Raw genomic sequence first — 52,521 nt, 5'->3', positions numbered from 1 at the left:
AGGAAACATTAGAAATCCCAAAGGATTTCTGCCTTGCTCATGCTCTTCCATGGAGATGATTGCCAGTCATGTCAAAAAAAGGTGATGTGACTACTTCATTAAAACACAGTGCTCCTTCTCACAGTCTTTTTGTTTGGTCATTCTTTGAGAACAGATTACTTTCTCAGTCACTATTAGTCAGTTCCTGCAAATCAAACCATGAGACACATGAAAATTTGCCACTTGCCCTTGGTGATTCACCCATTCCTTTTCAATGACTATTTTCAGTGTTTAAGTTGCTACTGGAAAGATGATAAGTGAGGAAGTAACTATAGGGGAAGCTTTCACAAGGAAGAATGCCTACTCAGTTGTTAAATTATATCCACTTAATAAAACGACAACTCTCTGACTCCCGTGTTAAAAGTCATCTTGGTTTGCCTTTGTTGCTTGCAAAAACTCTAGCGAGGGCCTCTTCTTGAATCAAGCCAGATGCAAGTAAGAGGAATGGCTCAGGAGTCCCTAAAGTACATATTCTGTAATGGAGCAAGTTGGGTGGTTTTGGTTTTGATCCAGGAACTAGTAATCTTATATATAATACTATTACTGTGTATTACTTCAAGAAACAAGGAAGTGCCAAGCCAGCCATGGCACTGTTGAACTTTCCTGTGTAGAATGAGATCATTTAGACCCACACCTTCAGGTGCGCACAGCACTTTTCAAGTTTGACAGAGGAAAAGTGTCATAGAAAAAGCTCTCCCATGTTCTCTACAATAAGATTAGTGTTCAGCAAGCATGGCTATTCTGCAAAACACCTGTTTGAAACAAAATTAGAAGTCACATCAGTGTCCAAGCCATCTCATCTCAAGTAGGTGTGTTCATGCTCTTGTGGCATTGGCAATGTCTTTTCCCACCTTTCCCACTGATCTCTGCCATAATACAAGGACCAAATGATCAGTTGAGTTTATGTGTATCTGGTACCACTTTCTATTTAATTCTGTGGAATAGTAGCCTAGTATTCCAGAACTAGCTTACAGTAATACTATGACTTCACTCTCATGCGAGATGCCACTCTCAATAGAATGTTTTGCTCCAGGTAACTGTATGAAAATAGAGTGACTTGGCAAGCTGTGCCATGTTGGAGGGGCATTCCTGCTGTTACTATGTAACAGGAACAAACAAAATAGGGAATAGATGTTAATCCTGCCAGAGCAACATGTGCTGGGGCAGGTCTCTGGCAGATCAGCCCATGCTAATGCCACATACCAATAACACATAGTAATGAAATAGCTGACATTAGTGTTTGGTAAAGTACTTTCCAAAGAATGATCTCCTATTTAGCCAGAAATTAAAATGGTTTTGTTCTCGTTATGTAGGGTTCCATTACAAAGGGGTTTCTGATGGGGGTTCTGAATTCTTACTATGAAATAAATGTTAAGTAATGTATGAAAATATTGAGAACCATGATCTGATGCAATCATTGAACCTTATTAGAACACTGTTAAAGACTACTGCAGCACACACAAGTTTAGAAGGCATTCTGCTAGAGAAGCTGGTGGTTGATGGCTTTGACAGGTGGACTCTTCAATCGATTATAAAGGATCTGGATGGCTGAGCTCAGAGAGTAGTGGTGATGAAGTTAAATGTGGTTGGTGACTTATAAGCAGTGTTCCCTCGAGCTCAAGTTTGGGGCCAGTCTTGTTTAATATCTTTATCACTTATCTGGATGATTGAGTGCACCTGCAGTAAGTCTACAGGTGGCACTAAATTGGGAGGGAGTGTTTATCTGCTTGAGGGTAGGAAGATTGCAGAGGGATCTGGAAAGACTGAATTGATGGGCTGAGGTCAATTGTATGAGGTTTAATAAGGCTGAATGCTGGGTCCTACACTTCAGTCACAACCCCACACAAAGCCACAGGCTTGGGGCAGAGTGGCTGGAAAACTAACTGCCTGGCAGAAAAAGATCTGGAGATGCTGGTGGGCCACAAGCTGAATATAAACCAGCAGTGGTTCAGGTGGCCAAGAACACCAACAGCATTTTGGCCTGTATCAAAAATGGTGTGGCCAGCAGGAGTGAGGAAGTGATTGGGCCCCTATACTTGGGACTCATGAGGCTGCAGCTTGAGTACTGTGTCCAGCTTGGGGTGCCACAGTATGAGAAGCATTGAGATGATGGAAAGGGTCCAGGAAAGGGCAATGAAGCTGGTGAGGGGTCGGAAGAACATGTGAGGAGCAGTTGAGGGAGCTGGGATTGTTTAGTCTGGAGAAGGCTGAGAAGAGGCCTTAGTGCTCTCTACAACTACCTGAAAGGAGGTTGTAGAAAGGGGGTGGTGGTCTCTTGTCCAAGTATCTAGCAATAGGACAGCAGCAAATGACCTCAAGTTGAGCCACAAGAGGTTTAGTTCCTTTATATGGTGGTCAGGGAAGTGGTGGCAGCCCCATCCCTGGAAGTGTTGAAAGAAATGTATACATGTGGCACTTCAGGACATGGTTAGCAGTCATGGTAGTGTTGAGTTGATGGCTGAACTCGATGATCTTAGAGGTCTTTTCCAATCTTAGTGATACTATGGTGACATGATTCGTTATTGATTGAAGTATCTCATGTTATATGAATTACTGCAGCTGTAAAAACGCATCCCGATGCATTATCCGAACAAAAGGGCGCAGTGTAGTATGGCAGCGCAGTGTAGTACGGCGGTGCAGCGGCGCGAACGACCCGGCCCCGGCTCCCTCAGGCACGGTTCACAATACGGGGTTCCCCGGGCCCCTGCAGCTCACCGCCCACAGGCGCCCCCCAGCGGCCGAACTGAGGCGCGGCCACGAGGAGGAGTCGACCAGCCCTGCCCGCGCTCCGGGCATGGCTGCTGCGGGGATCCCTCTCTGCAGACGGGGCTGACCTTCGCTGTGCTGCGCTGGCTGCAGAGCCTCGACCCTTCCCTCTTCCCCAGGCACTGCCGCCGGCACGGGCATCCCGGTGACTCGCCAAGGGCATGCTCAAAGTTGTCTGGAGGTGGAGATCTCGCCGGGCCACCAGCCATCGAGGCTGAGAGCCACGGCTGCGGGAAGCGGAGCTCGTTGCCCGCCGAGCTCCGCAGTCGCTGCTGCGTAGGGATGCAACTGGGGAGGCGCAGTCTTAAGTAAGTCTGTCATTTGGAGCTCCACAAGAACGAGGTGGTTCCAGCGAGAACAGCCAGCCGCTTTTGGCAGTATATGGCATATTTTTGTGTCTATGCAAATCAGTACTGAAAGCCGATTTGAGAGAAATAAACGGCTTGTAAGAGCAACAAGGAATTTCAGTTTGGGTAACAAATGAATAGAAGAATCTTCCTCACACCTGCCCATGCCTAAAGCTTTTTCCCTGTTGCTTTTTTTGTGTGTGTGCGTGAAAGAGAAGCTGAACCTCGCCCAGGTAGAAGCCACCACCGGAAGCTCTGATGTGGGACATCTGTTGTGAGGCTAGCTCATAAATGGCTAATGCCAGAGGAGGTTTAGTGGCTGATCGTCGCTACTCTGTTACTCAGTATCTATCATATCCTGATTTGATAAGAAATAGCACAACCACTAATACAAAATGTGTTTTAAAGTGAAAACTGATTCTTCTGGAAGATGTGACAGTATAACCTAGCTGTTCACCTCATGGACACGACTACTGACTGCTGCTTGATTCCCTTCAGCTTGGCCAAGAGCTTTGGTCAGGCTAGTTAAGATGTTTATTTATTGATTTCCCTGCTTTCAAAGTGAAAGTAATTATATGCTGCAGAACTGTAAAAGCTAAATAACTATTATTACTGAGGTTTTTAAATTATGTCATCAATTCTAGCACGTCTTTCCTTTGGAATTAAAAAAACATCAAGACAGAGAGGTAGCTTTTACTAACTACTGTATCAGGCACAGTTACCCATAGCTGCCAGATCAACAGCTTCAAAGCTATCAAAGAGTAACATCCAGTTACCAGAAATAATGGTGGAGCCCTGTGTTAGCATAAATAGATGGAAAGTTAATGTGTACATGAGAATGAGACTGGGAGAGGATCCACATGAGTGCTTTTCTTCTTGTTATTTTCCTAGAAAGTGGAAGAGCAGGACCCTAGCTTGGAGCACACATGATTTACCACAGCTACAGTGCTATGTGGCAAAATGACAACTGAAGGCAGTGACCAACAGGCCTCCTTTAGTTGCCTTCGTCTTGCTTGCCCGAACGTGTCTGAGCAGTCCCATTAAAATTCTATGGGTGGTAACAGGAATTGGGTTAAGCATACAACCTTCTGAATTTTTCCTGGCTTTTCATAACTGCTGTGTGGCTACGTTCAGCCTTCCTTGGGTAGTGTTGTGTGGCTGAATACAGGCTACATTTAATAAATAGCCCTCATACCATTCACATGTTAAACACTCCCCTCTGCTACGCCTTATTACTGAAGCTGCTGCATTCCTTAGCCTATCTTAGCTTGATCTTTATACCTATGGTAGAGATATTATAACTTGTCTTTGAGTTTTAAAAAATCCTAATGCTTATTCTGAAAAAGGGATCTAGACTGAATAGTTCAGTTTTCTGTGTAAAGATAGGAGTTTATTGCATTAAAGTAATCCTACATTGTTTTAATTCTAGACTTAAATGACGTTAAGTGATCAAAAAATTCAGCTACATGGATTTAAAAAGGGTTGCATTTTATTTTCAAGGCAGTCTTTGAAACGTGAGGAGTTCATAGCATGATTAAAAAAAAATATTGTTGTGGAACCCACCTAGCAAAGTCTCAGATGTGACTGCAGTCTCTGAAACTCACGTCAATACTGTCGGTCAGATTCTTTCAATAGAACAACAAATTTGATTTTGTAGGGATAAAGTGATGTTAACTGAGATTTGACAGTAATTTGAAAGCACTAGCTGTGTAGCTTGGTAAATGTCATCACTCAAGTAGAAATATGACTTTTACAGAAGATTCAAACAATAATCTGAAGACAAAAAGATTCTTAAATGATGAATCTATAGTTTGGCAATTGCAAACACAGTTGTGGCAGTAGACAATTAAAATATTTTCACCTCACTACCACATGGGGTACAACCACCTTAAAGAAAATTCAACCTCATTTTATTCACAATGACTTATAGATTCCCAATATGAAAAGCACCCTTTGACTCCATTTTTGAGTTACAGCAATGAAAAAGTTGATTGCTGTGAGTCCCTTAGGGTGTGTGACCCTTACTCAAATTTGAAGAGACAGTAGATTTATTGAAGGTTATTAAGGCACAATTAATGCACAATGAATCGATGCAGTTATGCAACATATAATAAGGAATTTACAAAGCTGTGAAATATTGATAAAAACCCTTAGGACACGAAAAAAAAATGAAAATATAGTAGAGTGTCAGCTGAGTCGATCCTTCAGATCCCAATGATCAGTCATAGGGCTGTGTGTTCAGTTCTTACCTTTGCTCTTCAGCTTCACATTAAAAACTGTTATATGCAAGATTGTGCAATTTATGTGCTAAGATAGGTAGTCCTTCATTTGACAGAAGCAACACATTAGATACTGACTGCTGGAAAATTCTTTCAAAAACTACGAATTTATTTCTCAAATCCAGCTCTTACTCCCCAAGCTCCACAGGGTTAAACAAAGGAAAACATGTTCCAAACAATAAATGTACAAAGGAAAACACTCTTTTCCAGCATCAAAGTATGTACACATCTTTTTTTGTGCAGGTTATATACCTGTTTACCTTAAACCTCCAATATATTCCTGCACCAGAAACCTTGTAATAATACACAGTAATAATACTCTGCCAGTAATAATACTGGCAGAATGAAATTCTAACTTTAAAAAAAAAACAACAAAAAACCCAACCAATAAAACACAAACCATGGGATTTAAAAAAATATTTAATCTCCATTCCACCTCTCTGGCATGGTGGCATTGTTACCTCTTGTTAAATGAAGGCATATTACCCATACATGGGGGATTTTGTTCCACAGAGTCTGGTAAGAGATGTTGTGTTACTTTCAGTTTCAGAACAATTTCTCTGGAAACAGTTCTGCCAATTGTTAATTAGAATTTCTTTATATTTTATGTAACTATTTGGGTTGTAAAATTTATTTTTAAATAACAGCAAAAATGTAACAATAGATAAAGAAGACTTCTGCTTGTGTGCCATCAATTACTTCTCTATAGATGAGTAATTCTGATAGGAATTTTTAGTAAGATTTGCCTTATGATTAAATTCCATAATACACACAGCTTTCAGATGTAAATATTCTTAGTATTCTATTGCTATACTTCTCTTTCCATTTGAGCACAACTTTAATAAATAAAAATATATGCAAATGTATTTACTTCTGGTCTGTCATACTGTATGTGTATTTTATAACTAAAAAAAGGTGTAAAAATAAAACAAGTATTTAAAGTGTACACAATGCATTTAAATAATTTTAATACATTTGCTGTTTGTTCCTTACAAACTCTTTGTTGTTGTTGGTTTTTTTTTAACCTCAAACATTTTATAAATAGATTTTAGCTTCCAGTGAAAGTAAAAAGTTGCCAAAAATAAACTTAGAAGAAAACAGAATTTTATCATCTACCTATCTAACCAAAGCATTAATAAATGCCTTTGTACTGGTTTTAAGTATGATGACTAATGGACAAAAAAATAATGATCTAAGCACTTTTAAAATTTTTCTTTTGCTATAGAATCCTGTGTGTAAAACTTTGTTACAATTAAAAAGGGGGACACAACACGTGAAACAGCTGCAGGATTCCAGTCATTCTAAAAACAGGTTACAGTGGTTATCAATAAAGTCCTTCTGTTACTAAGTATTTGAAAGTGTGTTTATGGATTTCACAGTTTGTTATCCATATTTTGATAATGTTCAGATAGTTGTTTCCTTCGCAAGGCATCTACACAGAGCTGACAAATACATCTACATTGTTTGACAATGCTATTCTTATTTAAAAAAGAACATGGCTGTCTCTGAAGTTAAGACTTTTATTTTCTTTGGATTCTCAAATAACGTTTTCTTTGGATTATCAACAAACATTTGGGCAGAAATCCTTTTCTTGTTCTCATTTTGCAATTTTCAAAGTCTAAATAATTGCCCTTCAGGAGGAATCAACTGCCATCTTTCTGCTGTTTGACAATCAAAGTTAACCAATATTAACCTCCAGAGTGTTATTTTATGCGCTACCATTTACAGAATGAAACACCTCATCAAAATGGATTAAGTCGTATTCCTGTTCCTAGTGGTGAGAAAGGATTCACTTTGGCCCACATCAAAGCATCATTCAGTGAAACAGCAGATTTTCCATCTTCAAGGAAGAACACTGGACCCTGTAAAGAAAAAATGTTTTGAGGAGGGAAAGAAGAAGTACACAGGTATTTTGTAAAGCAGTGTTGTCTGAGAAGAACATTCAAACCTCATTTATAGCTATTGTCTATGATTGTACAAGAACTGTACTTCACCACCTTAAAGCTTTAATAATAGTTACACACTATAAATTGAGTGAACTTTATTATGCTCCAAAATCTGGAGACAAATTATTTCATAATCTTTAAACTTCTAGTTTGATTTTTAATAACTGCAGCATTTTATGTATGTTTGGCAATTACAGAATTAAATGTAGCCTGAACTAGAAACTAAAGGATCAAAGGTTTTTTCCCTTCATAAACTGTACTAATTTAATTGTATCTGTCATTGTATCTGTGCTGATCTTGAGTGCTTTCCTGTTGTGGTAGTTTAAGACTTTATTGGAATATTCTACTGACAGAAACTGGTACTTTCCTGAAAGTTCAGTGCAGAATCTAACTAAATTAGATCATTGGTTGTAAAAAATAACAATGATAAAGTCTACATTATTCACTGGTTTGCTATGAGGTATAAAAAGTCAGTGTACAAACAGTTCTTGCCTTCTTGGCTCTTGGGCACTGGAGCTGTTCGCTTTTCCTTTGCTTTTCTCTAATCTCTTCCACTAACCTTGACTGACCAGAGAACATGTGAGCTTTGCTGGTTGTTTTCTATCTGGGGAAAGAGAGGGTGGTGTTGGCCTCTTCTGAGCTTTTTCTTTGTCTGGGGGGAAGACTGGATTTCTGTATTATTTCTAAATTGTATGTAGTTGTAAACATATGGAAATGCATTTTGTATATATGCTTGCAATTTTTGCTTTGCTGTAAAATACAGCTCTATCTTACGCCTAAAGCAATGACTTGTCATGTTCACTAATGCAGAAATAAGGACACTAGAGACAAGCTGGTGACACTGCATTTGCTGTTCTTGTAAAATGGATTTTAACAATGGTAGCTTTACATGGCTGTTAGCCAATATTGAGAGGACAACCATAGCCAGGGACACTGATCTAATGTGTAAGTGTTGGCAGCAAGTTACTTCTAAATTTGATGGTGTACAGTTGTGAATTGTTTACCTCAAAAATTCCACTAACATTCTGCAACTAACCAATTTCCAATGCAAAACTACCACAGATACTATTTGGGCTCACATATTGCACTAGAGAGAGAAAACACATTTGGCCTCATATAAGAGAGGAAATTCACACTGAGGCACTGACTGGAAACAGCACCCTAACAGCAGTGTTTGTAGTCAGTCAATTTTCCCTTAATGGACATATATACCAAAGAGGTGAAAGAATGACTGGTATGTTTTGATCATAAAGTTTTATGTGAGTAATGAATAAATATATTTCAGTATTTAGTCTTCTACTAGCTGGCTTTAATCAATCATGAATTACAAGTTTTACAGTATTTATCTGTATGGAAATGTGTACTAACAATATAATGATGTTAGCATCTGGCAATGTTACACGCACTTTAGGCAGAATATTTGGCAGTGGAAATCTGCCTCTCTCAAGGAATTGAAAATGTTTTGCATTAGAAATCTGGGCTATTACTGGACTGGATAATTCTTTTTATAGTCATTCTTATATGGCATAAGCCAGTCCTTGTCCTTTTGTAAATTCTGCAACTGTGGCAACAAGGTAAATATTTTTCCTCTCAAATGATGAGAGGGGCCTTAGATATATGGCAACCTCACAACTACTCAGTGCTATCACCAAGAAAGAACCTATCAACTCTCACAAATCATACCTGTATCCTTAGCCCTGTCAAACAAGAGATGTGAACATCTGAATGACTAGGAAGATTTGATCCAGTGACATAATCTGGCCCAACCATTCCTTTCAGAGGCTCCTCTTGTATTCGAGATATGAGTACTGAATACACTGTTCTTTGTGACTCAGATGGTGGAGTGCACGGCAAGTCATCAGTGGGCCTATGAACAAAAGACACATGATTTTCAACTATACATCTTCACTTCTGTTAGAAATTCAGAGCCACAAAGCACTCTTTTCTTTCACATTCACACTCAGGTTTTACAAAGGAAATAAATGCTAGTTTTACAACTAAACAGTTAAATAACCCTCCATGGTTTTCCACCTACTTGTTTAATTGAGTACAAGCTCTCCATGCATCTAGTTCCTCAGAAAGCTGTTCTATCTTCAAAGGTACGGATACTTCCCGTCTTTTTAAAAGCTGACTGAAAAGGAAGGCATGTAATTAAAGTCTACATTAATTCTAACAATTAAGTACTTAAAAGAAAAACAAGATGGGTGGTAGTAATATAAAACTAATTTTTACAAGATATGAAAGTAACTTTATGGATATAAATCAATTCTTCACAACAACCACTACATTAAACTTGAGAAATATTAAATTACTAGGTATAAAAGTAAGCTCTTCATTTAAGTCTGATTCTAGTTATGCCTGTTTACACTTTCTATTGGGTTGGGTCAAGCCATGTCTGGTCAAGGAAAGTGTGCCAAATTGGATCATGTCAAGGGGGTTGGGTAAAATCAAGCCCAATCCAGTCATGTCAAGTAGGCCAAGTTAAGTCATGTGAAGTGAATGAGGTGACGTGGTGCCCTCAACACAAGGACATGGACCTGATGGAGCAGGTCCAGAGGAGGGCCACAAAAATCATCAGGGGGCTGGAACACCTCTCTTGTGAGGACAGTTTGAGGGAGATGGGGTTGTTCAGCCTGGAGAAGAAAAGACTCCAGGAAAACCTTAACAGCATTCTTCCAGTACCTGAAAGGAATATACAAGAAGGCTGGAGAGAGACTGTTTACAAAGACCTGTAGTGATAGGACAAAGGCCAATGGTTTAAAGTCAGAGAAAAGTAGATTTAGGTTGGACATTACGAGGAAGTTTTTTACCATGAGGGTAGTGGAACACTGGAACAGGTTACCCAGGAAAGTAGCTGAGGCCCAATCCTTAGAGATATTCAAGGTCATGATCGACAGGGCTCTGGTCAACCTCATCTAATGGAGGATTTCCCTGCTCAGTGCAGGGGTTTGGACTAGATGACCTCTGGAGGTCCCTTCCAACCCAAACCATTTTATGATTCAGTGATAAGTTGAGCTGGTCCAAATCTCTCAAGTCTATTGGTGCAGGTGTACTCAGGTCAGGTCAAGTCTGGTGACTGTTTGGGATTGACCTAGGCTGTGGGCAGGACCAGGCCAGGTCAGATCAACTGTGCCTGGTTAAGTGTATTAATGTCTGGGAATATTATCTCTCTGAGTAACAGAAGGTCAAGCCAGATTTCTTGGGAATGAAGTGAATGCCCAATCATGAACTCCAAAATCAAAGCATCCTTGTTGCTCCTAAGGAAGTTCTGTCTATACACAGGTATAAAATTAGAACTGTTACTGTCCACATATAATCATTTATGGGGTTAATGCTGAATACTCATCTACTTCTAAAAATTGTTTTCCTTACAGAACTAAGAGTTTGACTGAAATCCTGGATTCACAACTTGTTGCATAACCTCAGAAACTTCTGTGTAATGTGAGCAAGTAAGGTTCTATTTGCAGGCATGGGCACGCACTTATAACAGGTCTGAGAACTCAGGTTCACTTTTGTTTCCAGGTGTGTGGTAGGGACAGACAGGGAGAGGAGGGTTAGAGTGGGAAGTGCAGATAATGTATGGCATATGACATAATAGGGACTGAGATTTCTCAGTGTTACCAAAGGCATGATACTACCTTGTATACTCATAAAGTGCAGGTACAATGCTGTTGTACTGTCTTCTGATAGCAAGTAAAGCTCCAATGTAACCACACAAAATCAACAGCTCATTCCGAAATCTATAAAGGGACAAGTATTAATCATGAACAATTGCAAGCATTTGCAAAAACATTTAACAAACTCATATTCAAATTATAATTTCAAACCTAATTTAGCCATCTATGTTTGGTGGAGAATAAATTTTTACTGGTTATGCTTATTTTCCATGTGATGTAATTGTTAAACAGTCCATCTGCTTTATATCGATCTCAACTATTACATTTTGAATAGGATGGACAACACATAGTTATGAAGCACAACAATGCAAAATTACAAGCACTAACATCACTAAGACACTTTAAGCTGATAAAACTCTAAATGTAAATAAAATTTACCCACATATTAACACAGACTTGAATTTCACCAGGCTTTCCCACAGGCCACAGATGAAAGTTAAGCTTTTTACTCTTTTTAGTTCTTCACATGTACAGGCATCTAGGCCTAGCTTCAGCCATCATAAAGGTGAACCACAGCTACTCAACTATTTTAGAGTTAATTCTGAGAGCTGTCACTCTCATCTCAAATTTCCTTAATACTTTAATATAAACCCCCATATTATGAGTGGCACCACTGCTCTTTTACTTCAGGAAACTGAAACCAGAGCTGACCACAGTAAGGCTCTTGAAATAGGATTAAAATTGATTCATCCATTGTAAATGTCCCATAAAGAAAGAAGCAGTAATTTTTTTTCTTTCTTTTTTTTTGGTTATTGCTAAACCTTGAAAAGTTAGGAAAATTCCACATTCTATTTTCCACACTGGAAGTTAGCCTGCTTACTGGGATTTTTTTTGTACTCCTTTTCTGGTGAAAAAAACAACAGAGTGTGCACCTATTATTTAATTCCAAAAGTTTCCTTCACTAAAATTCCACTTCTATAAGCAAGGAAAATGTACTCACTCGCTACATTTATGCAACACAAGTCTCTCGGTGCGTATGTAACTTAGAAGATCAAGGTAAGGACACACTGAATCTAAAGTCCAGTCTGAGCCACAAAGTTGTTCTGTTGAAAAACAGAAAGGAAATTAATTCAAGAGGCAAGCTACAGAAATAATTTAAGCTTTAAAAGGTTCATTCAAGTGTTTACCTTTCACATACTGAATGCCAATCGGAAGAGCCCTTTCAGGTTCTGTGCTCAACAGATAGTACTTCACAGTTTCAAATATATCCCCATCTGCCTGAGTTGTCTCAGCCAATCGCATGCATTCCTCTACATTAGGAAGATTACACTGGAAAACAAAGATTATGCCACAGGATGACTGTAACGTTACCTCTTCTAAGATGCACAGAAATAATGCAGTTTGCACATAGAGTCATACAAATAGAATCATTTTAGGTTGGAAGACCTAAAAGACCACAGACTCCAACTATTAACCTTAATCTGCCAAGTCCACCACTAAGCCATACTGCCAGGTACCGCATCTACACAGGTTTTAAACACATCCAGGGATGCTGACTCAACCATCTCCACGGACAGCTTGTTCCAATGCCTGACAACACTTTCAATGAAAAAATGTTTCCTGATGTCCACTCTAAACCTCCAGGGTGCAACTTGAGGCCATTCCCTCTTGTTCCACCACTAGTTCTAGTCTATCACTATAAGCTCTCTCAGAAAGAGGAGTCATTGTTTGAAAGGACATACTTGCATATAATGCACATTAAGAAAGCCATCTAGACCACAGAACAACACCTAAGAAGAAGGTTCCAGAACTTCTGATTTAAGCAGTATCAGTTTCCATTGTCAATGTTGTTGTGAACTTTTACTACTGCTTAACAGATGTGCAGTCTGAGTTGAATGTTAACAAGTTAGTGAAGGAGACCCTTCAGCTAATGAAAGGTAAAGGAGAGATATAAGGAGATTACACACACAAAATGTAAACCAAAATTCAGGATCGTACAGAGAGCTGATCTGTGAAGATACGATTAGGCTGCACTTCCATGATGAGGAGGTTGTAAATCATACTGACAGGCAATTCTGTAGATAAGCTACTTCAGGAAGTAACCCATGCCAAGGGAATACTACAGAGTTATTCTTGTGCAGTAGTGAAAATAAAGTCAATGAAGAGTAAAAGAGCAAAAAAGGATATGTAACATATAAGATCGTTAGTGACAAATTCATCTGACAGATTTATTTGGCCTCAGGTTTTCTGGAAATCAGTAGACAGTACATAACCTCTTGTTATCATTTGGGTAAATTCTTTCTCATTGTACCTTTTCATGCAGGTCATTTATTTCTGCTAAGCATCCAGGATAAAAAGCACACAGTTTTACTAACTGCAGTTTATTATCAGGAATCATCATAAGAAGATCAGCTGCTAAATCCCTGCACAAACAAAAGATGAGACATAGTTACTCTTGATGGTTTGTAATGGGAGGAAACTATTATGTCTTTTACATAATTTTTATAAAGAAGAGTTTACAGAAAAAAAGTCATATCCAGAGAATACCAGAAGCAGCTTCAGTCTCTGTGACTATTTAGGTACAATAAATGAGGCTTAATATATTACCTAATGTGGTGGGTTGGGTGTACCCTGCCCCCCCACACACTTTAAGAGCACCTAGCTAGACTCAAACTAGCACACCTAATCTTTTGGGGGAAGTTATGTGCTAATTTTCTATTGCTTTAGTTTGTTTAATTAAACAGCTGTGAAAACTTAAAGCATCAGAATGACTTCAAAGTCAGGGGGGAAGACACGTGAAGAACGGAGAGTAGGACCTATCCAATCTGAAAGATGTGGCTCTATGTCATGAAACCATTCCAGTCTTCTTGAGTTCTGTGACATCAGCATAAAGCAACTCTTATTGCTCCAGAACGGCTAGTGTTTCTGGGGCCTTACAAAACAGAAACCCTACAAGAAAAGAATGTGATACCTATTGTCATCCTTCTGAAAGGAAAATGATGTTTTAGAGAAACTGATGATTCTGAAATATTCCTAACTTTTTACCATTTGCTACCCCTTCCTTAACACAACAGGCAGCTAAGACATATAAATATTAAGAAATTGTGTTGAAACAATTATTCAATTAAGCTTTGAATAAATGGTTATTGTGGTTTTTCTGTGACTCTTGATCCATGCAGAAACCATTTCTCCTGTGACCCACAGACTGACTTGCCCTTGTATAAGGCAAAAAAACCTGAGTTCCCATGGATTTTCAGAATGTGGTCCTTGGCTTAAAAACATTTTGAGTAAGCTACTGTTCAAAATTTGCTTTCTCTCCCATTTTAAGATATTGATCATAATTTAAGAAGTAGAACACTTAGTTTAAGCTTATTTTTCACATTAGTAAAGTCACATGCTTTCCAAATCTCTTTCTATAAGCAAGCAAAATACCTGTATCCAAGTGATGGAAGGCTATAAGGAAGACATTGAAACAGTAATGAACAAAACTTTGGTTTGTGTTCTTACTTTAAAGAGGAAAACTCTAATAGAAAGTTATTAAACTACAACAGCAAATCTAAGGGTCAGCTTCACCAATTTCAGTAACAAAATAATAGCTTTTGACAACCTAAAGAAACTAATAACAAAAGCTCACTGGAAAATCTATCATACTATTACCATGCAATAGTCACTTTTCCAAGTTACAGAAAGGCTCTTTCAGAATGTAGGATATTTCACAAGTTCTTCTTCTATTTTCAAGATCAGTTACTCAATCTTCATAGGCAGTTTAAACATTTTTTTAAAAGCAGTTAGAAATGGCTGAGTCAACAAAGTGAAATCAAATGTTTTATTTTAAAAAATCCAAAGAAGCCCTCATGAAATGGCCTACGAATTGCGTTACCTGGAATATTTTTTTAAGCATCAAACTGAAAGCACTGTCAGTATAAATAAAATCTGGTGGCTGAGTCTGCATATGTGCAATTGAGTACCTCAAGTAAAATACCACCAGTCTTCTCAATAGTAAATGTTTGTTTTGAACAGTATTTGAGTGCTATTCACAAATAAAATGAAAATGATGTTCTTAAATGCATACATTTTGCCAAGGCTGTAGATCTGAGAAGATGGGGAAGAACATGAATGTTTAGTTTTGACTTTTGTATTTTAGCACACTTAATAAAACCACAAACAACAAAAAGCAAACAACCAAAACCCTAAGACTATTAATTTCATTGTTAAACTATCAAGGTCCTTCCAGTTTTCCTTGAGGTGTCTACAATTGAGTGTGTCTCTACAATGAAATGTTTCCAATTGATGGACATCCTTATGCATAACAACCAGTAAAAACAAAAAAAGGGACCCCTTCAAATATCAGAGTCCCTTGACTATCAGATTTTCCCTACATGATCTTATACATGCAGTGGACCAAAAGGTATTTATGCTGTATTAGTATCTCTTTACTACAGAGTATGAAGAGATTCAGGAATCTATGATCATTTTCTACAGAATAAAAAAATATGCTGTAATGGCTGCAAATCAGAATCTGAGATTACAGTGTGTAACTGTAATCAGGGCTCAGGACAGCACAGGAAACCCACTGACAAATCCAGATGTACACCATTTAAAATTTAATTCTTTGGATTAAATTCTTACCATGTTGTTACTGTCATACACTTTCTTGCTAGCAATTCTAGGGCATAATGTGTTGCTTGTGCTGCACTTTCTCCTAAGACAGTACCCACACTGATTGCCAACTCCAGTTCATTTCCACGAATCAGGTTTGCCATCGCAAGCTTGCTCAATGAAAAAATTATATCATTAAGGGACACAAGCATTTCTGGGGATTCACCATGTTGAGCATATGACATTCATTTATCAGACTGCTTTTTACAGGACAAATTATCTATTAATTTAGCTTTATATGTAATTTGGGTTTCTCAAAGAACTAAATATATAATTGTGCACCACATGTTAATCATTTTTTAAACAGCCAAATAGATTTCCTTTAGCAGAATCTTCCTTTGTTCAACCAAAGATATTACACAAATATCATAGCTAAAAAGCATAGTGATTCCTTTCCCTCTTTAGTAAGGAAACTAGCTTTTACAGTATACATTTCCCCTCCCTCCTGATAAAAGGAGACTCAAAAATAACCCCAAACCAGGAATTACTCTCCTCTTCTTACCTTCTGTGGGCAACAGGTACAGCAGCATATTGAATAGTAAGAGCCCACAGAACAGCTTGAAATACGTCTGTTTTGAAATACAGACATTAACTCATTATTGCTTTCTCTCTAGCAGAATTTTACTCATTTGTGGGGGGATAAAGGAGGAAGAATATGTTCAGTCAGCAACAATATAATCCAGGGAGAGTAAGAAAAAGAAACAGTTTGTAAAACTACAAACAAAAAAGTCTAGTAAAATGTTTCCCACATGTCAGCCCTATTCCTGTACTGAAGGTTTTTTACCATATTTACTTAAACTGCAAAAATTCCTCAAAGTAGAGATTAGATCTCTGGTAGCACAACAGACTTCCAGTTCTGAATGGGTGTCTTGAGTCATCATGAACAGTAATATTTACAGGAATATATAAAGATACTTATAGACACCTTAAACTATTAATATTAAACTATTATTTAATAATAACACAATAGTTTCTGTGCGGGAAAGAAATATTGAATTCAATAGAATCAGGAGTTTTGCTACTAACTTTAATACTGTAAGGATCAAACTATATAAATAAATACAGGGAAATATTAAAATACAGCAATACATTTTGGCATGTGATACACAGATTTTAAAAACCACTTAAGTTGTGGAGATGTGAAAAGGAAGTAAATGTTTGCCTTTCCATATTTAGAGTTAAAAAAAAAAAAAAAAATTACCTCTATATTTTCAACAGCCAGATGGCAACATGCTGCAAGCACTGCATGGCCATCCTGGAAATACCATTCTGCTAGATCTTTGCTGACCTCATGTAGGAGTCTGCAAGAACAGAACAATGAATTCAGCACAGTCATTCTGCAAGGTCATGTATAATTTGGAGTTCTTTGACTCTTCACTTGTGTACAAGTCACCACATTTGTTTCTTAGGGTAATAACACCACTGACTTTCAAAATGCAATTCACTGCTTAGGTTGATGCATACTCAGGTGAATTAGGTTCTCAGAATCTACATCACTATGGAAATGGCTCTCGAGATTGACAGAAGAAAAATCAAATATTTGGGTATTTGCTCTGTACCTGTGAACTCTGCATACACATCTCTAATTGCTCAAAACTGCATGTGTAAATGAAGTAACTACACAGCCTCCAAACTGCTTTTGTTACCACACAAACAATTTAATAATGTGAGTTACGTTTTTAAGCACTGTTCTAAACAAGGTTTTTTATGGACACGTACAATGAAAATATGGCTATTAGTGTACATGGTCAGAAAGTTCACTGATGATAAGTGAAGCTTCAGGAAGAAATGACGCATAAACAGAATCTCACAGATAATGCTAAATATTACTATGGTCACCACAAGTTCTAAGTTAATATGCTATATATTCAAATATATTCATACGAATGTACCTTAAATGTCAAGTAAATGAGAGGACTATTTGTAATATATAGGAGAACTAGTCAGTACAGCATCACTTAGTATGTCTATCAACTAAGTAATAGAAGATGTAATATTTTGTTGTTAAATTCCACACTGCTGATGTCAAATTAAGCCACTAAGGTTTATTCCCCTTTAAGAATTTGCACTCTCCACTGAAGTAAGGATTCAGATATAAGCTAGAATAACATACTCGTTATAACAATCTGTATTGTTTCCACCAGAATTTGAAGATCCACTTGTTGTGGAGAGTGATGACATCTGTATATTTCCCTCACAAGCTGCCTAGAAGTGAATAAAAAAATGATTAATGAACCAAACTGGATACAAAATACTATTTTTCAACAACAAAAAAAATAAGAATCTATGAAAATTCTTCTAAAGCCCTGATATAAGAAAGGAAATGTTCAAAACCAATGAACTTATTCATACCCCTAGTTTTATCCAACCATACAAGAAATTCAACAGAAGCAAGAGATCTCTTCCTTCTTATGCATTTGTACCGTTTTTTCCTGGTATTTGAATATACTTAAAATGGACAGGGAGGGCCACAGCCTTAATTTTTACATCCCAAGGAGCAAGGATAAACTCCATAGATACTTCTCAGTAGGTATACCACCAAACCCAGACAAGTGGCATAAGCTGAACTTTTTTCATTTCTAACATTAAATGAGAGATCAGTGTGGGTTAAAAGGAAATTCTTTCATGTGCTTTAAGTATATCTGGAGAAACAACATTAACAGCCTAGGAGTTTTAATGTTTTAAAAGGGAAAGAAATCCTACTATTTTATTGCTTAATGTTACCTAATTAAACCTTTCAGACAAAGTCAATAAGAATGACCCCTACAATGTGTCTTCTACAAGAAAAATGAAGATCTTTCTAAAGATTTAAGGTGCTTTAGGGTTCAAACATTACAATTTGTTAAATTTCCACACACCTCAAAGTTCTACTCTGTGTTCTATTCAGCTACTATTAGAAAATTACATATAGGATGGCATTTCTAAAGGACAAATATGCTTGTCATCCTCAAAGTAGAAACAAATAGCTAAAACATCCCCCACACTATTATATATAATACCTGTGCAATAAGAAGAGCATCTTTAAGCTGTCCTCTTGAAGTAAAGAAAGAAACTAGCTTTTTCACATCTCCAATAGCTATACAGTATGGGATGACATCATCATTTTCTTCCTCAATTAATTGATCAGCTCTCCTAATTAAACAAATTGATAAATAAACAAGAAAGGTTTACATATTTAACTAGATCATTAAACTTATCTGTATAGCATAGGTGCTAAATGAAACCACACAAAGTTTGATGAAATTCATCTGCCTTTCCAGGCCTCAGAAGACTCTGGATACTGCATTGATGAGCTTGCAGTAAACTTGCACTTTATGATCAACCCTTCAATTCCTGTACACAAAGTCATTATTGAAATCCTCCATAGTTCCACTCCAAAGCTTAGTGAACAAAAAGTAACATCTCCAGGCCACTGTAACAAAAGCCAAGTACAATTGATACTAATGTTCATCCTTCCTAATTGTCTATGTCTTTTTAAGGACAGAAGCTACAATTCAGCATCATATTTTTATTATTTTACCTTTGCATTAACTTCCTCCAGTATTTCATTGATACACCAGGTGCTACTGAGAGAGCTTTGTCCCACTAGAAGAAAGCAGCAATACATTTAACCTGATTATTTTATTTTGTGAAACAGCTCTATTTTCTAGCTAGCTTCATTTTTCTTCCATTAAACATAAATTTGTTGGAATGTAAAATAAGGAATGATCTATGCATGGGACTACATATGCTAAAAATAATTTTAACAAGATTACTCTTTTCTGGACTTGTGACCCATTTGGTTACTGCCCCATCTTTGCTAGGGTAGCTGGTTTTCAAAAGCCTTCCTATTTCATTGCTCATCAATAACATTCTGGTATTATACCTCTCCAAGTTCTACCATTAGTTCACAATATCGCTGAATTTGTCCTAATCTTAAATGTATTTCTGCAGCTTCTTTGAGCCTTTCCTCTTTGCTCGGTGCTCCAATACCACCTCCAAACTTGGACATTTTTACTGTTGTCAGTTCTTGTGCCTTTGACTAGAAGGAAAGCAACAGAAAAAGAACGATTTTTTTTTAAGTAAGTACAATCTTCTGTGATGAAAACAAATTTTCTTAAGAAATAAGTAGTGTCAAACATTACAATGGAATATAAAGGCTATAATTTAAGAAAAAAATCTTTGGAGGATAATTGGAAGAGATTACTGTGAGAGTATAATGAACTAATTAGAAGAGTTTACAATGAGATTAATGTGGAATTGTTAAAGGAACTACATGTTTTATTGCACCACATACATCTTCCTTGATTATCTTCCTTTAATCTCTTTTATATATATATATATTTAATTCTTATCCATTTTCTCATATGTAGTAATTCACCCAGATGCCCACTGTAAAAATCCTGATCTTTTTAAAATTAAAATGAGTATCTGTGAACATAAACCATAGAGCTGGAAATTGTACTTAGTGCTGCTATAATGATGCCCACATAAAGAAAGAATAAAGACAAGAGGCTTAACCTGTGTCATAATCTGTCATACTACAGAAACTTTATGACCAATAAAAGCATTTCCAGATCCATACAATAGATATGGATATTCCAATAGATATAAATACTCCTTTATTTCAAACCTAGTCATTAGAGTATGGATTTTTTTAGTATCTCTAAGTGCCCAACAGAACCACAGTCCCTCATGTTCTTGTATGAGGAAACTGTATATCTAGTTGCGTATTTATTTATGGAGAAAAGAATAAATTTATGGCCTGGCATTTGAATTACATATTCACATGTGAACACAAAGCTGCATTATCTGTATTACTGGCAGTTTCTTATTTTTCCATTCTTTCTTCAGACAAATATAAAACATATTTCTGCTGACCCTCCTCCATTTTCAGACATGAATTCCTCTGTACATGCATCAGAACATAACTACAAACTTCTTGTTTATACAACCAAATATGACTGACTTTACTGAATACAGAAGTACAGAATATATAATGGGGAAGATAAACTCACTTCCTCACTCAAGCTGTAGTGATGCTTGCTTTGCAATTTCTTTTCTCTATTTTGAAAACTGCTTTCTTAGCTAATACTTCTAACACAGCATTTTAAGAGTATGCATGCAGTTAGATTTAACTAGACGCTATTGTTCTAGCAGAGTAATCATGCACAGAAAACTGACATTGCACAACTATCTCCAGAGATGAAATAAATCATGGCACTTTTGTACAGCACTGAATGTTATTTTTAAAGACTGAAATATTACATGGATTAGCAACCACTTTCACATACTGTTCATGCTTCACTTACCATTCTAAATCTAATGAGATGTTTCATATGCATAATTCCTTTGGAGTAATTTTGTGGAAGCAAACTGTCATCCTGTCCATTTATTACAGCAACCAAATCCCATAAATTTTTGCTGCCTCCTGGAGGCTAAATTTGTTACAAAAGAAAAGAGATGTGTCACAGGAATATTTGAGAGAGAAACTTGAACTTATAAAACATTGGAAAATATTTGCCAGGAAGATTATTTTAGTATTTTACAAACTATACACTTTGACTTAGAAATCAAACCTGATGCTTTGGGTGAACCAAGTCTTTATAGACTGCTGTACTGACTTATATTACAGCAGTGCTTGACTTCCAGGTATTTTTTGTCCTTGTTCTACCTGAGGTTCAGCTCCTGTGTATGTAAGCACTCAAAGGGACTCACAGTTGAGTTATTAAGTCAACTGCACAGATAGTCTGCAGTGATTTAAAAGAAATAGTATGTGCAATGAAGCAAAGGTAACAATGGATACTGAGGCATGGGCCACCCTGCTCTACAGCTCCTAGCAGATAATACAGCAGTTTTGGCGCATGCACTTCAGTGATTCAAATCTCATCTGTAATGAGGTATCCCTTTGATGGATTAGAATTAAAAACACCAATTTAGTTTCACAAGGCACATTTCTGCATTTTCTTCAATAGAAAATTATTGTCAAAGCAAACTTTTCATATGGAAAATTATATTATCCCTATTATCCCATCAATTTCACTTTGTGAAAAACTGATGTTCATAAGTGACAAACGATTCAGTCATGGACATTGCTGCATACAGAACCGCCAAGGGACAGAATTGATTTCTGACTATTTTCTGAGCTTCCTTTAAGAAAGATGGACAAAAGAAAATGTAGAGAAGAAATTTCAGTTTTGGAGATTACCTTAAGAAAAGAAAGTCATGCTCACTGACAACATCCTTAAGTTTGCAGAATACTTACTGAAAAACATTCTGAAAACCAGCAGAGTTTTTTCCCTCGAGGATTTCCTGTCAGTTTTTCCACTTCTTGTTTAATGTCCTTCGAAACTTTACCACACAGCAAAGGAGGAGCACCAGATTCTATAGCACGATCTGACATGCACAAAGATATATACATGAGAAATGAGGAAAGAAGAAATATAGTAACATGCAGAAAACTGAGACAACTGTATATACAACTTACTTACCTGTATTACCAATAATCTCATCCCAACATCTGTCAGCTAAGATACTTATTTGTAGAGGGTTTACAAGAGGTGCCAATGACCAGAGTCTCACAGTGGAGTCACGAGAACAAGATGCCATAGTAAATGGACGACTAGGATGACATGTTAGTCCTAAGAGAGAAGGCATTTTAAATTGTAGTCAAATGATTAAGTTTATCTAATCTGATTAAGCTATTTTATACATTTAAAAATATTTCAAAATGCATTAGAAAAAATTAATTACCATATACATCTGCACCATGATCATAAACTGTGTCCAAACATGTTCCATCTCTTGTGTCCCAGGCTCGAATTGTGTAGTCCCAACTGCCAGATATTAGAAGGTAAGGAATTTCAGGATTCCACATCAGTCCCCGCACTGGAGCTGTATGTCCACTAAGAATGTTTATACAAGCATCCTGTGTATAATCCCATATCCGAACAGTACTGAAACAGGATTAAAAATACCTATGTCATTCAAATCACCTACTGAATTATCATTTTCTCTCTACTTTTAAGCAAATTCATCAGCATACTTATTTGCAATATGTTTATAGAAGTTTTAACTGGGGAGGTTGAAGCCAAGAACTTTCACGTTTAGGATAAGGTACAAAACATACCAAAGACAGTTCACCAGAGTAAGAAACTATTCCATCTACCATAGTCTCTGAAAATCTCACATGCTCCTTATCTTACATATCAGTGAGAGACAAGTTGCCTGTATGCCTGCATGTATAATAAAATTATGTTAGGCCTTTCAAGAGAAAAAAAACAAAAGCAAAGCAAAGCAAAACTGTAAGATATATCTTTCCTAAGAGACCTCTGACAGACCCAGGAAACGACAGATCTGTTATTCTAACCTGCAGTTCCTGGGAAAACTATGAAGATAATATAGGGTACTACTGAAAGGCATTTAAAGGATAATGAAATCAACAGGTACAGGCACAGTCAACATAGGATCACAAAGGAACATCCTGTTTAACTAATTTGATACTCCTCTATGGTAAGGTCACATGTCTAGTGACTGGATTTCAGGAAGGCTTTGATACTGTCCTTCACAGTAATTTTTCCAAACAAATTCTTCAATAGTGGGATAAGCAGCTTCATGGTGCACCGGGTCAGAACTAGCCCCAAAAGTGAAAGTGTGACTGTATTCTGGAAATCCCTCTGTAATCAAGTCTTATTACATAGCCATGATAGGTAATAAAATCAGAATATCTCATAATGACACTATGACAAAATTTTGGATTCACTGCTGGGACATGTGAAATAGAAGGATTTACATGTAAAGGAATTCTTTGGTCAAGTTTGTTTCTTTCAGGAGTCATTTCAGTATGGATTTTGCTGCAAGCACAGACATCTAATGAATGATACTGGGGAAAGCAATAGAAGCCAGTATTCCAAACTTGTGAACCTCTACAACAAAGTCTTGTGTACTCTGCAGACCATCACATGAAAATCCTTCCTTCTGTTTGCACCATAGACTAATGTGCTCTCCCTCAAGAAATGTCATCAAAACCAAACCAAAGTACCCAGCACATACTAAAAGTCTCCACAGATTGTAGTTTATTATACATTTGAAAGACATCAAATAAAGCAGGTCTTGCACTCATATCTTAAATACATAATGTAAGCATGTACCTCTCTTGTATCTCTTTCTTGTATTAATCCTGGAAATAACAGGTATCAGTCATTGACTACTCTTGGGAAAGCATTTATGAAGTTGCACTGTGCCAGCAGTTGTGACAATTTTATATAATGATTCTGCTGCCAAATACTATATTAAGGTAGCAGTAAAACTGCAGCCTGAATCTTAACAAGGCAGAGGTTTAGATTATGATATTATTCTCAGGTTTTTCAAAGGTGCCAGTACCAGCACAACTAAAAATACAAGATTTTTCTAATAGTCTTGCTCGAGGTTTTAAGTTTTCTAACAGACCAGAAATACACACCCATCATCAGAGCCACTGCAGAGGATTCCTTCTCTCAGAGGAGACCACCGTACATGAAATACCTTTGCAGTATGCCCTGAAAAAACTTTCAATGGCTGATCAGAGCTCGTTGCCAAGTAGTAAACACGAACATTTTTATCCTCACAACCAGTAGCTATCATGTCTCTGCAAAATAAAAAACGATAAAATTGTTGGTCACAGAGATCATCAGAAGTAGTTATGCTTTTGTAGTTTAAAAATTTGGTATGTATTTCACAATTTACTTTTAAGAAAGTGTGTTTTTTAAATACACTTTATCTCTATAATTATTGATAACCCAATTAAATATACTACATAAAACCAAACAAAACAAAACAAAAAGATTCATTAGCTGCAAGAGGGAATAGAATTTACACTACAGTCTGACCATGTATCCAACACAATATTATTAATAGACTGAATTACTGTATAATAACTTCTGTTTTGACAACAAGTTCTCACATTATTAGGGATTATCTGTAAAATTAATGTATATCAAAGATGTATTTAACAGCCTGCTACATCTAAATCTTAGCAGTCATTAGAAGGAAACCAAATCCTCCTTTCCTGGTATTGAATGACTTTCCCATCCCTCATGCTTTTCATTACATATTTAGCCAGAGAACTTTTCTTATTTTTTCTCTCATCAACATGAAAAGAGCCTCCTTTGAAAGTTAAGTAAGTTCATGCAAGACAGCAAAATATACTACTGTGAATAAAAACCTGCTACAGACACATTCCACTGTGGAACAGCAAACATTTCAGAGCTCTTAATACCACAATAAATACCACATCATGAGTAGCTTTGTGTTACTTTACTGTTAATCAATTTAAACTGTAAATATTATCAACTCTTTTGGTTAATTTTTACTTACTTGTTATTTTGACTCCAGTCACATCCAAACACTGCAGCTGGATGTTTGTACTTGTGAAGGACCTTGCCATCGATGGTTCGAATAATACTGAAACCAATTACAACGTAATATTGTGAAGAAAAACACATTCTGAGTACACTACTTGAAAACAAGCTTGATTCTGTGCAAATAAGCCGAATAGCAAAATGTGTATCAAAGAAAATGAGAATTGTTTATTCCTACAGCCTCTCAACTACAAACCTAACTATACATGTCCCAACAAAAGATTTAACTTGACTTCAGAGTCCATGTTCACTCAGAAGTGCTATAGAGGTGCTGTGGTATCTGCCTCCCTGAAAGGATCTACATAGCTCAAAATCAAAGTTCTAGCCATAGCTTTAAGGTACAAGCAGATCTTTGGGAACATTTCTTTTTTTTTCATTTGAAACACATGCTCATGAGCTGAAATAACGTGGGTAGCAAAGGATGAACATTAAAAATCTACTGAAACATAATGCATGCAAAATTGTTCACAATGGGTATTTGCATTTTTACAAATTAGCTATTGTACTCCTGAAAATAGTAGCATTGCAATTACTCTTTTTCTAAAAGAGTGATTCCTAGTCATTCAAGCAACAGCCATAAAAGTTTTTTAAATTGAAGACAAATAAATTGGGGTAGCTTTTGAAGTGTCTTTCATATCTACAAGAAAAGACATCTAGAATATTCTTGGCTAAATAAAAATGAGTATTCAGTTTCGCTATCAGAGGGTCTTATTCTTCCTTTTGCAAATAAATATATATATATATATATATATCCTAACAAGTATATGACGCTGATATAATCAATACTTTTCTGATAAGAATTTTTTTACAATTAACCACTGGTAGTACTGTCAAAGTCTACTGACTTGCACTTAGCCATTTGGTTTTCTCTTCCAGTAACACTCACCAAAATCCATCACTGCTGCAGGTTGCTATTCTTTTGGAATCTTTATGACTCCAGGCAATGCAGAAGATTCCATTCTTTCCATGCTTCAAAAAATGCAAAATACCTATCAATAAGAAATAATTCACCCCTTTTTCTCTCATTTATTGACTCATCTTTTTTGTTTTACTCTCCTCTGGGCTTCTGTCCTTTTCTCCCAGCAATTTATACTTTTTATAACCACACTGTAATCAGTCCCCAATACAGCTATGACATTTGAGAATCCAAGTCAAAAAAATTTGGCTGAGGACACAATAAAACTGCCATATTCTTCAGGATCTAAGAGACAAAACTGGGTCAAGAATGAGTAACTCATAACTATATAAACCCAAAGACTGAATAAAAAAAGGGGTTACTTGCTTGCTGGAATAATGAAGTTAGTGGGCATGAATAATTGTGGCATATGAAAACTTCACTGGGACATGTATCAGGATAAGTGTTTGGGAAAGGAAGTTTAGTGGCACAAGTGCTAATCTTGTGGGTGCTAAAACTCAGGAACTTCTGAATGTTTTATGCCCACCTCCTGAGTCCTCCATCTCCACTACACCATCCTTGTCTTCTTAAAAAGCATCCTAACAACAGATGCCACAGTTAATTATGCCTGTAATATCTAAATATTACAGCTGTGTAACAGTAATACACAAAATAGTATTAAAATAGCTCCTTCTGCTATTAACAATTATGCTATGGTTTTAGGACTTGCAGATTGCAGGTAACAAAAGGCAAGATTCTAAATAAGGCCAACTGTTCACTGTGCTGCAAAATGAAGCAGAGATAATTTTACATTTTGCTACCAACTCTATACATCTATGTATATTTACATGTTTAAGAAAGAATCAGCTATGCTTTTGCTGTGTATATCACTATAGGACCAGTTTTAAGATGGAGAACCTTTGGTGCTTCATCATTCTCATGTCACAAAGTCAAGTCTGAGGATGCAAAAATGCTTCTGCCTCAGAGGTAAGCAGGCACCCACATAACCTTTCTATAGATCTGTATATTATAGCACCTTTTGCAAAAATTTGAATTCTGATCCATTTTATTTACAGACAATAGAAGCAACACCTAAATTACGTTCATACAGACAAAAAAAAGAGGTAATCTCAGCTTACCTCATTGAATCTGGTTATCATTTTGCCTTTTCTGACATCCCAAATGAAAGCACCATTTCTGGAAGTTGCACCTGCTATGCAGTTCAGATCTCCTTTAGAGAAAGATATTTGTAAGATCTCACAATAAATATAAGATCACAATATAATTTGACTAACGAGTTTACACTGTAACTTCAAGAAATGTGACACAAACAGAAGTCATCAGTGGCCCGTAAACAAGAGTTTTTCATAGTTTAAGGCCAGCATTTGATACTAAACTGCAAATATTAATTTCAACAAAAGTCCAACCTGCTTTTCTACACTCTTATTTCAAGGAAAGGGCAAAATAAAAGTTGTATTGTTGTAAAAAGTATTCTCAACATGTGCTCAAAGTTAAGGTGACAAGAGAAAAAGAAGATCTCTTGGTGATCATGCTTTGGCAGGGGGACTGGACTTGACCTGTAGAGAACTCTTCTAACCTCTACCACTCTATAGCCCTATGAAATAATGTCCACAATGCATATGACTCAAACTGAAGAAAGAGACATAATCTTAATGCTTTGAGCTTAAAGTTGCAGCAGCTAGAGAATTTTCAAGTTCCCTACATACTAAGACATAATCAGGAAGACTGTGACTGTGACAGATCATCTAACAGTACTTTCTTTTTAATCATGAACCACTGTAGCACCTAAGGCCAGCAAGATGGATCTGTAACCACACTCTCCATGGTAGAAAATCTTAGTATATGACTCCATAGTGAGATTCTGAAAACTGAATTCAGGCCTACTCCAAAAACAACTAAATTCTCATTACCATAGCAACCTTTTATCTCAATATAGTTACACTTTCCCAAATGGTTTATATAGCATGTTTATATGAAAGTTGCAACTTAATTTATACCACACTTCAAAGGTGGAAAAGACAGTCTAGAAAGGTACAAATGTAAGATGGAAAAAATCAGGTAGGGGAATGATAGGGAAAAAGAAGGGAAAAAAAAAAGTAATCACTAAGTTCAAAGGTCTTTTGAGACTAAATACAAATACCAGTATCCATTTGGTTATACATTAGGCATAAAGTATAAGGCAGAGAGAAACTCTCTAAGAGTAAGGCATGTGAAAGAAGTTCTGTATGAGATGGACAGGAGATTTTGGACAGGATGGTAAGGAAGTCAAAACATAGCTTAGCTTACTTTTTTCCTTTTATCCAAAAAAATCAGAATACAAGACTTGCAAAGCACCATGCTCAGTTAACAAACTATTCTCTCAAAGTGAGATACTACTACAAACCAAATTTAAATTTCAAAACCAAGTAAGACAAAAGAAAACACCATATTTCACATTTTCATATGCCTCTGTGAAGAGCAACAACATACAAGAAACTCTCTGAAAGGAAAAATGTGCAAATTAATTTCATATATGCAGACTGTATTAAATTTCTCATTACAGTATTTTGTTTCTTGTCAGCTATTGTTTCTTAGAGATTAAAAGTATAGGACAGAAACATGGTGAAATGAATTATTTAGACTTCCAACAAATAGCATCATAAGATGCAGTAAGAATTAAAAATACAACATGAAAGCCTGTCTATCATCAACTATTAACATCAGTAAACTAGAAACATAATCCCAGGTTCAGTTAAGTGGATTGCAGAACAGTTTTAAGAAGAAAATTTCCCACTCACTTCAGTGCCTTCTCTAAGAAAAAGTTGATGCTGAGAAGGTACTCCCTATTCTAATGAAGTAAAAGCAAAGATCTTCAGTGTTTAGAATCCTACGCAAAGAAGGAAGAGAAAGAACTAAATACTTATGTTCCACTTTTTCACCACAAAACAGAATCTGAATTCCTTTAAGTAGCTGTTTCCCATGCACGGAAAATCTGCATAAAGTAATGATAGAAAGATTCTTGAGATTTCTATCCCTCCATTCTGATTCAATATGAAGTATTCATGGCTAGTACTCAACAAGGTCTGAAGCATTGAATTATACAAGTCTCACTGATAACACTTCAGTTATGTTTAAATTGTACAAGATACCCTCTAATCTCATGCTTTCATAACACAAATTTTGCTAGTCAATGATAATAAAAAAAACAATTTTGACCTAAAGCAAAATATTCTTACCTGGAGCCCAAGAAAGGGAATAAATAACCCCCTCATTACCAGGAGATGTGTAAACTGCTGTTAAAGTATTTATGTCCCAAACTTTTATTGTGCCATCAAATGAAGCTGTAGCAAGAAGATCAGGGTTATCGGGTTTGAATTTGCAATCAAAGATGGTCTCAACATGTCCCTTAAATGAAACAAATATTTAATCCATTTTTATTATATTTGATTTTTTCAGAAGTCCAACTCTTAATCATACTCTAAAATACATAGTATTATAATCTACTAGTTCTAGCACAAGTTCAAGAGAAATCTGTATGTTATGGCTCAGTCACAATTATAAGGTGTAAAATAGCTTGGGCTACAACACGCCTCCCTTTCATAGCTCATTACTAAAGACAGAAAAATTCTGCCCTGAAACAACAGTGATGCAATGCCAGAGATTTGCTGGTATTTTTTGTTTGAACTGAGTTGCTAAAAGACAGAATGAAAAAAATGTTAAGCTTTAGAAAAAAAAAAAAAGGTTTTAATTAGAGGAAAATTATCTGGTTGAAAAACAAAGCTTAGCACATTGATCACATTCTACAAGTTTTCTAGTATTCCATTGAGTTTTACATGTTTCTACAGCCTATGCTCTACTGCAGTTTAAAATTCATTAAAAAATTCACATCAAATGATCATTTTTTAAGACATGCCTTTGTATAATTTAATTTGGTACATACACAAGAAACATAATATGTGATTTTTTTAAGTCTCAGTTGCTTTGCAGGACCAAAACTATTAAAAATGAAAAAAGAATGTTAATCATCAGTCTCTATTCAAATACATATGGTGGGAGTACAGATTAAAATGAATAATTACTCAAGTTTCTCCGAGAAAAAAGAAACAGTGAAAAAAGAAAAATCAAGAATAACCAAAAGCACAGTGAAGAAGAGGCTCACCTAATATCTGACAAACCCAGGTTTGAATTTCTGCTTCAAGAAAGACTTACTAATTCAGCCTTTGTCATTTTAATCTGAGTGACCTGACCATCCAAGTTGCATATATTTTTCTCTCTGATTTGACAAGAATTTTGATCCTGGGTTATAGTAAATTCTCCTGATACCGTTTCTGAGAAGGCCATCAAATTAAATTTTCAGTTAAGACCCTCAAAAAGAGACAAACAAACCCAAGCCCTTACATCTTTTTTTCTAGTTAAAATCAAACTACCAGAATACCGAGTCTTCTGAAATCAAGAGTTACTATAAACTTCACAACTGTCATTTTGTTTCCCAGAAATGTACAGTTTTTAATCATAGAAGCTGTTACCCAGAGCTGTGAAGACTTCATTCTCAACTTTTTTGCTGTTAGAAGAAAGCCTGTAAGCCAAAAAAAACCCCTCTCATTCTAAAGACAGAAATGAAACATACCAAATCTCTAAGGAAATCCCACTTTTTGGCTCCCATGTCATACAGCCCCACTCCACCATCCATGAAGCAACAGACAGCATGACCAGGAGGAAGAGAAAATGCTTGGTTTTGGGTTAAAGTTGGAGGAGGAACAGCCTCACTTGTTGAAGACGTATGGTGATTTTTAGTAGGATACTGTGATGAACATGCTTAACAAAATAAAACAAAAGATATAAATAGGTAAGATTATTTTTTACTTTTTAAATTTAATAATAAATAACAAAGAGTAAAATGCTTTGTATTCCAATGACATTAAAAAATGAAGAAATTGAGAATTCCTGTATGAAGCATTGCCTACTAAAGAAGGACTTTATAATGTACTTGACCCTTTATGCGTTTCCTAGTCCACTGCCTCCAGAGGGTATTTTGTTTAATTAAGAGCTACATAGTTTACACAAACTTAAGAGACCAGATTGGATAGAATAAGGTGCACAAAATTTCCTTAACTTGCAGACATTGCAATGAAATAGAAATCATACTTACACTTTTTCTTTGGAGGAGAACTTAGCACATGCAAACCATGGAAACCAGTTTTCTTCAATTTAAAATTATCTATAGGTGTTGTACGTGAAACATTCCAAACACGTAACACACCAACCTGAGAATCTGAGGTTTAAGAAAACAAAGAAATATTTTTTCAATTTATCACTCTCTTTTTTACTGTACACAGAAGTACACAATTTAAGGACTACTGTAAGAAAAAAAATACAAAAAATTAATGAAATTCATAGAATCATAGAATTAAGCAGGTTGGAAGAGACCTCCAAGATCATCCAGTCCAACCTAGCACCCAGCCCTATCCAGTCAACCAGACCATGGCACTAAGTGCCCCATCCAGTCTTTTCTTGAACACCTCCAGGGACGGTGCCTCCACCACCTTCCTGGGCAGCCCATTCCAATGGCAAATCACTCTCTCTGACAACAACTTCCTCCTAACATCCAGCCTAGACCTCCCCAGGCACAGCTCGAGACTGTGTCCCCTTGTTCTGTCGCTGGGTGCCTGGCAGAAGAGACCAACCCCACCTGGCTACAGCCTCCCTTCAGATAGCTGTAGACAGCAATGAGGTCTGCCCTGAGCCTCCTCTTCTGCAGGCTGCACACCCTCAGCTCCCTCAGCCTCTCTTCACAGGGCTGTGCTCCAGGCCCCTCACAGCTTTGTCGCCCTCCTGTGGACACCTTCCAGTACCACAACATCTCTCTTGAGGAGCCCAGAACTGGACACAGCACTCAAGGTGTGGCCTGAGCAATGCTGAGCACAGGGGCAGAATAAACTCCCTTGTCCTGCTGGCCACACTGTTCCTGATCCAGACCAGGATGCTATTGGCTCTCCTGCCCACCTAGGCACACTGCTGGCTCATCTTCAGCTCCTGTGTACCAGCATCCCCAGGTCCCTCTCTGCCTGGCTGCTCTCAGTCACTCTGTCCCCAGCCTGTAGTGCTGCTTGGGGTTGTTGTGGCCAAAATGCAGAACCCTGCACTTGGCCTCATTCAATCTCATTCCATGGGCCTCTGCTAACCCTTCCAGCCTGGTAAGGTCCCTCTGTAGGCCTCTCCTACCCTCCAAAGATCCACAGCTGCTCCTTGTTAAACCTACTCTTTTTTATTTTTTTAATATGTCTTTTTTCTCTCTTTATGAAGAACCTTGGACATTTTTTGTAAAGACTAAAGAAAATGAAGAAGCAAAAGGTTCAAACTAATGCATGAAGACAATAAAGAACAAGATACCAAAAACAGGGACACTGAAGATATATTTGATACTGGTTTTGGACACCACCAAGAAAAAATAATTCTCTAAAAATTAGAAGTGTTTCTCCAAACTCTTAAAAAAACAACTAAAATCTTTAGTTAGCAATATAAGGTATCACATCACAGAATGTTAGGGGCTGGAAGGAACCTTGAAAGATCATCCAGTCCAACCACTCTGCCAGAGCAGGATCAGCTGTGCCAGATCACACCAGAACATCATTATCTGTCTCTTTTCCAGCCTACCCACTCCATTTTGTCCCTTTCTCCCCCCCAAACCCAGAGCACCTGGGCTCTATTGGAGTCTCCTCCCACCTCAGGTGAGACCACTTTGCCTACTCCCCTTTATAATGGGACCAGGAAAGGAAAGCCCCAAGCTTGCCCAGCTGGGCAGAGGGATTCTCCTCTCATCAGCACTGGTGAGTCCCTATGATGGGTGTGCATTGGGTGAATGGGGATGGGGATGTAAAGGCTGGGGAGCCTGGTGGCCCCCCAGTTACCTAGGGCAAAAACTTCTCTGTTACTCTAATACAGAATCTTAACAAGAAATTTATAAGCAGGCACTGGCATCTCCATGGTAATACCACTATTAACAACAATAATTATTAGCATTAGTTATTTAAACCTCACTAAAGAAACTACGAACTTTTTTCATTATGAAATATCCCCACAGTCTTGTTTTCTTTATTCATTACTCCAACCTCAGCAGTAACAGCTATGGTGTAGAAATGAGTCAGAAAATAGAGAGCAGAGGAAGAAAAGTAGGGGCTCAGAAAGTGGCATCCACTAGTGCAATGCATTTTCCTTCCCATTCCCAAAGCAGCTGCTGAAGTGTGCATAAGTCAAATATTCAGTATAAAAAGTAGTTTGAAGTAAAACATTTATGTACACAACAAATACAAAATAAGTAAAAATTCCTCAGTGTAGTTTTCTGGGTTTTTTTTCTACAGTTTTGTCCAATTATTTTATACAATGCAGGCATGCTTTTGTTTATAGAGATTTTAAGAAACAGATCATATTTGAAGTATCAATTATGAAGACTCAGTCCTATATTTATTACCTCTGTATAAATCAGGAAATAAAAGGCTTACCTCCAGTTACAAACATTCCAGGTGCACTGGAAACCCAGGCTAAACACTGAACAGATGCTGCAGCACTGGGAAAATTAAAAGTTGTGATGCAAGACAGAGACTCAGAATCAACTAATCGAATACCATTATGTAAATTAGCAACAAGAAGGTAGTCAGTTGACAAAGGGTCCCACTCCAGTGCTGTAATTGGATCCTCTTCATCTGTTCCTTCAAGAGACTCTGGTCTTAAGACATGTTTCTGACTTTTAGAGCCTTTAGGGGCACAAGAAAACAGATGATTTCAAAATAAAAATAAGCATATCCTTTATAAAGTTACAGGATTTTTACAGGATTTGCAAACATCAGTTTTGACTCTCCCTGAAAGTTTAGTAGCTTGCCCTACTGTTTGTACCAGTGAAGGTGGCTTTGCAATATCTGACTTAAAGTAGCTCTGGCTCTGCCAGATACAACTTTCTTTTTAGCACAGCAGAAAACAGAAATAGCTGCCAAGTTTATTAACATAAGTTCATACTAAAGAAAAGTGTACTAAATCATATATACATATATCCTAAGTCCTAACAGTTTCTAATGGTAAAGGCTTGCAGTGTAGCTTAAAGTATCCCTTCATTTCAGAAAATCTGCATACCACAGCAAACACAGACAAAAATGAAGGCTGCATGACCTAAAATAAAAATCATGGCAGTCAAAAAACTGTTCAGAAACAACTGCCTTTAGATTTGTCCTTCCCCAAAATCATGCATGCAATTATGAAATGGTCACATATTCCAAAGTCAAAACAGGCTATTAAATATCTAATTTGACACCTGCAAAGCAGAAGACGTATTTCACTTGATGATCCATATTTCTGAGAATCATAGTTTTTAACAAAATGTTTTTTTCCCACTTTTAATTTTTTTATCAAGAGCTGGCTCCCTTTTTTTCTAAGAAAAGGTACAGTTGCAAACGAATAATTAACTTAGATCTGTAGTTTTGAAGTTGTGATCTTGTGTTAAAAAAAACAAAAAAATTAATCTTGTACCTCTTTTCTAGTATTCAATACATCAGTTTTTAATCTAATTTTCAGGTTTGGTAATGAAGAACACAATGTATTTGTTACAATAAATTCCAAGACCCATCTATATTCCTTAATGATTGATGTAGAACAAAGCCTATTCTCATAAAATGCTGGAAATAACTCTCATTATTAAGTTCTAAGCAAAATGCTCTTAGTGCACATGGCACCAAGAATAATTTTGTAAATTGATTACCAGAACGGGTGAAATAACTGCACAACAATTGATAGCATAAACTGCTATCTCCATTTATGTTTGCACACAAGACAATTGCAAAGTGCCTACATTATAAAAATGACAAATGTGCAGAATTACGAGCGTATACTGAAACAAGAGATACATGTACATAAAAAGAAGTATTTTACCACATCAGTTTTTACCTGGCTGAAAAATAGAGAGGCTTCCATCAGTATGTCCAAATACTACTTTTCCTTTTTTCTTTGGATGCCATCTAAATAGACTGATATCTGACAAAAAACTATGTGCTTCTCTGTGTACAGTTACCCCACTGTCAGGTCCTGAGATCGTCCAGATGTACAAGGGACCTCTGTGGGACACAAATGCAACTGCATCACTGGCATTCCAGCACCAGCTAAGTGACGCAGGAATTCCTAAAACATACAGGTAAACCTTGTAAGAACCAGGATATGAAATTCAGTGCGTTACTGCTTGACTCAATATCAGCAACTGTTTTTAAAAGCCATATAAATAATTACTCAACAACAGAAAATTAGACAGCTGTGTGAACACCTTACAGTGCAGAAGTAAACTACACATACCTAAAGGTAGGAAGCAGACTATTTCCAAAATTACTTAAGTACTACTTTGATGGGGTGTAGTTTATGATACCATTACTTTGTTTATGTCAAAGCCAATCACACATGATAAAGGGTAAGTCTCATCGTGTAAACAGTACTTTATTCACAATTCCATTCACTGTTATGTTTTACTGTAAGCTATTTGCTACTAAGCTGTAAGGCACTGAAAACTTTAATAAAATGTCTGATTTTGCAAAACAAAAAATGGAATTTATTTTAGAGATAAATGTAGCAGAGGTAGGTATTTGTGACAAACTGGAAAGCTAGCTCTGTAATCAAAGGGAACACTTGAAAGCTTCCTTCTGGATATGTGACAGTTTAAACTCAGTTCCCTAACATTTAACTGTAGGTACTCCAATTTAAGGATTTTAATCTTATGGTCTCCAACCCTCAGTAACCTAACTTAATAATAAATGTCTGAAGGAAAAAATGACAGTAAGACAAACTCCTGAAGCTGAAAATTCAAACTTCTTTGTATTTAGACATTTTAATACAGCAATGTCAAAGAGAGTAAAAGTAGCATTAATAGGAGGCTTTAATATATTATTTTAGAAGGAAATTAACTTTAAAAAAGTTTGAAATAATAATGACACTTTTTCACTGGTAGCCATTGCCTAAAGTAGCTTTTTACACAAGCAACATATTGTAAAAGAAGTATCAGTTTTTATATTAATGCATAAACCAAGACAATATTCCTTTTAGAAGACAATAAATCAGTGTGGGGTTTCCCCTACTTTTTCCTTTCATGGAAAATGCAAGATGTACAAGCTTTTCAGAGATATCCTATGTGCTCTGGAAAGAACAGAATAGGGGGTCACAAAATGTCTTAGAAGATCCTCAGATATTGACTGCTCTTGGGTTGCCTCTGTTTTCCAAAAATGCAAATGCAGGAGTCGTAGAGGTCCCGTCCTTGGCGATATCCAAGACCAGTCTCAACAGGGCTCTGGTCAACCTGATCTAGTGGAGGATGTCTCTGCTCACTACAGGTAGGTTGGACTAGGTGACCTTTGTAGGTTGCTTCCAACCCAAATCATTCTATGATTCTGTTCTGTGACACCTGACAGAGACTGTAAGAACAGAAATACATGTACTGGTTTTGAATTAAGGGTGTGAATCAAAACTTGTCAAGCAGTTTCAAGATGCAGGTAGACAAGTTACTAGATAGTTCAGAGCAATTTATTCAGACACATTATCATTATTTTCTAAAATGATCTGCAACAAATATGACAAGAATATTTCATTATGCAATAGTTAAACCTCTGGCTTACTAACTGCTTAGAGTTTACTCTCTAGCAAGTGTTTCTGATACTTTTGAATGAAAAAGCTGCATGAACCAAATAGATCTCCATGTCTGAAATACCTTTTGTATTGTCCAGCTTGGCCACAACTTTCTGTTCAGTGACATTCCAAATGATGACTAAACTATCTGCACTGGCACTTGCAAACATGTCAGGATTGTGGGGGCACCAAGATATGGCTGTGATTGTCTTCTTGTGCTCAGACATAATTGCTTGAAGCTTGAATTCATTATATCGATGATCAAGCTAAACAAAAAGTAAAATCCGTTAAAAGAAATGTGTTTTGTAAACTCACTTTGAGTACTGTTGGGTTGGAGAAAGCTAATACAAGCACACCAGACTTGGAGATGAATTTATGGTGTTCTTAATAATTATCAGTCCCTGACGTCTCAATAAATTACATTCTTATGCATTTTGAGTCAGAACAAAAAGTTGTCAAATACTCGATTAGCCCAACTGCTATTAGCAGTCCTTCCTCTTTCTGCTTGTAAACTAGCAAATATATATATATAAACTGTTACATATTAGTAACTGCAGTCAAACAGGATTCTAAAATGCTTTATATAAAGACATGGTAACAATCATCTAGTAATCTACAAAGGGTCAAACATGATAGAATATGAAAATCAGTTTGAACTTTTTATCATTTCTTAAATCACTTAGTACAATTTTAAAAAAAAGCACAAACCTGACACAGTAAATTTTGTTTATAATAATCCTACTAACAGTATAACTCATAGACTTAAAATAAGAAAATCTTTTATTTCTTGACATATATCTCACCCTGAAAATTCCACATCACATAATTTCTACTTTTTAGTTAGGTGTTGATGAGTAGTAAGTTCAAACTTCAGAAGACTATGGTGCCAAGCAGCCCAGAAATGTAAGAAGCAGTAACTTGTTCCAAATCAAAGAAGTGAGTCACTGAATGCAGAACTTTGTACAGTGAATGAAACTACTTTGAAAGACTGTTTTTGCACTGCAGCTTCAAAGGAAATCGCTTCATTTCTCTCTTAGAACCCTCTCTTCTATCTCTGCACTTCATTAATCTCAAGCATTTGCTGGATTCAGAGCCTGTCTTTTATGAATAATATTTGACATATATAACTTCAGATACAAATTTTACATCAATCTTCTGCACTAGCTGCAACAAGAAGGAAAAGTATTTTGTAAGGAGTATCTCGAATGGAAGACTGAGCTTTACACAGACATCTTCTCAGTAGCAATCATACTCCCCAAAGCATTGTTGAAACACTTATTGAAAAGTGAAACAGTCAACAATATAAAAATGCAAGAAAAATCTTACCTGATAAACATAAATAGCCAGAGTAGCACAGTAGGCAAATCTGTCCCCACTAGCAGCACATACATCCTTGTTCCATGGCTGGCATCCAGCAGCTAGAAGTCCCACTTGTTTAACCTGTGACATTTTTGCCTTTAGAATAGAAATGTATTAGGGTACAAGACGGAAATAGAATGCTGAAGAATAATACACTTTTGTTCCCATAAATAATATATACACATGTGCCTTATGTATACATATGCACTTTATGAGGTACAAATGAATGTATCCAAAATAAAGACAAACAGATCAGAGGCCTCAGTGCTACACAGGAACAGGATTTTAATACCATTCACAGGAATCCATTTGGGAAAAAAAGGGGCACAGCACATGAAAACTTAGTTCTTGATGTATACTAGCTGAAGCTGTTATCCACCACATTCATTTTCTTCTGCAGTCTGGTTCAACGCTTTTTATATCACAATGCTCTTTTTTCCCCTTTATCCTCCATGACAGCTAGACAAAATAAACCATAAGCTAATACTATTGTGCAAAAGTAAGTTATGCAATATATCTAAAAAGGTTTTCAAAATGTAGTGCTTGAAGACTATGATGGAATGCTAAAGGCATAAAGAAAATGTGTTTAACCTGTGAAAAATTTGTCAAAGGAGACAGTATCGTAACAGAAATACACAGGAAAAAATGAGTTACAAGATAGAGCTCTGCTGCAGACCAGTGCTTTGGCTACTAGACTTCCTTTCTGTCTCTGCCAACAATATTGAACTTTCAGCTTCTGCAGAAAAGATACTTCTATAAATTGCAGCTCATCTTCAAGCCACCTCATGTTACAAAGGACATGAATCCCACGGAAAGTTTGTCTTACCATTTAAAGAATCATCACCAACACAATGTGACAATTTCTATAATGCAGAATTATCTTCAATCTTGTTTAATTTGTGGCTTGATTACAGGTAAAACTGATCATAAAGATCTCTTACAGATGCCAGAAGAGAATTCTGCAAATGGTTCTTTCAGAACAACAGAATTATCTTGTAGGATTCTGCAGTAATTTGTATGTTAATATATTCAGTAAGCATTCCCTTTTGCCTTGTTATGAGGGAAAGAAGGTGTTCCTGACTACATGAAATCTAGTCTATAGGAAAAGCACTCAGTTCTAAGTGTCTGAGAGAAAGGATTCCAAGCCTAAGTGCTGAAATCTAGAATAGAAGAAGGTCTTCTACACTGGTTCTGCAATTATTGTGATCACAAAAAACAATTAGTGCTTTGGTCTTGAAGATAGCTCCTGCTAGGTCTGCTATTTCCACGTTATCCTTGTAACTGACTTACAATGACAAGGCCTTAATATAATTTTTTTCATATCATCAGGACGCCTCCGTACTTTAGGGTACTTTTAATGCATATGCCTCTGATTGGAATTCAGACCAGATGAACCATGACCAAAAATTATTGTAATCAAATGGCTATAAACTTATTTCAGCCTAGTTCTAAATGTATGTCTGTAAGCATTACTGGCTACATCATACTAAATACTGTATTTGAAAGAGAACAATTTCCTTCTCTTTGTTCTATAGTTACATTAAAGACAAAAGGTAACTTCAAGATGTTTTTTGAACAAATTTACCAATAGAATTCTCAGCCCCAAATTTAATTTAAAACAAATTAAAAGAAGAAATACTTCCAGTCTGATATTCAAATAAAAATGTCTCTTACAAAGGAGAAACATTTAGAAGAAAACTGCTGGCTTGTGATATATTATTTCACTGAGTTAGTAATTGATGTTTAAAAAGAATTAATAAGCTGATTCTTCATATAGGTTTTTCATATACATCTATGAATATATAAATATTCTGAACTGTATTACAGAAATGAATATGCACTTTATTTACTAATATGTGCTGGCTTAAACTTGCTAATATTTCCTGTTCTTGTAAATTCAGTAAAATAATACCTTGAAGTTACAACTGTGTGGTACATTGTTATGCTCTTGTAAGTATCATGCATTTAATCAGTTCTCTGCAGACCTTTTCAGACATCATATTCTGTTGAATATACTTACAAGGGAGAATGCAGCATTTATCAGAACAGCCTGAGTAAAATAGTAGAAAACTAGAAATGCAGTATAACTGAATAAACATATGCATGATTTTACACATTGCATTTTTATACAATTTTCATACTTTGTTAAAAAGCAATCATTTCAAAGTAAATATATTGGATTCTTACATCTACACTAAAAAAAAAAGTGCATATAAAAATGTATACCACGCTGGGAAAGCTACCAAAGGATGTCCAGTTTCCAAGGAGATGAAGAGATAAAGGAGGACAACAAAACCCTTTATTTTCTATTGGCATGAGCAGCAACACTCTAAGCTCTTCCTTGTTGATAAATATAGAAAAAAAAAAAAAGGATTGAACTGAAATTTTGCATACCATAGAGTTAATGCTATTTAAAAATAACAACTGAATGGACTAGATACATAGACATGGCTATATATCAGTAACTTAAAGATAAATGCCTAATAATCCCTACCTTAGCATAGGTATCATTTTTTGTATACCACTTAAGAATTTCCGTGTTCATTCCAATATCTTGTTTCTCCCAAAAATGCAAAATATTGCTGAGGTTGTAGAATCAAATCACTCTACTTGACAGATGAAGGAACTAAACCTTGATGTTCAGAGAATAATGCAGTTACTAAAGGATGCAGGAGAAAAAATCTGAGCATTGTGTCGCATACACACAAAAAACAGCAGTGTCAGTAACCTGGCAACTGCAGCTCCTTAACAGGCACCATTTTAATTTTAACCTCTGCTTCGGTTACTCAGTGTATTTCATGGCTTCTTCTATTTCCTGACTGTACTACAATGATATTTATAGAATAATAATAGCTCTTTAAATCCCCCACTTAGCACCCTCAAATTATCAAAAGGTGTGCTTGCATGTTTTAAGTATTCATAAATTTATAACCATTAAGCATAGCTAGTACCATAGGCTTATCTTGTTAGCAGTTGTGGTCCAGACGGTGTCTGACCTGTCCAAATGAGCACATATGCAGTATGGCATGCACACAGAAGTGAATATAAAGTAGCCTTATGTTAATCAATATGCTTCTGTGTATCCAACCCCCTTGTTTCTGAACAGCTATATGCAGTAAAGTATTAGTATCCTTGCCTTCTGTTCATTCTACTGCCACTATATCTTACAGATGAATTTCTGTGTTTTCTCATCTGTAAAGCTTGGTGTCACTCCTGTATGTTTCACACCTAAAACTGTCCCATCCAGATTACTGTCCCCAGCTACCAGTAATTTTGTCAAGATGCCAATATGTAATAATTAAAATTAAGTACATAAAAGTGACATCCTCCTAAAGACATTGGGTATATTTTCCCCACCTTTGTGCAAAAATCCATTGCAGATGAAATTATGACCACTGAAACAGAGTTTCAAATTCATTACCCTATTCAATGGAACCAGTGTGAAACACTAGATAACAGGCAACAAACTTATCTTGTTAAAAAACATAAAGGTCTTCAAACCTACCAAGAAATCTCTGCATGACACAGAGGAAACCAACTTCTTCCTGACCCAACAGTACTGACTGTCATGTAAGAACATAAGCAGAATTAGCACTAGCCTTCTTCCAGTGGGGCTGGAATACATCAAACACATTATATCCATGCTAAGAAATTTAGTTCTGATTATTCTGTCCAGATCATAGAATAATGGAGTCATGGAATCAATCAGGCTGGGATTCACGAATAATTTGAAATATTCTGGGACACATGCAGCTGCAAAGCCAATAGACAAGTTAAATTTACTAAGATTAAACAAAGCAAAGTTTGAAAAATATTCATGTTTCTAGAAGGAGCATTTAAAGTTAGTACCTTCTCTAGATTTTACTCTATGCCACATGTTACATTAAAGACATTTTTATCTACTACTTTATGAACCTGGGGAATCTTAAAAGTAAACACTGATAGATGAGAAGAGTTCTTATATTGTGAAAATACTTTGGGAGTATTGTATTGTCAAAGATCAGCTGTCATGGATTTTAATAGATGCATAGGAAAAGAAAAAGTTTATAAACAAAGAAATAGATAGCAGTGCATGTGGTATTTCAGTTCTAACTTTTTAAGAACCAGGTACCTCAGTATCAGTTGAACCACTGCCTTTAAATAGAAGTCCTCACTGCTACGTGTGGAGTACATGAAGGGTTTTCAGCTCTTGATGTGTATATCAAACTGCAGTTATTAATGTCTGTCTCTAAATGTCTTACTGAAACAAATGCCACAAATGTCACTTTAAGCAACTGCTTCTGGGCATGGAATGAGCCAAGACTGACTATATTAATGACAGTCACAACGCAGAACAATGTAGAATAATTATGTAAGTTTATGCATGTACTTCTCTAAACAAAAGTTAAGATCTTCATACTTTCCAGTAGAATTTAACCTGAGTAGGCTAGTGCTTGTTAAAAGTGTCAGGACGTTTACTAGTTTACCACTGAGTTTGTATGCTTCTCCATGAAGATGTGAAAAGTCTTTTTCTCCTGTACACGATTACTGGCACACAGACCATCTGTTGCTCCTGAAGGATCAGAAGACTGATCAAAGGCAGGGAAAGAGTGCCACAAACAAGGTTTTGAGTATCAGCAAGGTTCTTCAAAATCATCAGAAATTTCAGGTAGACTCTTCTAACAAGTACTTGCAGATGATATTGCCTAACTTATCATAACCTAGAAAGTGTCCAAAACTAGTGCATTTAGTTATCCAGACACTGACTATGAAAACACCACTATTATTTTAAAAATAATGTTGAATTAACAAGTGTTCTACTAATATTCACTTTAACCACAGTATCTGTCTTCATAAGACGTTGTAAGCCTCTTGCTGGTTTGGAAAACGTGTGGCTTTGAAAGGTAAGCTTGCAACTGTGTTTTAAAGAAACAAATACTTATTTGAAATTAAAAGCAAATCTATTAATCCAAGATAGATATCCTGCTTAGAAAACCTAAGTCAACCATCTTAACATTTAAAAAAAAAAATACTAAAAAATTGTAACTTGGGTAAGTCTTCCAAAGGAATGTATTTTGACTGTCTTGACTACAACACTTGTGCAGTTTAACTAGATTACCTTTTATTGTGCCACTTTAACAAGATAATCTAACAAACAATCCTAGAGTTTGAAACAGGACATGGAGAACCAAGGTATTTCTAGCATCACCAGCATTACTGAACTACATAACTAATCAACCCGAGACAATCATATTTTGCATCATCTCTAGTGTACTGGTTAGTGATACGGTACCAGAAATCTAGTTTTGGGGTACTGTATGTAATACAAAGAAATACATACAAGGACATCTGATTTCAGTAAAAGGCATGTAAGAGTTTCCATTAGAATTTTGTTTTCATCTTCTAACCCAGAGCTACCACAATCATTAGTTGTTTCTTTGCTGGCAGATTGCTAAAACACTTCTGATTTCAGCTAAATTTACTTTTTGACACACCTGAATCCCTGATGAACAGCTATTAAAAAATAACTTCACATCTGAAATATCCCTATCATGAGTGACATGTAAAATGAGAACTTGAGATAATTATTAAAATCTGCTAGTTTTCAATATTTATGGTATTACCAACATGCCATAATATAATTAAAGCAGCTGCTGGCCCTTATGCTGCCCAGGGAGGTGGTGGAGTTGTCATCCCTGGAGGTGTTCAAGGAAAGACTGGATGAGACACTTAGTGCCATGGTCCAGTCGACTGGATAGGGCTGGATGATAGGTTGGACTGGATGATCTTGGAGGTCTCTTCCAACCAGGTTGATTCTATGAACTAGACTCAGCCACTTTGGAAATGGAATGAAGTTTTATATTTACAGCTTAGCACAATATACAAGCAGATACTTACAATATATACAGAAATATACAAGTTAAAAAGTAATAAAGACAACACCCCTCCTAGACACCTGAGTCCCCAGGAGGGGCTCCCAATCACCCTTCCACCTTCCTCCCACCCCTCTACATTACCCAAGACTTTGCCTTACGCTTCAATGAAAGTTTGGAGGGTTGGCCGGGGGGTTAGGAAGCAGATGGATTAGTCACACAGACAGCAGGTTAGGTTAGAGAGGAAAGTTCAGCCCAAAGCCAGGCGAGAGAGTGACTCTGTTATCTGTATTTGTGTTCTTGTTCTTATGCATCTCGGCAAGCCTATGAGTGAAGTTTACATCACCATTGTTTCCTTTTCACAGCCTGTAATCCAATTCTTCTCACCAAAATATTCCAGCTAGGCTCAAACTAGCACAATATCTATACTATACATATATATATACACACACAGAATTTATATATATATAGTATATAATATATAGAGAGTATACAATATATATAGTGCCTATGTAGTATATAATATAGTGTGTATATATATACTGTGCTATATATCTATACTATATATACACTATAGTGTGTATATATACACTGTACTATATATCTGTACTATCTATGTGATTACATAAAGGAACTTGATACAGTGGAACAGAGGTGACAGAGATCCACTTCCCATCATAAATCTATGAAAGTAGCAGCAGATCAAGCTTGCCCAAGGCATGCAGTTAATACACATTAAAGATTTATTTTCAAGTCATCCTTACTACAGTAATAACTCCTCCTCTTGGGAAAAATAATAATAAAAGTATATAGATACCCAAGGCACAACTTGGAAACTACTGCAGGTGAATTTAATAACTCCCAAATAGTTTTGTTTTCCTGAATTACCGCCTATAATTCTTTTAGTTTACTCCATGCACAGTGTATTAATTCCTCCTAATACAATAAAATTAAATGTTTGATTTCTATCTCATTACACATTAAAGAATGTGCAAGTAAGTTGCCACCAAATTTCTAGTACCTTTTATTCAACAACGTTAATTAAACAAAAAAAAAGTTTAGATGTGCTTATCTATGATTCAAAACTGTATTAAAACTACTAAAAATCCCTTCTAAGTGCCATGGAGGGAACAGTATTTTCAATACTAGTAATACAATAAACATCAGGAAGAAAAATATAAAGGAAGTAAAAGAGAAAATATTAAACCATTCTTACTCGTTGTTGTCCTTCATACCAATCATCTTCATCAAACCAGTAGGAAATATAACTCATCCAAGCCATGACAAAAGGCACAGTTACAAAAAAAAATTACAGAACCTGAAGACATATAAATGTCTGTGCTAAAATTTACTCAACACAACAAGCTACCCGAAGATCAGACCTGAACTCTGTGATGTGATCTTACAATAACAAGCTTTACATTCATTAATATATAATCTGAAATAATTTTAGCAGCAATTTAAATGCTATATCTATTGGATTCTGAACTGGAAAACAGAAATCATCACTAAACAATTACTAGAGCATATATTCCAGTATTTTAAACTGAAACAGGTTAGTGCTTCAAGCTTGATTTTACAGTGCCTCTGAGCTCTGAAAATGAGATGCTGTTTCCGTCATTCATATTTGCCTCCTAAAAAATCAGTCTCCTTTTTCTTCAAATATACTGTCTGTAAGAAATGTGGCTCAAAAGCAGTGAGCACAAAAACTTGTATAGAAATGTAAAATACTCTCAGAATCATGGGAAGTGGTATTCTTGTTTATGTAGGGGGGGGTTTAACTGGCGCAGTGGGAGGGGCCATAATTATCACAAGTGCTGAGCATCTTACGTTTAACATTTTTTAAAGAAGAGGAGAAAAAGACAAATAAAAGATCTTCATCTCCATTGTTCGCAGCCAGCAGAGCTTGAAGGGCTTAGCTATAGCCACCAGCACAGGCTGGGAAATTTAAAAAGCCTAATTTTCACTAATTCATGGGAATGCATCTGTTCCTTTTCTCTCCTTTGGGAGAGTTTAATGAATCTGAGTGTATTTATTCCTTCTGCAGCTAGTTATCCTATTCTGATATGCTCCCAAGTTTCACATCAGATTTCTCAGTGCATTATACCAATCAAAACAAGAGATAAAAATGGGGAATAAAAGCTCTATTGCTCACACAGTTCAGTAATACAGCAGCACACTTCATCATCTGTGGCCTTCTGGAGACGTCGTACAAACCTCCCTGACTGCACGATTGCAGCAACTATGAAATTTTCAGTAGAGACTACAGACATCTAAAACCCCCTCAGTTTATTAAAAAATCTACAACTTAGACAGCCTCCACCTTTAATTTTTTGTTAATGCTTTAAGAACCTCTATATTGAGAATATGAAGTAAGATACGATCCTAAATATCCTTAAAGCCTAAAATATAAGGTAAGGCTGTGCAATAAGCAACTGTAAGACAATGCCAGAGGAGACCTGTGTCCCTGTGATCCTATGTCATACACGGTCAGTTAAGAATTAAGATTCCCCCAACTTCCCCAAAAGCTACTAATGGCACAAACATAAGTAGGGCTCTAAATGGGTGTCCTTTTTGTTCTTCCCCTCACTTACTCTTTTTCCAACAAGTTGCACGGATTTACCAGGACAAGATGACATACAGGATAGTGAGGCAACCTCACAGTGACTAAAATAAGCTGTTAGTTACAGATATGCAACACCATCATCACTACCAGATCTGCACTGGGATGAGAGTTTAGAACAACCTTTCCACAAGAGTACAAGGACAAAAACATAGCTATTTTTAAGGTTGAGCTTTATCAGTTTATGGAGGAGATTAGGCTCTAGCTGCCAACAATAGCAATGGATAGGACTTGATCACCTATCTTCCTAAGGATGTTCTATAATTGGATCTGGAAAAAAACAAACTCAATGAAGCTTTCCACAGTCTTTTTCTTTTTGAAAAAATAAATTAACATAAATACATATGTTTATATAGAGTACCATATTCTGTGAAGAACACACATTGACATTCACGAAAAAGAGAAGTTAAATATGTTTAATTTTCAAATTCCTTGGTCAAGAGACAAAAAGGGGCACACAGTATATATGTAGAAAAGAGAATACATAGAGAAAAATTATAATCTTATTCATAAAGCTTGTTAACAGTGCAAATCTTAGTCTGGAATGGTAACAAACACATTTTAAAGGAATTATTTTACTAATGATAACTTTTTAAACTATATTTTTATGATTTAGATGTTAATAGTAGCTGATATTTAGTTTATATTTAAGTAAATTTCTATGGCAGATATAAGAACAAAAACACTTCCTTAGTATATTTAACTCAATGCACCTAGCAGAAAAAGAATTCTGCATCTGAAGTACAAAAAAGTCTAAAAAACCTGGTAACCTGAAAGTAGGGGGAGGAAAAAAAAGAAGAAAGGAAAAAGAATAAGTAATTCTCTCTAGCTGTAAAGTGCAAGGTAATAACTTAAATCCCTCACATCTTCATGATGTCCTTTTGCCAGTTATCATCCATGTATTTGCTAATGGACTTGGTGAACTTAGGTTGACTACCTGAAGTGTGGATGACATTCAGCTATATATCATCTCATACAAACTGCACCCTCTTACACATCTGCTAATGCTAATTTTCATAATTTGGAAAACTAGCTGAAGCTGGACAAAAGAAAGGTAGAGTTAATTTTATTAGAAAAATAGACCAGCTCTTGACAAGATTGCCCCCGAGGCAAATTTCTAAAACATACAGATTTTCTGTTCTAAGGATTTTTACAAAGCAGTCAATTTAATAGTTCTGTTCAGACATTTCAGGGGCCAAACGCAAAAAGAACCCCAAGAAAACCCCACCACAGCCACCTCCAAAACCAGAAACCTCTTTAACTGCAATAAGGTTGTACTGCATTCTCTGAAAAACTGAATGGGATACAATTACATAGAAATTAAGAGTAAAAAACATGCTGTGGGTTAGTAACAAATGATTACTTCTCAACAGTAACCTCACACTTAAAAGAAGTCACCTGAATTTGTTCTTCCTGGCATCTAAGTTTATAAATTAAATTGATCTCCAGAATTTGACATACCCTCTTTCATTCTATCATTAGCAGTCTCCCACTACAGTTTTCAAACACAAGGTACTAAGTAGTAAAAGAAGTTAAGAGACTTGAAAGAGTGGATTCATTGGTGCTTTTACACCTTGATCTGCTTAGGGAGGATAATCAACTCTGGCATAAAAAAAAACCCAAGTAATTCATTAAAAATGTTGAAAAATAAAATCCTGAAGGTCAAAACCACAGACATTAGGGTTCATATTATCAATAAACTAGATTACTTCTGCCTCATTAAAGAAGAGGCTACTAAGTAGAAGACAAGTTGTACAACTTCAAGACAAAAACAAAATAGGACATCTTAAAACATTTAAATAGAAAGGATGAGACAAACTCTGTCTCTCAAAAAAATGCAAGTAGAGATGACTAGTTTCAAGTGACCACAAAACTGAGTACAAACTACCCAACTATGGTACAAGAGGCAAAATGAAATCACTCAAAAGAAAGGGAAAAAAACCCTGACAAAATCCAACACTGGCTGTGATAAACTATGGAAAAAGTGTAAGTCATTGACAGGATGTAGTCATGAGAAGAGGTGTACCTTGGGCTTCCAAGAGCATCCCCCATCACTAAATACTAAATTAGACTCTGGATGCTGAATAGGAAGATTCATAACTGCTGAGCATTTTTGAAATTACAAATTATCAACCTGTCTGCTTAGGCACAGCTTTCCACATAAATCTGAATAAAGCAGCCCAAATGAAAAAATCTGAGGTGAAGTCTTAGCAGAGACAATGGTGCAGGCAAGGTCATCACCATAAATGAAAACACCACCAAATGACAGAAAAAAATGGTGAGCTTCCACACTTGAAACTACCTTGAGAATTAGACTATGATATTGTCAACAACATAAAAAAAGGTAAGCGAAACTGTACAAGCTGATACTGCTGATCTAGTAAATCCCCATCCATTCCAGTAAATCCATAATTTCCAATCTGTGCTAGAATAGGGGACATAAAGGAATAAATAACAAATAAGTATAGTTATTATAGAATATAAATGGAAAAAAAAATACTGTACAAAACTTCTGTCCTTCTCCAGCACCCAGAGTATAGCTCAGCGACCAACACAAATAATTGCTCCCCTGAATGACGCTGTGTCCCTGAACTGGCTATACCCTACACGTGAATTATAGCAAGTTGCTATAATTCAGATGTTACATCGATACTTATTTTCTCCTCTTTTGCTGCCTATCTTCTGCTTTATGTAACAAAATATACGAGTTATAACACAATAGCTTCACCAGGATTTGCCTAAGTAACTTTTACCGTCCATGAGTGTGTGACTGACAAACTGCAGAAAGAGAAAATACAGCTTTCTCTAAGTTTGCATCTTCTATTACCACTGTTAGAAATAAAATACTGGCCCATTGAGCTAAATGGACTTAGTCAAACTTTCATACTTTGTTCTTGCTACATGGAGATTTTCCTCACAGCAGATGGCCAAAGTAGAAGTTAGCATTGTGTTATGGTTCCTTTAGCCAGAGGTATTCAAAGAGTCCAAAGTTTGGTGTAATAGAATGCACAGAATGACTCTTCTGTTGAAACAGAGACATGGAAGAAGACAGTAGATAGCTGGTGAGGAAGACTAGTTAACAAGCTATCAAAAATCAGTAAGCAACACAGTGTTCCCATGGTATTTTAACATTTCTACATTATCTGTATTACTCCACTCATACTCCATATTACCTCTGCAAGTTCTTTAGATCACCATGCCTCCATATGAGTTACAACGACTAGCCAAAGGTGACTAACCATCTTAACTGAAGATGCTGAGCAGTTCTGACAGGCAAAACATAAATAACCGTAAAACAAAGCTTGACTAACTTGTGCAAGACATTTATTCCGTAACAAAAACCTTAAAGTATCTCAGTAAACTATACAGTTGTGCCTTTAATCTGGAAAGAAGCAGCATAACCTAAGTGATTTTCTCCTATTTTGGGACTAAAGAAATCGGGAAATGCAAAGGTTAGTAATTTGAGCTTGTCTTAAAACAACGGGAAATATGCCTCTACTTGAACAACTCTTCAGAAGAAAAACACTGCTCAGAATTGGAAAGCATCTGTTTACTCTGTGAGTTTATTATCAGAATTCTTCCCCTTAAATGGTCTCGCAAATAGCAGGAAACTGCATAATCTCATGAAAAAAAAAGAAAAAAAGAGATATAAACCCAGGAAGTTCTACACTCCTACCATAATAGAGATTTAAACTCTAGAATTAGCTAGAAAGGCACAATGGACTTCTAGCCCATGATGATTTTGAAAGACTACATGTTTGGTCATCATAAAGATACTCTTGAAAGAAACAGTGATGGGGCTTGAAAGGAAATTTCCAAGGATTTCTGTTCTATATCATTGGGTGGTCAAGGCAATTTTTAAGAGTATTAGGGTCTGTCTTGACTTTAAAATCCAGGAGTATGACCTTTACTGCAATAATTGAAAGATCTCTCTCCAACTTTGATAAAATGCCTGCCATTTTCAGAACATTCTCAAATTGTTGCATGACCATTTCTATGTAAAGCAACATTTCTTAAGATTTCAGAGTTGTTTATTTAACAAATTTTTTTTCAATACTCATTCCTTCATTTTGTGATTTGCTGTCTTAAATTTATTTTCATAAACTTTGTTTGCTTAGCCGATAATTTGCTTCTGTACACATTTCGGTTTGTTCTGTTTTACACTCTCTAAGCTATTTTTCGTTTACCCCTCTTGCACTTGTCTCAGCTGGGAAAAGCATCTTAAGTACAAACAAGCCCAGAGCTTTCTCTCTCCCTAAGGAGCGCAATCGTTTTCCACAGTTGGCTTCTCCCGAAGATTTCTGCCACCGTATTTACTCGATTTCAAGTTTACATTTTCCAAACAAGCACGTCTGTACAGATACGAATTCAGCTAAAAAGTCCCCCAAACTCTGCAAAATCCCAACAATGAAGTCCGCCTGCATCCGGATGTTTCAGATCACCGACCAAAGCCCCGAAAGCCCCAGAGTCGTCCCGTAGCCAGGGCGCAGACGGACGCTGGGCGGCGCGGCCCGGCCGAGCTCCACGGGACCGCCGCCGCCGCGGGACAACCGGGCCCACACCAGGTTCAACCACCCCCTAAGCCGCGCCGCCCCTCGCCACACGCCCGTGCAGGACACGCCGTAACGCACACCTCCTGCCCTGCCCGGCTTGTCTCGGCCCGGCTGCCGAGTGCTGGGCCGCTTCCCGGTGGCGACAGCCGTCAGCCCTCACCTGTCCGCCCGCAGCGACGACAGCGCGACCGCCACCACCTCCGCAAAACCAACCCCGTCTCCCGGGCAACCCGGCGGGCCCGCCCCCACGGCGTGCCCATTGGAGGGAGGCGCCGGAGGGCGGAAGCGAGGATCGCGTCCCTTGGCAACGGGGGCAGCCGGCGCCGGCCTCACCGGAGCGCCCTAAGGGGCACGTTAACGGCGGCTTCGGCTAGACCTGGCGAACACTGAAGGGGCAAGCCCAGATTCCAGCTCTGCTCTTCTGTGCACGTTTAGATGGCACAGGGGAGGTTTTCGAGAGCTGCCAAGCTGGCTTCCCTGTTCCCGCGAGGAGACAGAAGTCAGGAAAGAAGGGAGCTTTCACGCACTCCGAGGATTTGCGGGGAGTGCTGATCTCATATCCCTAGGCGACGCTGTTGTAAGATTACAGGCATTTTGAGGCACTTCGCTATAGTTACCACCTCGTTCTGAGTCACAAAACACGTCCCACTGGATACAGCTCCACCAGCCCGTGGCTTTTTAATCAGCAGGTAATTGGTGCACGACGTCTGCTTGGTTTTCTACTTTTCCCCTGCTCCAGTTGTCCATACTTTACCACGAGGGTGGTGGAACACTGGAACAGGTTTCTCAGGGAGGTAGTTGAGGCCCCATTTCTGGGGATATTCAAGATCAGGCTCTACAAGGCTCTAGGCAACCTGGTCTAATGGAGGATGTTCCTGCTTACTGCAGAGTGGTTGGACTAGATGACCTTTGGAGGTCCCTTCCAACCCAAACCACACTCACGTGTTGGGGGACTCCAGAGCTGGATGCAGTACTGCAGGTGGGTTCTTACAAGCGCAGCGCAGAGTGGTGGAATCACCTCCCTTGACCTTTTGGCAACACACCTTTTGATGCAGCCCAAGATACAGTTGGCTTTTTGGGCTGAAAGTACACCTTGCCAGTTCATGTCAAGTGCCTCATTGACCAGCACTCCCAAGTCCTTTTTGGCAGCACTGCTCTCTATCCATTCCCTGCCCAGCCTGTATTTGTGTCTGGGATTGCCCTTAGCCAGGTGCAGAACCTTGCACTTTGCTTTGTTGAACTTCATGATGTTGGCATGGGCCCGTTTTTCCAATCTGTCAGGCCTGTGCTGTGCTGCACATTCTGCCTGGCCGTCAGGCCTGTGCCATGCTGCGTACCCTTCCCGGCCATGAGGCCTGTGCTGCACATTCTGCCTGGCCGTCAGGCCTGTGCCATGCTGCGTACCCTTCCCGGCCATGAGGCCTGTGCTGCACATTCTGCCTGGCCGTCAGGCCTGTGCCATGCTGCGTACCCTTCCCGGCCATGAGGCCTGTGCTGCACATTCTGCCTGGCCATCAGGCTTGTGTTGTGCTGCACTCCCACCCAGCTGTCAGGCCTGAGAT

General features: G+C 37.1%; 1 protein-coding gene across 5 annotated transcripts; it reads right to left on the bottom strand.

Moving 5' to 3' along the window:
* Window positions 1-5,519: 5,519 nt before the first annotated feature.
* WDR17 (WD repeat domain 17) lies at window positions 5,520-51,207 on the bottom strand. Of its 5 annotated transcripts, none has more exons than XM_064148884.1 (30): window positions 51,120-51,207; window positions 37,899-38,027; window positions 36,655-36,838; window positions 34,857-35,087; window positions 33,425-33,676; window positions 31,075-31,197; window positions 30,553-30,740; window positions 29,162-29,330; window positions 27,065-27,156; window positions 25,917-25,999; window positions 24,987-25,073; window positions 24,094-24,258; window positions 22,386-22,588; window positions 22,124-22,273; window positions 21,898-22,028; window positions 20,945-21,070; window positions 19,519-19,674; window positions 19,174-19,238; window positions 18,653-18,785; window positions 17,767-17,858; window positions 16,855-16,954; window positions 15,624-15,763; window positions 14,427-14,447; window positions 13,306-13,417; window positions 12,182-12,323; window positions 11,995-12,097; window positions 11,016-11,117; window positions 9,413-9,508; window positions 9,061-9,244; window positions 5,520-7,293 (listed from the first exon to the last, which is right to left on the bottom strand). In XM_064148884.1, exons 2-30 carry the CDS (start codon window positions 38,019-38,021, stop codon window positions 7,174-7,176), a joined length of 3,873 nt encoding a protein of 1,290 aa, XP_064004954.1. In that variant the 5' UTR covers window positions 38,022-38,027; window positions 51,120-51,207; the 3' UTR covers window positions 5,520-7,173. The 5 variants fall into 5 exon arrangements, with proteins under 5 accessions (XP_064004954.1, XP_064004951.1, XP_064004953.1 ...); XM_064148881.1 differs by lacking the exon at window positions 51,120-51,207 and adding an exon at window positions 41,437-41,854; XM_064148883.1 differs by lacking the exon at window positions 51,120-51,207 and adding an exon at window positions 40,426-41,419.
* Between the last annotated feature and the right edge of the window lie 1,314 nt (window positions 51,208-52,521).

This window comes from Pogoniulus pusillus, chromosome 9 (assembly GCF_015220805.1).
Source record: "Pogoniulus pusillus isolate bPogPus1 chromosome 9, bPogPus1.pri, whole genome shotgun sequence".
Classification (NCBI taxonomy): Eukaryota; Metazoa; Chordata; class Aves; order Piciformes; family Lybiidae; genus Pogoniulus; species Pogoniulus pusillus.
This window is presented reverse-complemented; position numbering and strand designations above follow the sequence as displayed.

Excerpts from the sequence above, each read along its gene's own strand:
- WDR17 (XM_064148881.1), bottom strand. The coding sequence starts at position 41,628 with ATGACTCCATTATTCTATGATCTGGACAGAATAATCAGAACTAAATTT. Across the intron at positions 15,764-16,854 it reads TGGCTGTTGAAAATATAGAG|CTTGCGATGGCAAACCTGAT; the intron begins GTAATTTTTTTT and ends TCATTGAGCAAG. Across the intron at positions 14,448-15,623 it reads TGTATGACAGTAACAACATG|CCTTCCATCACTTGGATACA; the intron begins GTAAGAATTTAA and ends TCTTCCTTATAG.